The following is a 72,089-nucleotide window of genomic DNA, read 5'->3' on the forward strand; positions in this document are numbered from 1 at the left end:
TGCCTGGCTTCAACTGGTTCAAGGAGGGACTCCCTGTTTGCTACAGGTGAAAAATTGCTAACCAGAGTCCCCTGCACCAACTCCTGAAGAAAGCGACCAGCTGACCACTGTCCAGTGGCCAAGAAGGAGTTTGCGCCAGGTGCATTCTGGGAGTTGAAGTCCGCACCTCCCAAGGACCATCACAGAACTTCTGGACCCTTGGGGTGAGCTGTGGACCCCAAAAGAACCTTAAAAGAACATCTGGATGAAGCCCCAGAAGTTTGGAAAAGATTTGAGATTTTTTTTAAAAAAGCTCCAGAGAGGGACCGACCCGCCGCTGAAATTCTAGCCGGCTTGCCTCAACCGCGACCCGGCCTGACTTCGTGGTTCGTCCCAGTAAAGAAAAACATCCAAAAAAGAGACTAAGTCCGAACGTAAAAAGTTGACCGGGACCTCCCAGCCATCGTATCCGAGAAGGGCTCCATGGACGTCGGATCAAGATCCAGGTTTACCCCGGTCGAAGGATTTTCATCTCGAAAAAACGACTAAGTCCGAAGGTAAAAGTCTCCACCGAGGAAACCCACATCGCGTATCCGGACAAGGGCTCCAGGAGGTCAGATTCAACTGGCAGGTTCGTCCCGGTGAAGAAAAACTTCAAAATAAAGACTAAGTCAGAAGGTAACTTTTTAACCGAGGCCTCCCGCGACCTGTAGCCGAGCAGGGCTCCATCGCGGTCGGCCTGAAAGTTTAACTTTGCCCCGGTCGAGGTGCAACCAGATGACCCGATTGGCGCTTTTTGTTTCTAAGCGCTAGAAAAGTAATAATTCTTTAAAAATTCATATCTCCGGTTCCCCTGAACCGATTTTAATCGTTTTTGTGTCATTTTAAAGATAAAAATATAAACTATTTTTATAAATTGGTTTTGGATTTTTAAACTGTTTCCTGTGTTTTATTTAATTACTGTTTTGTGATATTTGAATGCTTTACACTTTGTCTCCTAAATTAAGCCTTGACGCTCGTTGCCAAGCTACCAAGGGTTGAGCTGGGATTAATTTACTGAGACCTAACTGTACCTATGTGGAGGTTAGTGGCTTGTTGCTATGTGTAGGTACCTACCTGCCCTACCAATAACCCATTTTCCAACATAATTGGAAGCAGCGACGGGATCCTGTACTTGTGTTCAATATCACGTTACAGTTTTAGGTAAAACAAATTAAAAATCCTTTAAATTGTCCTCGTGCAAAAATTGTTTTTAATTTTTAATTTGGATTAATTTCAATTATTGAATTTTTGTAATTTTTCTAAATTCTTGTTTCCAATTTTCGCAAAAAGTTTTTGTTGACACAAAACTAGGGAACCATGGAGCTTGATCTGGCTAGCCTACCCACACTGACAGTAGTCCAGCTTAGGGGGTTGTGTATTGAAAGAGGGTTGCCTGCAACCACTGATCGCAGGAAGCAAATCCTGATCACATCCCTGACAGCATGGGCTGAGGCCCAAGAGGTAGAGTCAGAAGAAGCTCCAGAGGAGGGAGAAAGAAGGGAGGATGCAAGCTCTAACCACTCAGGGGAGGGAAGGCATCTGAGCCTAAGTGAGGATGAGGAAGAACGGTCCTCAGTAAATACAGTCACTAGGGGCAGATCCAAAGCTAGTGGTGGGAAGGGGGTCCTTTCAGGAGGAGAGAACCCATCCATCAGAGAAAGAGAGCTGGAGGCCCAGCTAGCATACATAGCTTTGGAAGCAGAGAAGCTGGCCCTAGAAAAGAAAAAGTGGGCATACAAAGAGAAAAGAGATGGAAGCAGCGATAAAGAAGCTGAGGTGTCCATGGGTGGGGGAGTTTGCCCCAGATTACCCAAAGGGGTGGTTCCTGCCTATGTAGAGGGGAATGACATAGATAAGTGGCTGGGGGCCTTTGAGAGGGCACTCCAAATGAGAAGGGTTAGGCCTCAATACTGGGGTTCCCTTTTGTGGGAGTTGGTCCCCAACTCAGGGAGGGATAGGCTTCTGACCTTAAGGGGGGAGGAGGCAGATTCATACCCTAGTATGAAGAGTTGCTTAGCCAAGAAGTTTGGTCTGACCCCAGAGCAATATAGAATGAAGTTCAGGGACACCCAGAAGGTCAGTACCCAGTCTTGGGTTGACTTTGTGGACATTTCACTAAAGGCACTAGAGGGCTGGATTATTGGTAACAAAGTAGATACTTATGAGGGGTTATACAATCTGATCATGAGAGAGCACATCTTGACCAATTGTACCCAAGAAAGGTTACGCCAGCATCTAGTGGACTCTAAGCAGACCAACCCTAGAGAGCTAGGGGAGGCAGCTGATGAGTGGTTGAGAACCAGGGTGGTTGTCAAGTCCCAGGGGGGAGACTCCAAGAAGGGGGGGACAGGTCCCCAAAAACCTAAGGAGGGAGGTGGTAAGCCCACCACAGAGACTCCCTCTGTACCCCAGAACCCTAAGAAGGAGGAGAGTAAATCCCACTCCCACTCTGACAAGCAGAGACAGGGAGACCCAGGGTTAAAAAAGCTCTTGGACAGTAGGGCTTGCTTTGACTGTCAGCAGACAGGTCACTTCAGAGGAGATGCAGCCTGTCCAAAGAAGGTGGTTAGCACTGGGCTGTCCAGTGTAGCCATAGAGGAGGATTCCTCAGATGATGAAGTCCTCCTAGCATTGAGCTGGGAGACAGGACCAGATGGTAAGCTGGTGATCCCTGAGGGTGGGAGTAGGCACTTCCACCACATTCAAGTGAATGGGATCCCTACCACTGGCCTGAGAGACACCTGTGCCAGTCACACTATAGTGAGTGACCGGTTAGTGACCCCAGACATGTATGTCCCAGGAAAGACAAAGAAAGTCAGGATAGCCACAGTGGAGATCACCTCCAAACCTGTAGCCATAGTGCCCCTAGAGAGGGAGGGTATCCTTGACTGGATTAGGGTGGTAGTCAGTGCTGACATTCCCCTAGATTGTATCCTGGGCAATGACCTCCCAGAGGTGAGTCTGGTCACAGATGGGGTCGCCCAGGGCGCCCCCCCAACCCAAAGTCCTGGGGAGTCAGTCCCTACAGTTAGGAGACAGGGGTCCCCAAGAGAAGGAAAGAAGAAAAGGAAGGGTAGGCCACTCTTAGAGAGAGTTCCAGGGAGCCAAGGGCCTTCTGCCCCAGTAAGGGGGGAGCCCAGAGTTGGCACTGGTGAGGCCTCACCCGACCCCAAGGAAGTCCTGAGTAGTCAGGCAGCTGTCCAGATGCAGGGTGTTGCCCCTGCACTGACAGAAGGGAGAGTGGAAGGAGGGTGTCTGCCACAGGAGGTGGTAGCCCCCCACTCTAGACAGCAAGAGGGGTGCCAGGACCCCAAAGTTGCCCCTAAAGCAGCTCAGCCACCTGTCAGTGGAGAGCTTAGGGTGTGGTTCTGGGTACTGACAGCTGTCAGTAGCCTCTGCTGGGTGCTAGCCTTCCTGGCAGCACTGTACTTGGCCTGGGAGGCAGACCCCAGGGCCAATAGCAAAGTAGGCCCCCTGACCCTATTGGTCATGGTGGGGTTGCTCAAGTGTTGGGTGACCTCTTTGGGTAAGCTAGGTGTTGCCCTAGCAAAGTTTGGAGTAGGGGAGGTGGGAACCTCACTACCCAAGTTGGCAGAGAGAAAGGAGGAAGAACCCCCTAGAGGGAAGTTTCAGTTTGAGTTGGGTCCTTTTACTGTTGGGATGGCTGCACTACCCATAGGGAGTGACCCTGACAGGAGGATATAAGGCAGAGTAGGCCCTGCAAAGGGACAGCCAGTTTTCTTCACTGTCTTCCTCGCCTAACAAGCCAGGAAGACTCTCCCAGGGTTGGGCTGAGTCTCCTGGGCGTGTGGGCTGGGGGGGGTTGTGTGAGAAAACACGGCTGATTGCAGAGGCCCCATAACTTTTTGCTCCCATTTTCCTCTTTTTGCTGGTGTTTTCCTGACTTTGATGGTGCCCTGGGTACTGCTAACCAGTCCCAGGGCCTGTGCTCTGTGTAAAATGGATATGCAAATTAGGCTAATTATAATTGGCTAAGTTAACCTACCTATAAGTCCCTAGTATATGGTAGGGCATGTAGGTTTAGGGACCACAGCATAGGTGGTACACACCTAGGTGCACTGCTGAGGTGCCCAGTGTCATTTTAAAAGCAAGCCTGCCTTGCTGGCTGCTTTTAAATTAAAGTTATATGCACATTCGACTTTGGAATTAAAGGTACTTCCAAAGTCTTAAACTACCTTATTTTTACATATAAGTCACCCCTAAGGTGTGCCCTATGTGCCCCTAGGGCTGGGTGCCATGTAACTATAAGCAGGGACTTTATAAAAATAGATTTATAAGCCCTGGTGAGGTAAAAACAGCCAAATTCGTTTTTCCCTCATTGAAGTAAATGGCCTTCATAGGCTAGAATGGGCAGACTTTATTTTAAATTTTAAAGTCTCCTTAAATGTTACATACCAAGAATTTGGTATCAAATTAATTGTTGTAATAAATCCCACAACTTCCAGTTGTTGGATTTAATATAACTTGTTCAGGTAAAAAGTTTAGACTTTACCTAAAAAGTTGCCAATTTCAGCTCTGCATTGTTTTTGCTGCTGTGCTCTGATTGGCCAGCCTGCAGCAGCTTCTGCCAGGCTGCCTTGATGAGGTGTGAAGTGGCCAGGCTTCACACAAAGGAATGTGCTTGGGGGAGAGAATCTCCCCTCAGCAGATGGTGAGGCAGGAAGGGGGAGGGCTGCCAAACTGGTCTTCAAAGGCAGAGAAGGACATTTGCAGCACCCAGCAACACCCCCACATCCTGCAACCCCAGACAATTAGGTGCCCCCTTGATTAGATTAGGAGAGGGCAGGAGAGGGGTGTGTTTATGATTTTTAGCCACACCAGTGGGTGGGCTCAGCCAGATGTAACCTCCAAAAATCAGATTCATCCATGTTGGATTTTTAGAGACTGTTGCCTTCTGGGATGGATTTTTGCCACACTTCCCAGGAAGTGGTCATCACAGGGGGACGACCCTGTCCCTGATTGGAGAACCAGGGCCCCCCTGCTTTTCACCCAGGAGCAAGGATAAAACTGGCAGACCTGCACCCACGCCTCAGATACCCACCAAATTTCAAGAAGAAAGAACTTAAGGAGAAGAAGGACTGCCCTGCTGGACCCCTGGCCTGCACCTGGACCCTGCACTCAGAAGGACTGCACCAGCTGCACACTTGGGCTTCACCACAAGAAGGACTTTGCCTGGCTTCAACTGGTTCAAGGAGGGACTCCCTGTTTGCTACAGGTGAAAAATTGCTAACCAGAGTCCCCTGCACCAACTCCTGAAGAAAGCGACCAGCTGACCACTGTCCAGTGGCCAAAAAGGAGTTTGCGCCAGGTGCATTCTGGGAGTTGAAGTCCGCACCCCCCAAGGACCATCACAGAACTTCTGGACCCTTGGGGTGAGCTGTGGACCCCAAAAGAACCTTAAATAACATCTGGGTGAAGCCCCAGAAGTTTGGAAAAGATTTGAGAATTTTTTGAAAAAAGCTCCAGAGAGGGACCGACCCGCCGCAGAAATTCTAGCCGGCTTGCCTCAACCGCGACCCGGCCTGACTTCGTGGTTCGTCCCGGTAAAGAAAAACATCCAAAAAAGAGACTAAGTCCGAACGTAAAAAGTTGACCGGGACCTCCGAGCCATCGTATCCGAGAAGGGCTCCATGGACGTCGGATCAAGATCCAGGTTTACCCCGGTCGAAGGATTTTCATCTCGAAAAAACGACTAAGTCCGAAGGTAAAAGTCTCCACCGAGGAAACCCACATCGCGTATCCGGAGAAGGGCTCCAGGAGGTCGGATTCAACTGGCAGGTTCGTCCCGGTGAAGAAAAACTTCAAAATAAAGACTAAGTCAGAAGGTAACTTTTTAACCGAGGCCTCCCGCGACCTGTAGCCGAGCAGGGCTCCATCGCGGTCGGCCTGAAAGTTTGACTTTCCCCCGGTCGAGGTGCAACCAGATGACCCGATTGGCGCTTTTTGTTTCTAAGCACTAGAAAAGTAATAATTCTTTAAAAATTCATATCTCCGGTTCCCCTGAACCGATCTTAATCGTTTTTGTGTCATTTTAAAGATAAAAATATAAACTATTTTTATAAATTGGTTTTGGATTTTTAAACTGTTTCCTGTGTTTTATTTAATTACTGTTTTGTGATATTTGAATGCTTTACACTTTGTCTCCTAAATTAAGCCTTGACGCTCGTTGCCAAGCTACCAAGGGTTGAGCTGGGATTAATTTACTGAGACCTAACTGTACCTATGTGGAGGTTAGTGGCTTGTTGCTAGGTGTAGGTACCTACCTGCCCTACCAATAACCCATTTTCCAACACATATCTTATGATGTGCTTTTTTGCCGTTAATCCTCCTTTCTTCTTTTATTGAATACTCTGTTTTATGCTGCAATGGTATTTTTGGATTATTTGAAAAGAGAATGAAACTCCTTTGACAGTAGTTCAGACTTCCCATTTCTTGACTTGCTAATTTGCCCCCTGAATTAGCTTATACAAGTAACATGAACAGGGCCTTGACCTAAGCACGTACCTGAAAGCCTGTCACCACCTCTAGAAATAAAATTCACAGCAGCTCAAAACATTCATTTTGAAAGAGAATATTTCAAGTGAGTCCAAGTTTAATTTCAATAAAGAAAGCTGTATAAAATGACACGCTGCACATTTGGGTAACCAGCATGACTATTTTCAGTGAAGAAGTGGAATGGTTCTGTTGCAATATACTATCATCCTGGCAAGCTCCTACGAGGAAGAGTAAGCAATATGATTAGGTTTCAGCAAAAATTTATTAGTTCAGGGTGTGCACCTCAGATAGACTTAAACTTACACCCCCTGGTCTGTGAGAGTAGTGCCCTATCCATTGCGGCATTGAGGGTAATCTGCAAGACAGAGTTCCAAAATCATCCTTTCATCTCAGTTCATGGTCACATACAGTGTTTCTGCAGTCATTCGTTTCACTTTTCTGTCTTTAATTAAACTGACCATTTTAAACCTCCGGCACCCACCACTTCAATCTTACCATTTTTGTGCTATCATAGGGCCTTGGAACTTTTGGCAAGTGGACAGAAGCAGTCAGAGAACCACATCACAATACATACTCCTTTGCCTGATACCTTTCACAACAAACTGCTCTTGGAAAAAGACGTTAACCGGTCCTTGCTCTCAGACAGACACAGAAAGCCTATCACCACCTCTACGAACATATTTCAATCAAACCAATATATATCATTCAACAATTATGCCTCTGTATCAATATAACTACAACTCGAGACAGAAAGGAATTTAAAAAACAATCTGCCCATTTGAATAACCAGCATAGTTTTAAGGACGTACAAATTGGAATGTGACAATTTCAGAGTTCCTCATTCATAAGAAGTCTGTGAGATTGTATCTCAGAAAGATCTCAAGTTTATAGCAAAAATGGTTGTAAGGGTGATTTTTACCACACAATTGCAACTAGGTGCCTCAATCTGCAAGAGACCAGTCCTTGACAGATTACACAACTGGGGCAACAGCAAAGGCAGCAATTGTGTCAATCCTTTATGATTCTTCTCTAGTACTATACTTTTTCTGAGGGAAAATGTGCATTTTTCCTGGAAAAAATCCTAGAGCTTCTAACCATGCATAGTTTCTGCTTTCTCCACGCACACACTCCCTGCACTGAATCTACCCACAGTTCTGTTCAGAATGATTGTGCCATGTCATATTGTTGTATACGTATTGCATATCTGTGGCATTTATGAAGAGGTACTTTGGTATGGCAGAAAGACAGAAAAGTAGCAATGCTGAAGGCATAACGTGACTGATTGTGCAGTTTGCATTGGGCTTTCTTAATGAGGGAGAGTGAAAGGAGTATTGTAAGAGTGTGTTTCCAGTTTGTATGTAAAGATAAGTTGGGTGCTGTGAGAAAAAGACTCAACCATGAAGGGACTCGAACCCTCAATCTTCTGATCCGAAGTCAGACGCCTTACCCATTAGGCCACATGGTCACTGACTGAAATATGTTTGGGTGTTTAGGGTTAGGTGGTATGAATGTATGTGGAACATATCAATTACAGGTGCGCAGGCCAGGATCCCATACCGTTCTTCATCTTCTTTCCATCAAAGGAGTTTTTTCAAACAATATCTAGATAATTTCCAAAGTTTCATATCTTATGATGTGCTTTTTTGCCGTTAATCCTCCTTTCTTCTTTTATTGAATACTCTGTTTTATGCTGCAATGGTATTTTTGGATTATTTGAAAAGAGAATGAAACTGCTTTGACATTAGTTCAGACTTCCCATTTCTTGACTTGCTAATTTGCTCCCTGAATTAGCTTATACAAGTGACATGAACAGGGCCTTGACCTAAGCACGTACCTGAAAGGCTGTCACCATCTTTAGAAATAAAATTCACAGCAGCTCAAAACATTCATTTTGAAAGAGAATATTTCAAGTGAGTCCAAGTTTAATTTCAATAAAGAAAGCTGTATAAAATGACACGCTGCACATTTGGGTAACCAGCATGACTATTTTCAGTGAAGAAGTGGAATGGTTCTGTAGCAATATTCTATCACCCTGGCAAGCTGCTATGAGGAAGAGTAAACAATATGATTAGGTTTCAGCAAAAATGTATTAGTTCAGAGTGTGCACCTCAGATAGACTTAAACTTACACCCCCTGGTCTGTGAGAGTAGTGCCCTATCCATTGCAGCATTGAGGGTAATCTGCAAGACAGAGTTCCAAAATCATCCTTTCATCTCAGTTCATGGTCACATACAGTATTTCTGCAGTCATTCGTTTCACTTTTCTGTCTTTAATTAAACCGACCATTTTAAACCTCCAGCACCCACCACTTCAATCTTACAGTTTTTGTGCTATCATAGGGCCTTGGAACTTTTGGCAAGTGGACAGAAGCAGTCAGAGAACCACATCACAATACATACTCCTTTGCCTGATACCTTTCACAACAAACTGCTCTTGGAAAAAGACGTTAACCGGTCCTTGCTCTCAGACAGACACAGAAAGCCTATCACCACCTCTACGAACATATTTCAATCAAACCAATATATATCATTCAACAATTATGCCTCTGTATCAATATAACTACAACTCGAGACAGAAAGGAATTTAAAGAACAATCTGCCCATTTGAATAACCAGCAGAGTTTTAAGGACGTAGAAATTGGAATGTGACAATTTCAGAGTTCCTCATTCATAAGAAGTCTGTGAGATAGTATCTCAGAAAGATCTCAAGTTTATAGCAAAAATGGTTGTAAGGGTGATTTTTACCACACAATTGCAACTAGGTGCCTCAATCTGCAAGAGACCAGTCCTTGACAGATTACACAACTGGGGCAACAGCAAAGGCAGCAATTGTGTCAATCCTTTATGATTCTTCTCTAGTACTATACTTTTTCTGAGGGACAATTTGCATTATTCCTGGAGAAAATCATAGAGCTTCTACCCATGCATAGTTTCTGCTTTCTGCACGCACACACTCCCTGCACTGAATCTACCCACAGTTCTGTTCAGAATGATTGTGCCATGTCATATTGTTGTATACGTATTGCATATCCGAGCATTTATGAAGAGGTACTTTGGTATGGCAGAAAGACAGAAAAGTAGCAATGCTGAAGGCATAACGTGACTGATTGTGCAGTTTGCAGTGGGCTTTCTTAATGAGTGAGAGTGAAAGGAGTATTTTAAGAGTGTGTTTCCAGTTTGTATGTAAAGATAAGTTGGGTGCTGTGAGAAAAAGACTCAACCATGAAGGGACTCGAACCCTCAATCAGAAGTCAGACGCATTATCCATTAGGCCGCATGGTCACTGACTTCAATTTAGTTGGGTGTTTAGGGATAGGTGGTATGAATGGATGTGGAACATATCAATTACAGGTGCGCAGGACAGGATCCCATACCGTTCTTCATCTTCTTTCCATCAAAGGAGTTTTTTCAAACAATATCTAGATAATTTCCAAAGTTTCATATCTTATGCTGTGCTTTTTTGCCGTTAATCCTCCTTTCTTCTTTTATTGAATACTCTGTTTCATGCTGCAATGGTATTTTTGGATTATTTGAAAAGAGAATGAAACTGCTTTGACAGTAGTTCAGACTTCCCATTTCTTGACTTGCTAATTTGCTCCCTGAATTAGCTTATACAAGTGACATGAACAGGGCCTTGACCTAAGCACGTACCTGAAAGCCTGTCACCACCTCTAGAAATAAAATTCACAGCAGCTCAAAACATTCATTTTGAAAGAGAATATTTGAAGTGAGTCCAAGTTTAATTTCAATAAAGAAAGCTGTATAAAATGACACGCTGCACATTTGGGTAACCAGCATGACTGTTTTCAGTGAAGAAGTGGAATGGTTCTGTTGCAATATCCTATCACCCTGGCAAGCTGCTACGAGGAAGAGTAAACAATATGATTAGGTTTCAACAAAAATGTATTAGTTCAGGGTGTGCACCTCAGATAGACTTAAACTTACACACCCTGGTCTGTGAGAGTAGTGCCCTATCCATTGCGGCATTGAGGGTAATCTGCAAGACAGAGTTCCAAAATCATCCTTTCATCTCAGTTCATGGCTACATACAGTATTTCTGCAGTCATTCGTTTCACTTTTCTGTCTTTAATTAAACTGACCATTTTAAACCTCCGGCACCCACCACTTCAATCTTACCGTTTTTGTGCTATCATAGGGCCTTGGAACTTTTGGCAAGTGGACAGAAGCAGTCAGAGAACCACATCACAATACATACTCCTTTGCCTGATACCTTTCACAACAAACTGCTCTTGGAAAAAGACGTTAACCGGTCCTTGCTCTCAGACAGACACAGAAAGCCTATCACCACCTCTACGAACATATTTCAATCAAACCAATATATATCATTCAACAATTATGCCTCTGTATCAATATAACTACAACTCGAGACAGAAAGGAATTTAAAAAACAATCTGCCCATTTGAATAACCAGCAGAGTTTTAAGGACGTACAAATTGGAATGTGACAATTTCAGAGTTCCTCATTCATAAGAAGTCTGTGAGATAGTATCTCAGAAAGATCTCAAGTTTATAGCAAAAATGGTTGTAAGGGTGATTTTTACCACACAATTGCAACTAGGTGCCTCAATCTGCAAGAGACCAGTCCTTGACAGATTACACAACTGGGGCAACAGCAAAGGCAGCAATTGTGTCAATCCTTTATGATTCTTCTCTAGTACTATACTTTTTCTGAGGGACAATTTGCATTATTCCTGGAGAAAATCATAGAGCTTCTACCCATGCATAGTTTCTGCTTTCTGCACGCACACACTCCCTGCACTGAATCTACCCACAGTTCTGTTCAGAATGATTGTGCCATGTCATATTGTTGTATACGTATTGCATATCCGTGGCATTTATGAAGAGGTACTTTGGTATGGCAGAAAGACAGAAAAGTAGCAATGCTGAAGGCATAACGTGACTGATTGTGCAGTTTGCAGTGGGCTTTCTTAATGAGTGAGAGTGAAAGGAGTATTTTAAGAGTGTGTTTCCAGTTTGTATGTAAAGATAAGTTGGGTGCTGTGAGAAAAAGACTCAACCATGAAGGGACTCAAACCCTCAATCCTCTGATCCGAAGTCAGACGCATTATCCATTAGGCCACATGGTCACTGACTTCAATTTGTTTGGGTGTTTAGGGTTAGGTGGTATGAATGGATGTGGAACATATCAATTACAGGTGCGCAGGACAGGATCCCATACCGTTCTTCATCTTCTTTCCATCAAAGGAGTTTTTTCAAACAATATCTAGATAATTTCCAAAGTTTCATATCTTATGCTGTGCTTTTTTGCCGTTAATCCTCCTTTCTTCTTTTATTGAATACTCTGTTTCATGCTGCAATGGTATTTTTGGATTATTTGAAAAGAGAATGAAACTGCTTTGACAGTAGTTCAGACTTCCCATTTCTTGACTTGCTAATTTGCTCCCTGAATTAGCTTATACAAGTGACATGAACAGGGCCTTGACCTAAGCACGGACCTGAAAGCCTGTCACCACCTCTAGAAATAACATTCATAGCAGCTCAAAACATTCATTTTGAAAGAGAATATTTCAAGTGAGTCCAAGTTTAATTTCAAGAAGAAAGCTGTATAAAATGACACGCTGCACTTTTGGGTAACCAGCATGACTCTTTTCAGTGAAGAAGTGGAATGGTTCTGTTGCAATATACTATCACCCTGGCAAGCTGCTACGAGGAAGAGTAAACAATATGATTAGGTTTCGGCAGAAATGTATTAGTTCAGGGTGTGCACCTCAGATAGACTTAAACTTACACCCCCTGGTCTGTGAGAGTAGTGCCCTATCCATTGCGGCATTGAGGGTAATCTGCAAGACAGAGTTCGAAAATCATCCTTTCATCTCAGTTCATGGCCACATACAGTATTTCTGCAGTCATTCGTTTGACTTTTCTGTCTTTAATTAAACTGACCATTTTAAACCTCCGGCACCCACCACTTCAATCTTACAGTTTTTGTGCTATCATAGGCCTTGGAACTTTTGGCAAGTGGACAGAAGCAGTCAGAGAACCACATAACAATACATACTCCTTTGCCTGATACCTTTCACAACAAACTGCTCTTGGAAAAAGACGTCAACCGGTCCTTGCTCTCAGACAGGCACAGAAAGCCTATCACCACCTCTACGAACATATTTCAATCAAACCAATATATATCATTCAACAATTATGCCTCTGTATCAATATAACTACAACTGGAGACAGAAAGGAATTTAAAAAACAATCTGCCCATTTGAATAACCAGCAGAGTTTTAAGGACGTACAAATTGGAATGTGACAATTTCAGAGTTCCTCATTCATAAGAAGTCTGTGAGATAGTATCTCAGAAAGATCTCAAGTTTATAGCAAAAATGGTTGTAAGGGTGATTTTTACCACACAATTGCATCTAGGTGCCTCAATCTGCAAGAGACCAGTCCTTGACAGATTACAAAACTGGGGCAACAGCAAAGGCAGCAATTGTGTCAATCCTTTATGATTCTTCTCTGGTACTATACTTTTTCTGAGGGACAATTTGCATTATTCCTGGAGAAAATCATAGAGCTTCTACCCATGCATAGTTTCTGCTTTCTGCACGCACACACTCCCTGCACTGAATCTAGCCACAGCTCTGTTCGGAATGATTGTGCCATGTCATATTGTTGTATAGGTATTGCATATCCGTGGCATTTATGAAGAGGTACTTTGGTATGGCAGAAAGACAGAAAGGTAGCAATGCTGAAGGCATAACCTGACTGATTGTGCAGTTTGCATTGGGCTTTCTTAATGAGTGAGAGTGAAAGGAGTATTGTAAGAGTGTGTTTCCAGTTTGTATGTAAAGATAAGTTGGGTGCTGTGAGAAAAAGACTCAACCATGAAGGGACTCGAACCCTCAATCTTCTGATCCGAAGTCCATTATCCATTAGTCCACATGGTCAGTGACTGCAATATGTTTGGGTGTTTAGGGTTAGGTGGTATGAATGGATGTGGAACATATCAATTACAGGTGCGCAGGACAGGATCCCATACCGTTCTTCATCTTCTTTCCATCAAAGGAGTTTTTTCAAACAATATCTAGATAATTTCCAAAGTTTCATATCTTATGCTGTGCTTTTTTGCCGTTAATCCTCCTTTCTTCTTTTATTGAATACTCTGTTTCATGCTGCAATGGTATTTTTGGATTATTTGAAAAGAGAATGAAACTGCTTTGACAGTAGTTCAGACTTCCCATTTCTTGACTTGCTAATTTGCTCCCTGAATTAGCTTATACAAGTGACATGAACAGGGCCTTGACCTAAGCACGTACCTGAAAGCCTGTCACCACCTCTAGAAATAAAATTCATAGCAGCTCAAAACATTCATTTTGAAAGAGAATATTTCAAGTGAGTCCAAGTTTAATTTCAATAAGAAAGCTGTATAAAATGACACGCTGCACTTTTGGGTAACCAGCATGACTCTTTTCAGTGAAGAAGTGGAATGGTTCTGTTGCAATTTACTATCACCCTGGCAAGCTGCTACGAGGAAGAGTAAACAATATGATTAGGTTTCGGCAGAAATGTATTAGTTCAGGGTGTGCACCTCAGATAGACTTAAACTTACACCCCCTGGTCTGTGAGAGTAGTGCCCTATCCATTGCGGCATTGAGGGTAATCTGCAAGACAGAGTTCGAAAATCATCCTTTCATCTCAGTTCATGGCCACATACAGTATTTCTGCAGTCATTCGTTTCACTTTTCTGTCTTTAATTAAACTGACCATTTTAAACCTCCGGCACCCACCACTTCAATCTTACAGTTTTTGTGCTATCATAGGCCTTGGAACTTTTGGCAAGTGGACAGAAGCAGTCAGAGAACCACATAACAATACATACTCCTTTGCCTGATACCTTTCACAACAAACTGCTCTTGGAAAAAGACGTCAACCGGTCCTTGCTCTCAGACAGGCACAGAAAGCCTATCACCACCTCTACGAACATATTTCAATCAAACCAATATATATCATTCAACAATTATGCCTCTGTATCAATATAACTACAACTCGAGACAGAAAGGAATTTAAAAAACAATCTGCCCATTTGAATAACCAGCAGAGTTTTAAGGACGTACAAATTGGAATGTGACAATTTCAGAGTTCCTCATTCATAAGAAGTCTGTGAGATAGTATCTCAGAAAGATCTCAAGTTTATAGCAAAAATGGTTGTAAGGGTGATTTTTACCACACAATTGCATCTAGGTGCCTCAATCTGCAAGAGACCAGTCCTTGACAGATTACAAAACTGGGGCAACAGCAAAGGCAGCAATTGTGTCAATCCTTTATGATTCTTCTCTGGTACTATACTTTTTCTGAGGGACAATTTGCATTATTCCTGGAGAAAATCATAGAGCTTCTACCCATGCATAGTTTCTGCTTTCTGCACGCACACACTCCCTGCACTGAATCTAGCCACAGTTCTGTTCGGAATGATTGTGCCATGTCATATTGTTGTATACGTATTGCATATCCGTGGCATTTATGAAGAGGTACTTTGGTATGGCAGAAAGACAGAAAGGTAGCAATGCTGAAGGCATAACCTGACTGATTGTGCAGTTTGCATTGGGCTTTCTTAATGAGTGAGAGTGAAAGGAGTATTGTAAGAGTGTGTTTCCAGTTTGTATGTAAAGATAAGTTGGGTGCTGTGAGAAAAAGACTCAACCATGAAGGGACTCGAACCCTCAATCTTCTGATCCGAAGTCCATTATCCATTAGTCCACATGGTCAGTGACTGCAATATGTTTGGGTGTTTAGGGTTAGGTGGTATGAATGGATGTGGAACATATCAATTACAGGTGCGCAGGACAGGATCCCATACCGTTCTTCATCTTCTTTCCATCAAAGGAGTTTTTTCAAACAATATCTAGATAATTTCCAAAGTTTCATATCTTATGCTGTGCTTTTTTGCCGTTAATCCTCCTTTCTTCTTTTATTGAATACTCTGTTTTATGCTGCAGTGGTATTTTTGGATTATTTGAAAAGAGAATGAAACTGCTTTGACAGTAGTTCAGAATTCCCATTTCTTGACTTGCTAATTTGCTCCCTGAATTAGCTTATACAAGTGACATGAACAGGGCCTTGACCTAAGCACGTACCTGAAAGCCTGTCACCACCTCTAGAAATAAAATTCACAGCAGCTCAAAACATTCATTTTGAAAGAGAATATTTCAAGTGAGTCCAAGTTTAATTTCAATAAAGAAAGCTGTATAAAATGACACGCTGCACATTTGGGTAAAAAGCATGACTCTTTTCAGTGAAGAAGTGGAATGGTTCTGTTGCAATATACTATCACCCTGGCAAGCTGCTACGAGGAAGAGTAAACAATATGATTAGGTTTCAGCAAAAATGTATTAGTTCAGGGTGTGCACCTCAGATAGACTTAAACTTACACACCCTGGTCTTTGAGAGTAGTGCCCTATCCATTGCGGCATTGAGGGTAATCTGCAAGACAGAGTTCCAAAATCATCCTTTCATCTCATTTCATGGCCTCATACAGTATTTCTGCAGTCATTCGTTTCACTTTTCTGTCTTTAATTAAACTGACCATTTTAAACCTCCGGCACCCACCACTTCAATCTTACAGTTTTTGTGCTATCATAGGGCCTTGGAACTTTTGGCAAGTGGACAGAAGCAGTCAGAGAACCACATCACAATACATACTCCTTTGCCTGATACCTTTCACAACAAACTGCTCTTGGAAAAAGACGTTAACCGGTCCTTGCTCTCAGACAGACACAGAAAGCCTATCACCACCTCTACGAACATATTTCAATCAAACCAATATATATCATCCAACAATTATGCCTCTGTATCAATATAACTACAACTAGAGACAGAAAGGAATTTAAAAAACAATCTGCCCATTTGAATAACCAGCAGAGTTTTAAGGACGTACAAATTGGAATGTGACAATTTCAGAGTTCCTCATTCATAAGAAGTCTGTGAGATAGTATCTCAGAAAGATTTCAAGTTTATAGCAAAAATGGTTGTAAGGGTGATTTTTACCACACAATTGCAACTAGGTGCCTCAATCTGCAAGAGACCAGTCCTTGAGAGATTACACAACTGGAGCAACAGCAAAGGCAACAATTGTGTCAATCCTTTATGATTCTTCTCTAGTACTATACTTTTTATGAGGGACAATTTGCATTATTCCTGGAGAAAATCATAGAGCTTCTACCCATGCATAGTTTCTGCTTTCTGCACGCACACACTCCCTGCACTGATTCTACCCACAGTTCTGTTCGGAATGATTGTGCCATGTCATATTGTTGTATACGTATTGGATATCCGTAGCATTTATGAAGAGGTACTTTGGTATGGCAGAAAGACAGAAAAGTAGCAATGCTGAAGGTATAACGTGACTGATTGTGCAGTTTGCATTGGGCTTTCTTAATGAGTGAGAGTGAAAGGAGTATTGTAAGAGTGTGTTTCCAGTTTGTATGTAAAGATAAGTTGGGTGCTGTGAGAAAAAGACTCAACCATGAAGGGACTCGAACCCTCAATGTTCTGATCTGAAGTCAGACGCCTTATCCATTAGGCCACATGGTCACTGACTCCAATATGTTTGGGTGTTTAGGGTTAGGTGGTATGAATGGATGTGGAACATATCAATTACAGGTGCGCAGGACAGGATCTCATACCGTTCTTCATCTTCTTTCCATCAAAGGAGTTTTTTCAAACAATATCTAGATAATTTCCAAAGTTTCATATCTTATGATGTGCTTTTTTGCCGTTAATCCTCCTTTCTTCTTTTATTGAATACTCTGTTTTATGCTGCAATGGTATTTTTGGATTATTTGAAAAGAGAATGAAACTGCTTTGACAGTAGTTCAGACTTCCCATTTCTTGACTTGCTAATTTGCTCCCTGAATTAGCTTATACAAGTGACATGAACAGGGCCTTGACCTAAGCACGTACCTGAAAGCCTGTCACCACCTCTAGAAATAAAATTCACAGCAGCTCAAAACATTCATTTTGAAAGAGAATATTTCAAGTGAGTCCAAGTTTAATTTCAATAAAGAAAGCTGTATAAAATGACACGCTGCACATTTGGGTAACCAGCATGACTCTTTTCAGTGAAGAAGTGGAATGGTTCTGTTGCAATATACTATCACCCTGGCAAGCTGCTACGAGGAAGAGTAAACAATATGATTAGGTTTCAGCAAAAATGTATTAGTTCAGGGTGTGCACCTCAGATAGTCTTAAACTTACACACCCTGGTCTGTGAGAGTAGTGCCCTATCCATTGCGGCATTGAGGGTAATCTGCAAGACAGAGTTCCAAAATCATCCTTTCATCTCAGTTCATGGTCACATACAGTGTTTCTGCAGTCATTCGTTTCACTTTTCTGTCTTTAATTAAACTGACCATTTTAAACCTCCGGCACCCACCACTTCAATCTTACCGTTTTTGTGCTATCATAGGGCCTTGGAACTTTTGGCAAGTGGACAGAAGCAGTCAGAGAACCACATCACAATACATACTCCTTTGCCTGATACCTTTCACAACAAACTGCTCTTGGAAAAAAACGTTAACCGGTCCTTGCTCTCAGACAGACACAGAAAGCCTATCACCACCTCTACGAACATATTTCAATCAAACCAATATATATCATTCAACAATTATGCCTCTGTATCAATATAACTACAACTCGAGACAGAAAGGAATTTAAAAAACAATCTGCCCATTTGAATAACCAGCATAGTTTTAAGGACTTACAAATTGGAATGTGACAATTTCAGAGTTCCTCATTCATAAGAAGTCTGTGAGATTGTATCTCAGAAAGATCTCAAGTTTATAGCAAAAATGGTTGTAAAGTTGATTTTTACCACACAATTGCAACTAGGTGCCTCAATCTGCAAGAGAACAGTCCTTGACAGATTACACAACTGGGGCAAAAGCAAAGGCAGCAATTGTGTCAATCCTTTATGATTCTTCTCTAGTACTATACTTTTTCTGAGGGAAAATGTGCATTTTTCCTGGAAAAAATCCTAGAGCTTCTAACCATGCATAGTTTCTGCTTTCTCCACGCACACACTCCCTGCACTGAATCTACCCACAGTTCTGTTCAGAATGATTGTGCCATGTCATATTGTTGTATACGTATTGCATATCTGTGGCATTTATGAAGAGGTACTTTGGTATGGCAGAAAGACAGAAAAGTAGCAATGCTGAAGGCATAACGTGACTGATTGTGCAGTTTGCATTGGGCTTTCTTAATGAGGGAGAGTGAAAGGAGTATTGTAAGAGTGTGTTTCCAGTTTGTATGTAAAGATAAGTTGGGTGCTGTGAGAAAAAGACTCAACCATGAAGGGACTCGAACCCTCAATCTTCTGATCCTAAGTCAGACGCCTTATCCATTAGGCCACATGGTGACTGACTGAAATATGTTTGGATGTTTAGGGTTAGGTGGTATGAATGGATGTGGAACATATCAATTACAGGTGCGCAGGCCAGGATCCCATACCGTTCTTCATCTTCTTTCCATCAAAGGAGTTTTTTCAAACAATATCTAGATAATTTCCAAAGTTTCATATCTTATGATGTGCTTTTTTGCCGTTAATCCTCCTTTCTTCTTTTATTGAATACTCTGTTTTATGCTGCAATGGTATTTTTGGATTATTTGAAAAGAGAATGAAACTGCTTTGACAGTAATTCAGACTTGCCATTTCTTGACTTGCTAATTTCCTCCCTGAATTAGTTTATACAAGTGACATGAACAGGGCCTTGACCTAAGCACGTACCTGAAAGCCTGTCACCACCTCTAGAAATAAAATTCACAGCAGCTCAAAACATTCATTTTGAAAGAGAATATTTCAAGTGAGTCCAAGTTTAATTTCAATAAAGAAAGCTGTATAAAATGACACGCTGCACATTTGGGTAACCAGCATGACTATTTTCAGTGAAGAAGTGGAATGGTTCTGTTGCAATATACTATCATCCTGGCAAGCTCCTACGAGGAAGAGTAAGCAATATGATTAGGTTTCAGCAAAAATGTATTAGTTCAGGGTGTGCACCTCAGATAGACTTAAACTTACACCCCCTGGTCTGTGAGAGTAGTGCCCTATCCATTGCGGCATTGAGGGTAATCTGCAAGACAGAGTTCCAAAATCATCCTTTCATCTCAGTTCATGGTCACATACAGTGTTTCTGCAGTCATTCGTTTCACTTTTCTGTCTTTAATTAAACTGACCATTTTAAACCTCCGGCACCCACCACTTCAATCTTACCGTTTTTGTGCTATCATAGGGCCTTGGAACTTTTGGCAAGTGGACAGAAGCAGTCAGAGAACCACATCACAATACATACTCCTTTGCCTGATACCTTTCACAACAAACTGCTCTTGGAAAAAGACGTTAACCGGTCCTTGCTCTCAGACAGACACAGAAAGCCTATCACCACCTCTACGAACATATTTCAATCAAACCAATATATATCATTCAACAATTATGCCTCTGTATCAATATAACTACAACTCGAGACAGAAAGGAATTTAAAAAACAATCTGCCCATTTGAATAACCAGCATAGTTTTAAGGACTTACAAATTGGAATGTGACAATTTCAGAGTTCCTCATTCATAAGAAGTCTGTGAGATTGTATCTCAGAAAGATCTCAAGTTTATAGCAAAAATGGTTGTAAAGTTGATTTTTACCACACAATTGCAACTAGGTGCCTCAATCTGCAAGAGAACAGTCCTTGACAGATTACACAACTGGGGCAACAGCAAAGGCAGCAATTGTGTCAATCCTTTATGATTCTTCTCTAGTACTATACTTTTTCTGAGGGAAAATGTGCATTTTTCCTGGAAAAAATCCTAGAGCTTCTAACCATGCATAGTTTCTGCTTTCTCCACGCACACACTCCCTGCACTGAATCTACCCACAGTTCTGTTCAGAATGATTGTGCCATGTCATATTGTTGTATACGTATTGCATATCTGTGGCATTTATGAAGAGGTACTTTGGTATGGCAGAAAGACAGAAAAGTAGCAATGCTGAAGGCATAACGTGACTGATTGTGCAGTTTGCATTGGGCTTTCTTAATGAGGGAGAGTGAAAGGAGTATTGTAAGAGTGTGTTTCCAGTTTGTATGTAAAGATAAGTTGGGTGCTGTGAGAAAAAGACTCAACCATGAAGGGACTCGAACCCTCAATCTTCTGATCCGAAGTCAGACGCCTTATCCATTAGGCCACATGGTCACTGACTGAAATATGTTTGGATGTTTAGGGTTAGGTGGTATGAATGGATGTGGAACATATCAATTACAGGTGCGCAGGCCAGGATCCCATACCGTTCTTCATCTTCTTTCCATCAAAGGAGTTTTTTCAAACAATATCTAGATAATTTCCAAAGTTTCATATCTTATGATGTGCTTTTTTGCCGTTAATCCTCCTTTCTTCTTTTATTGAATACTCTGTTTTATGCTGCAATGGTATTTTTGGATTATTTGAAAAGAGAATGAAACTGCTTTGACAGTAATTCAGACTTGCCATTTCTTGACTTGCTAATTTGCTCCCTGAATTAGTTTATACAAGTGACATGAACAGGGCCTTGACCTAAGCACGTACCTGAAAGCCTGTCACCACCTCTAGAAATAAAATTCACAGCAGCTCAAAACATTCATTTTGAAAGAGAATATTTCAAGTGAGTCCAAGTTTAATTTCAATAAAGAAAGCTGTATAAAATGACACGCTGCACATTTGGGTAACCAGCATGACTATTTTCAGTGAAGAAGTGGAATGGTTCTGTTGCAATATACTATCATCCTGGCAAGCTCCTACGAGGAAGAGTAAGCAATATGATTAGGTTTCAGCAAAAATGTATTAGTTCAGGGTGTGCACCTCAGATAGACTTAAACTTACACCCCCTGGTCTGTGAGAGTAGTGCCCTATCCATTGCGGCATTGAGGGTAATCTGCAAGACAGAGTTCCAAAATCATCCTTTCATCTCAGTTCATGGTCACATACAGTGTTTCTGCAGTCATTCGTTTCACTTTTCTGTCTTTAATTAAACTGACCATTTTAAACCTCCGGCACCCACCACTTCAATCTTACCGTTTTTGTGCTATCATAGGGCCTTGGAACTTTTGGCAAGTGGACAGAAGCAGTCAGAGAACCACATCACAATACATACTCCTTTGCCTGATACCTTTCACAACAAACTGCTCTTGGAAAAAGACGTTAACCGGTCCTTGCTCTCAGACAGACACAGAAAGCCTATCACCACCTCTACGAACATATTTCAATCAAACCAATATATATCATTCAACAATTATGCCTCTGTATCAATATAACTACAACTCGAGACAGAAAGGAATTTAAAAAACAATCTGCCCATTTGAATAACCAGCATAGTTTTAAGGACGTACAAATTGGAATGTGACAATTTCAGAGTTCCTCATTCATAAGAAGTCTGTGAGATTGTATCTCAGAAAGATCTCAAGTTTATAGCAAAAATGGTTGTAAGGGTGATTTTTACCACACAATTGCAACTAGGTGCCTCAATCTGCAAGAGACCAGTCCTTGACAGATTACACAACTGGGGCAACAGCAAAGGCAGCAATTGTGTCAATCCTTTATGATTCTTCTCTAGTACTATACTTTTTCTGAGGGAAAATGTGCATTTTTCCTGGAAAAAATCCTAGAGCTTCTAACCATGCATAGTTTCTGCTTTCTCCACGCACACACTCCCTGCACTGAATCTACCCACAGTTCTGTTCAGAATGATTGTGCCATGTCATATTGTTGTATACGTATTGCATATCTGTGGCATTTATGAAGAGGTACTTTGGTATGGCAGAAAGACAGAAAAGTAGCAATGCTGAAGGCATAACGTGACTGATTGTGCAGTTTGCATTGGGCTTTCTTAATGAGGGAGAGTGAAAGGAGTATTGTAAGAGTGTGTTTCCAGTTTGTATGTAAAGATAAGTTGGGTGCTGTGAGAAAAAGTTTCAACCATGAAGGGACTCGAACCCTCAATCTTCTGATCCAAAGTCAGACGCCTTATCCATTAGGCCACATGGTCACTGACTGAAATATGTTTGGGTGTTTAGGGTTAGGTGGTATGAATGGATGTGGAACATATCAATTACAGGTGCGCAGGCCAGGATCCCATACCGTTCTTCATCTTCTTTCCATCAAAGGAGTTTTTTCAAACAATATCTAGATAATTTCCAAAGTTTCATATCTTATGATGTGCTTTTTTGCCGTTAATCCTCCTTTCTTCTTTTATTGAATACTCTGTTTTATGCTGCAATGGTATTTTTGGATTATTTGAAAAGAGAATGAAACTGCTTTGACAGTAATTCAGACTTGCCATTTCTTGACTTGCTAATTTGCTCCCTGAATTAGTTTATACAAGTGACATGAACAGGGCCTTGACCTAAGCACGTACCTGAAAGCCTGTCACCACCTCTAGAAATAAAATTCACAGCAGCTCAAAACATTCATTTTGAAAGAGAATATTTCAAGTGAGTCCAAGTTTAATTTCAATAAAGAAAGCTGTATAAAATGACACGCTGCACATTTGGGTAACCAGCATGACTATTTTCAGTGAAGAAGTGGAATGGTTCTGTTGCAATATACTATCATCCTGGCAAGCTGCTACGAGGAAGAGTAAGCAATATGATTAGGTTTCAGCAAAAATGTATTAGTTCAGGGTGTGCACCTCAGATAGACTTAAACTTACACCCCCTGGTCTGTGAGAGTAGTGCCCTATCCATTGCGGCATTGAGGGTAATCTGCAAGACAGAGTTCCAAAATCATCCTTTCATCTCAGTTCATGGTCACATACAGTGTTTCTGCAGTCATTCGTTTCACTTTTCTGTCTTTAATTAAACTGACCATTTTAAACCTCCGGCACCCACCACTTCAATCTTACCGTTTTTGTGCTATCATAGGGCCTTGGAACTTTTGGCAAGTGGACAGAAGCAGTCAGAGAACCACATCACAATACATACTCCTTTGCCTGATACCTTTCACAACAAACTGCTCTTGGAAAAAGACGTTAACCGATCCTTGCTCTCAGACAGACACAGAAAGCCTATCACCACCTCTATGAACATATTTCAATCAAACCAATATATATCATTCAACAATTATGCCTCTGTATCAATATAACTACAACTCGAGACAGAAAGGAATTTAAAAAACAATCTGCCCATTTGAATAACCAGCATAGTTTTAAGGACGTACAAATTGGAATGTGACAATTTCAGAGTTCCTCATTCATAAGAAGTCTGTGAGATTGTATCTCAGAAAGATCTCAAGTTTATAGCAAAAATGGTTGTAAGGGTGATTTTTACCACACAATTGCAACTAGGTGCCTCAATCTGCAAGAGACCAGTCCTTGACAGATTACACAACTGGGGCAACAGCAAAGGCAGCAATTGTGTCAATCCTTTATGATTATTCTCTAGTACTATACTTTTTCTGAGGGACAAGTTGCATTTTTCCTGGAGAAAATCATAGAGCTTCTACCCATGCATAGTTTCTGCTTTCTGCACGCACACACTCCCTGCACTGAATCTACCCACAGTTCTGTTCAGAATGATTGTGCCATGTCATATTGTTGTATACGTATTGCGGGGCATATTTATACTCCATTTGCGCCGAATTAGCGTCGTTTTTTTCAACGCAAATTCGACGCAAAACTAACTCCATATTTATACTTTGGCGTTAGATGCGTCTAGCACCAAAGTTCATGGAGTTAGCGTAATTTTTTTGCGTGAACACCTTCCTTGCGTTAATGATATGCAAGGTAGGCGTTCCCGTCTTAAAAAATGACTCCGATGCATATGCGTCGTATTTATACTCCCGGGCAAAAATGACGCCCGGGAGTGGGCGGGTCTAAAAAACCTGCATTAGCGCCGGATTTTAGCGCCTGGGTCAGGGCAGGCGTTAAGGGACCTGTGGCCTCAGAATGAGCCCAGAGGTGCCCTCCCCTGCACCCAGGGACACCCCCTGCCACCTTTGCCCACCCCAGGAGGACACCCAAGGATGGAGGGACCCACCCCAGGGACATTAAGGTAAGTTGAGGTAAGTATTTAAAAAAAAAAAAATTGTGGCATATGGGGGCCTGATTTGTGCCCCCCTACATGCCACTATGCCCAATGACCATGCCCAGGGGACAGAAGTCCCCTGGGCATGGCCATTGGGCAAGGGGGCATGACTCCTGTCTTTGCTAAGACAGGAGTCATTTCAATGGGGGTTGGGTGTCGTAAAAAAATGGCGCAAATCGGGTTGAGGCGATTTTTTGGCCTCAGACTGACTTGCACCATTTGTGAACGCCCATATGCCATTTTCCCCCTACGCCGGCGCTGCCTGGTGTACGTAGTTTTTTTTAACGCACACCAGACAGCGCCGGCGGCTAACGCCGGCTAACGTCATTCAATAAATACGGCGCCCGCATGGCGCTTCAGAATGGCGTTAGCCGGCGCTAATTTTTTTGGCGCAAAACTGCGTTGGCGCAGTTTTGCGTCAAAAAGTATAAATATGGCCCTGCATATCCGTGGCATTTATGAAGAGGTACATTGGTATGGCAGAAAGACAGAAAAGTAGCAATGCTGAAGGCATAACGTGACTGATTGTGCAGTTTGCATTGGGCTTTCTTAATGAGTGAGAGTGAAAGGAGTATTGTAAGAGTGTGTTTCCAGTTTGTATGTAAAGATAAGTTGGGTGCTGTGAGAAAAAGACTCAACCATGAAGGGACTCGAACCCTCATTCTTCTGATCCAAAGTCAGACGCCTTATCCATTATGCCACATGGTCATTGACTGCAATACGTTTGGGTGTTTAGGGTTAGGTGGTATGAATGGATGTGGAACATATCAATTACAGGTGCGCAGGACAGGATCCCATACCGTTCTTCATCTTCTTTCCATCAAAGGAGTTTTTTCAAACAATATCTAGATAATTTCCAAAGTTTCGTATCTTATGATGTGCTTTTTTGCCGTTCATCCTCCTTTCTTCTTTTATTGAATACTCTGTTTTATGCTGCAATGGTATTTTTGGATTATTTGAAAAGAGAATGAAACTGCTTTGACAGTAGTTCAGACTTCCCATTTCTTGACTTGCTAATTTGCTCCCTGAATTAGCTTATACAAGTGACATGAACAGGGCCTTGACCTAAGCACGTACCTGAAAGCCTGTCACCACCTCTAGAAATAAAATTCACAGCAGCTCAAAACATTCATTTTGAAAGAGAATATTTCAAGTGAGTCCAAGTTTAATTTCAATAAAGAAAGCTGTATAAAATGACACGCTGCACATTTGGGTAACCAGCATGACTCTTTTCAGTGAAGAAGTGGAATGGTTCTGTTGCAATATACTATCACCCTGGCAAGCTGCAGCGAGGAAGAGTAAACAATATGATTAGGTTTCAGCAAAAATGTATTAGTTCAGGGTGTGCACCTCAGATAGACTTAAACTTACACACCCTGGTCTGTGAGAGTAGTGCCCTATCCATTGCGGCATTGAGGGTAATCTGCAAGACAGAGTTCCAAAATCATCCTTTCATCTCAGTTCATGGCCACATACAGTATTTCTGTAGTCATTCTTTTCACTTTTCTGTCTTTAATTAACTGACCATTTTCAACCTCCGGCACCCACCACTTCAATCTTACAGTTTTTGTGCTATCATAGGGCCTTGGAACTTTTGGCAAGTGGACAGAAGCAGTCAGAGAACCACATCACAATACATACTCCTTTGCCTGATACCTTTCACAACAAACTGCTCTTGGAAAAAGACGTTAACCGGTCCTTGCTCTCAGACAGACACAGAAAGCCTATCACCACCTCTACGAACATATTTCAATCAAACCAATATATATCATTCAACAATTATGCCTCTGTATCAATATAACTACAACTCGAGACAGAAAGGAATTTAAAGAACAATCTGCCCATTTGAATAACCAGCAGAGTTTTAAGGACGTACAAATTGGAATGTGACAATTTCAGAGTTCCTCATTCATAAGAAGTCTGTGAGATAGTATCTCAGAAAGATCTCAAGTTTATAGCAAAAATGGTTGTAAGGGTGATTTTTACCACACAATTGCAACTACAGTAGGTGCCTCAATCTGCAAGAGACCAGTCCTTGACAGATTACACAACTGGGGCAACAGCAAAGGCAGCAATTGTGTCAATCTTTTATGATTCTTCTCTAGTACTATACTTTTTCTGAGGGACAATTTCCATTATTCCTGGAGAAAATCATAGAGCTTCTACCCATGCATAGTTTCTGATTTCTGCACGCACACTCCCTGCACTGCATCTACCCACAGTGCTGTTAAGAATGATTGTGCCGTGTCATATTGTTGCATACGTATTGCATATCCGTGGCATTTATGAAGAGGTACTTTGGTATGGCAGAAAGACAGAAAAGTAGCAATGCTGAAGGCATAACGTGACTGATTGTGCAGTTTGCATTGGGCTTTCTTAATGAGTGAGAGTGAAAGGAGTATTGTAAGAGTGTGCCTCCAGTTTGTATGTAAAGATAAGTTGGGTGCTGTGAGAAAAAGACTCAACCACGAAGGGACTCGAACCCTCAATCTTCTGATCCGAAGTAAGATGCCTTATCCATTAGTCCACATGGTCACTGAGTGCAATATGTTTGGCTGTTTAGGGTTAGGTGGTATGATTGGATGTGGAACATATCAATTACAGGTGTGCAGGACAGAATCCCATACCGTTCTTCATCTTCTTTCCATCAAAGGAGTTTTTTCAAACAATATCTAGATAATTTCCAAAGTTTCATATTTTATGATGTCCTTTTTTGCCGTTAATCCTCCTTTCTTCTTTTATTGAATACTCTGTTTTATGCTGCAATGGTATTTTTGGATTATTTGAAAAGAGAATGAAACTGCTTTGACATTAGTTCAGACTTCCCATTTCTTGACTTGCTAATTTGCTCCCTGAATTAGCTTATACAAGTGACACGAACAGGGCCTTGACATAAGCACGTACCTGAAAGCCTGTCACCACCTTTAGAAATAAAATTCACAGCAGCTCAAAGCATTCATTTTGAAAGAGAATATTTCAAGTGAGTCCAAGTTTAATTTCAATAAATAAAGCTGTATAAAATGACACAGTGCAAATTTGGGTAACCAGCGTGACTCTTTTCAGTGAAGAAGTTGAAAGGTTCTGTTGCAATATACTATCACCCTGGCAAGCTGCTACGAGGAAGAGTAAACAATATGATTAGGTTTCAGCAAAAATGTATTAGTTCAGGGTGTGCACCTCAGATAGACTTAAACTTACACACCCTGGTCTATGAGAGTAGTGCCCTATCCATTGCGGCATTGAGGGAAATCTGCAAGACAGAGTTCCAAAATCATCCTTTCATCTCAGTTCATGGCCACATACAGTATTTCTGCAGTCATTCGTTTCACTTTTCTGTCTTTAATTAAACTGACCATTTTAAACCTCCGGCACCCACCACTTCAATCTTACGGTTTTTGTGCTATCATAGGGCCTTGGAACTTTTGGCAAGTGGACAGAAGCAGTCAGAGAACCACATCACAATACATACTCCTTTGCCTGATACCTTTCACAACAAACTGCTCTTGGAAAAAGACGTTAACCGGTCCTTGCTCTCAGACAGACACAGAAAGCCTATCACCACCTCTACGAACATATTTCAATCAAACCAATATCTATCATTCAACAATTATGCCTCTGTATCAATATAACTACAACTAGAGACAGAAAGGAATTTAAAAAACAATCTGCCCATTTGAATAACCAGCATAGTTTTAAGGACGTACAAATTGGAATGGGACAATTTCAGAGTTCCTCATTCATAAGAAGTCTGTGAGATTGTATCTCAGAAAGATCTCAAGTTTATAGCAAAAATGGTTGTAAAGTTGATTTTTACCACACAATTGCAACTAGGTGCCTCAATCTGCAAGAGAACAGTCCTTGACAGATTACACAACTGGGGCAACAGCAAAGGCAGCAATTGTGTCAATCCTTTATGATTCTTCTCTAGTACTATACTTTTTCTGAGGGAAAATGTGCATTTTTCCTGGAAAAAATCCTAGAGCTTCTAACCATGCATAGTTTCTGCTTTCTCCACGCACACACTCCCTGCACTGAATCTACCCACAGTTCTGTTCAGAATGATTGTGCCATGTCATATTGTTGTATACGTATTGCATATCTGTGGCATTTATGAAGAGGTACTTTGGTATGGCAGAAAGACAGAAAAGTAGCAATGCTGAAGGCATAACGTGACTGATTGTGCAGTTTGCATTGGGCTTTCTTAATGAGGGAGAGTGAAAGGAGTATTGTAAGAGTGTGTTTCCAGTTTGTATGTAAAGATAAGTTGGGTGCTGTGAGAAAAAGACTCAACCATGAAGGGACTCGAACCCTCAATCTTCTGATCCGAAGTCAGACGCCTTATCCATTAGGCCACATGGTCACTGACTGAAATATGTTTGGATGTTTAGGGTTAGGTGGTATGAATGGATGTGGAACATATCAATTACAGGTGCGCAGGCCAGGATCCCATACCGTTCTTCATCTTCTTTCCATCAAAGGAGTTTTTTCAAACAATATCTAGATAATTTCCAAAGTTTCATATCTTATGATGTGCTTTTTTGCCGTTAATCCTCCTTTCTTCTTTTATTGAATACTCTGTTTTATGCTGCAATGGTATTTTTGGATTATTTGAAAAGAGAATGAAACTGCTTTGACAGTAATTCAGACTTGCCATTTCTTGACTTGCTAATTTGCTCCCTGAATTAGTTTATACAAGTGACATGAACAGGGCCTTGACCTAAGCACGTACCTGAAAGCCTGTCACCACCTCTAGAAATAAAATTCACAGCAGCTCAAAACATTCATTTTGAAAGAGAATATTTCAAGTGAGTCCAAGTTTAATTTCAATAAAGAAAGCTGTATAAAATGACACGCTGCACATTTGGGTAACCAGCATGACTATTTTCAGTGAAGAAGTGGAATGGTTCTGTTGCAATATACTATCATCCTGGCAAGCTCCTACGAGGAAGAGTAAGCAATATGATTAGGTTTCAGCAAAAATGTATTAGTTCAGGGTGTGCACCTCAGATAGACTTAAACTTACACCCCCTGGTCTGTGAGAGTAGTGCCCTATCCATTGCGGCATTGAGGGTAATCTGCAAGACAGAGTTCCAAAATCATCCTTTCATCTCAGTTCATGGTCACATACAGTGTTTCTGCAGTCATTCGTTTCACTTTTCTGTCTTTAATTAAACTGACCATTTTAAACCTCCGGCACCCACCACTTCAATCTTACCGTTTTTGTGCTATCATAGGGCCTTGGAACTTTTGGCAAGTGGACAGAAGCAGTCAGAGAACCACATCACAATACATACTCCTTTGCCTGATACCTTTCACAACAAACTGCTCTTGGAAAAAGACGTTAACCGGTCCTTGCTCTCAGACAGACACAGAAAGCCTATCACCACCTCTACGAACATATTTCAATCAAACCAATATATATCATTCAACAATTATGCCTCTGTATCAATATAACTACAACTCGAGACAGAAAGGAATTTAAAAAACAATCTGCCCATTTGAATAACCAGCATAGTTTTAAGGACGTACAAATTGGAATGTGACAATTTCAGAGTTCCTCATTCATAAGAAGTCTGTGAGATTGTATCTCAGAAAGATCTCAAGTTTATAGCAAAAATGGTTGTAAGGGTGATTTTTACCACACAATTGCAACTAGGTGCCTCAATCTGCAAGAGACCAGTCCTTGACAGATTACACAACTGGGGCAACAGCAAAGGCAGCAATTGTGTCAATCCTTTATGATTCTTCTCTAGTACTATACTTTTTCTGAGGGAAAATGTGCATTTTTCCTGGAAAAAATCCTAGAGCTTCTAACCATGCATAGTTTCTGCTTTCTCCACGCACACACTCCCTGCACTGAATCTACCCACAGTTCTGTTCAGAATGATTGTGCCATGTCATATTGTTGTATACGTATTGCATATCTGTGGCATTTATGAAGAGGTACTTTGGTATGGCAGAAAGACAGAAAAGTAGCAATGCTGAAGGCATAACGTGACTGATTGTGCAGTTTGCATTGGGCTTTCTTAATGAGGGAGAGTGAAAGGAGTATTGTAAGAGTGTGTTTCCAGTTTGTATGTAAAGATAAGTTGGGTGCTGTGAGAAAAAGTTTCAACCATGAAGGGACTCGAACCCTCAATCTTCTGATCCAAAGTCAGACGCCTTATCCATTAGGCCACATGGTCACTGACTGAAATATGTTTGGGTGTTTAGGGTTAGGTGGTATGAATGGATGTGGAACATATCAATTACAGGTGCGCAGGCCAGGATCCCATACCGTTCTTCATCTTCTTTCCATCAAAGGAGTTTTTTCAAACAATATCTAGATAATTTCCAAAGTTTCATATCTTATGATGTGCTTTTTTGCCGTTAATCCTCCTTTCTTCTTTTATTGAATACTCTGTTTTATGCTGCAATGGTATTTTTGGATTATTTGAAAAGAGAATGAAACTGCTTTGACAGTAATTCAGACTTGCCATTTCTTGACTTGCTAATTTGCTCCCTGAATTAGTTTATACAAGTGACATGAACAGGGCCTTGACCTAAGCACGTACCTGAAAGCCTGTCACCACCTCTAGAAATAAAATTCACAGCAGCTCAAAACATTCATTTTGAAAGAGAATATTTCAAGTGAGTCCAAGTTTAATTTCAATAAAGAAAGCTGTATAAAATGACACGCTGCACATTTGGGTAACCAGCATGACTATTTTCAGTGAAGAAGTGGAATGGTTCTGTTGCAATATACTATCATCCTGGCAAGCTGCTACGAGGAAGAGTAAGCAATATGATTAGGTTTCAGCAAAAATGTATTAGTTCAGGGTGTGCACCTCAGATAGACTTAAACTTACACCCCCTGGTCTGTGAGAGTAGTGCCCTATCCATTGCGGCATTGAGGGTAATCTGCAAGACAGAGTTCCAAAATCATCCTTTCATCTCAGTTCATGGTCACATACAGTGTTTCTGCAGTCATTCGTTTCACTTTTCTGTCTTTAATTAAACTGACCATTTTAAACCTCCGGCACCCACCACTTCAATCTTACCGTTTTTGTGCTATCATAGGGCCTTGGAACTTTTGGCAAGTGGACAGAAGCAGTCAGAGAACCACATCACAATACATACTCCTTTGCCTGATACCTTTCACAACAAACTGCTCTTGGAAAAAGACGTTAACCGATCCTTGCTCTCAGACAGACACAGAAAGCCTATCACCACCTCTATGAACATATTTCAATCAAACCAATATATATCATTCAACAATTATGCCTCTGTATCAATATAACTACAACTCGAGACAGAAAGGAATTTAAAAAACAATCTGCCCATTTGAATAACCAGCATAGTTTTAAGGACGTACAAATTGGAATGTGACAATTTCAGAGTTCCTCATTCATAAGAAGTCTGTGAGATTGTATCTCAGAAAGATCTCAAGTTTATAGCAAAAATGGTTGTAAGGGTGATTTTTACCACACAATTGCAACTAGGTGCCTCAATCTGCAAGAGACCAGTCCTTGACAGATTACACAACTGGGGCAACAGCAAAGGCAGCAATTGTGTCAATCCTTTATGATTATTCTCTAGTACTATACTTTTTCTGAGGGACAAGTTGCATTTTTCCTGGAGAAAATCATAGAGCTTCTACCCATGCATAGTTTCTGCTTTCTGCACGCACACACTCCCTGCACTGAATCTACCCACAGTTCTGTTCAGAATGATTGTGCCATGTCATATTGTTGTATACGTATTGCGGGGCATATTTATACTCCATTTGCGCCGAATTAGCGTCGTTTTTTTCAACGCAAATTCGACGCAAAACTAACTCCATATTTATACTTTGGCGTTAGATGCGTCTAGCACCAAAGTTCATGGAGTTAGCGTAATTTTTTTGCGTGAACACCTTCCTTGCGTTAATGATATGCAAGGTAGGCGTTCCCGTCTTAAAAAATGACTCCGATGCATATGCGTCGTATTTATACTCCCGGGCAAAAATGACGCCCGGGAGTGGGCGGGTCTAAAAAACCTGCATTAGCGCCGGATTTTAGCGCCTGGGTCAGGGCAGGCGTTAAGGGACCTGTGGCCTCAGAATGAGCCCAGAGGTGCCCTCCCCTGCACCCAGGGACACCCCCTGCCACCTTTGCCCACCCCAGGAGGACACCCAAGGATGGAGGGACCCACCCCAGGGACATTAAGGTAAGTTGAGGTAAGTATTTAAAAAAAAAAAAATTGTGGCATATGGGGGCCTGATTTGTGCCCCCCTACATGCCACTATGCCCAATGACCATGCCCAGGGGACAGAAGTCCCCTGGGCATGGCCATTGGGCAAGGGGGCATGACTCCTGTCTTTGCTAAGACAGGAGTCATTTCAATGGGGGTTGGGTGTCGTAAAAAAATGGCGCAAATCGGGTTGAGGCGATTTTTTGGCCTCAGACTGACTTGCACCATTTGTGAACGCCCATATGCCATTTTCCCCCTACGCCGGCGCTGCCTGGTGTACGTAGTTTTTTTTAACGCACACCAGACAGCGCCGGCGGCTAACGCCGGCTAACGTCATTCAATAAATACGGCGCCCGCATGGCGCTTCAGAATGGCGTTAGCCGGCGCTAATTTTTTTGGCGCAAAACTGCGTTGGCGCAGTTTTGCGTCAAAAAGTATAAATATGGCCCTGCATATCCGTGGCATTTATGAAGAGGTACATTGGTATGGCAGAAAGACAGAAAAGTAGCAATGCTGAAGGCATAACGTGACTGATTGTGCAGTTTGCATTGGGCTTTCTTAATGAGTGAGAGTGAAAGGAGTATTGTAAGAGTGTGTTTCCAGTTTGTATGTAAAGATAAGTTGGGTGCTGTGAGAAAAAGACTCAACCATGAAGGGACTCGAACCCTCATTCTTCTGATCCAAAGTCAGACGCCTTATCCATTATGCCACATGGTCATTGACTGCAATACGTTTGGGTGTTTAGGGTTAGGTGGTATGAATGGATGTGGAACATATCAATTACAGGTGCGCAGGACAGGATCCCATACCGTTCTTCATCTTCTTTCCATCAAAGGAGTTTTTTCAAACAATATCTAGATAATTTCCAAAGTTTCGTATCTTATGATGTGCTTTTTTGCCGTTCATCCTCCTTTCTTCTTTTATTGAATACTCTGTTTTATGCTGCAATGGTATTTTTGGATTATTTGAAAAGAGAATGAAACTGCTTTGACAGTAGTTCAGACTTCCCATTTCTTGACTTGCTAATTTGCTCCCTGAATTAGCTTATACAAGTGACATGAACAGGGCCTTGACCTAAGCACGTACCTGAAAGCCTGTCACCACCTCTAGAAATAAAATTCACAGCAGCTCAAAACATTCATTTTGAAAGAGAATATTTCAAGTGAGTCCAAGTTTAATTTCAATAAAGAAAGCTGTATAAAATGACACGCTGCACATTTGGGTAACCAGCATGACTCTTTTCAGTGAAGAAGTGGAATGGTTCTGTTGCAATATACTATCACCCTGGCAAGCTGCAGCGAGGAAGAGTAAACAATATGATTAGGTTTCAGCAAAAATGTATTAGTTCAGGGTGTGCACCTCAGATAGACTTAAACTTACACACCCTGGTCTGTGAGAGTAGTGCCCTATCCATTGCGGCATTGAGGGTAATCTGCAAGACAGAGTTCCAAAATCATCCTTTCATCTCAGTTCATGGCCACATACAGTATTTCTGTAGTCATTCTTTTCACTTTTCTGTCTTTAATTAACTGACCATTTTCAACCTCCGGCACCCACCACTTCAATCTTACAGTTTTTGTGCTATCATAGGGCCTTGGAACTTTTGGCAAGTGGACAGAAGCAGTCAGAGAACCACATCACAATACATACTCCTTTGCCTGATACCTTTCACAACAAACTGCTCTTGGAAAAAGACGTTAACCGGTCCTTGCTCTCAGACAGACACAGAAAGCCTATCACCACCTCTACGAACATATTTCAATCAAACCAATATATATCATTCAACAATTATGCCTCTGTATCAATATAACTACAACTCGAGACAGAAAGGAATTTAAAGAACAATCTGCCCATTTGAATAACCAGCAGAGTTTTAAGGACGTACAAATTGGAATGTGACAATTTCAGAGTTCCTCATTCATAAGAAGTCTGTGAGATAGTATCTCAGAAAGATCTCAAGTTTATAGCAAAAATGGTTGTAAGGGTGATTTTTACCACACAATTGCAACTACAGTAGGTGCCTCAATCTGCAAGAGACCAGTCCTTGACAGATTACACAACTGGGGCAACAGCAAAGGCAGCAATTGTGTCAATCTTTTATGATTCTTCTCTAGTACTATACTTTTTCTGAGGGACAATTTCCATTATTCCTGGAGAAAATCATAGAGCTTCTACCCATGCATAGTTTCTGATTTCTGCACGCACACTCCCTGCACTGCATCTACCCACAGTGCTGTTAAGAATGATTGTGCCGTGTCATATTGTTGCATACGTATTGCATATCCGTGGCATTTATGAAGAGGTACTTTGGTATGGCAGAAAGACAGAAAAGTAGCAATGCTGAAGGCATAACGTGACTGATTGTGCAGTTTGCATTGGGCTTTCTTAATGAGTGAGAGTGAAAGGAGTATTGTAAGAGTGTGCCTCCAGTTTGTATGTAAAGATAAGTTGGGTGCTGTGAGAAAAAGACTCAACCACGAAGGGACTCGAACCCTCAATCTTCTGATCCGAAGTAAGATGCCTTATCCATTAGTCCACATGGTCACTGAGTGCAATATGTTTGGCTGTTTAGGGTTAGGTGGTATGATTGGATGTGGAACATATCAATTACAGGTGTGCAGGACAGAATCCCATACCGTTCTTCATCTTCTTTCCATCAAAGGAGTTTTTTCAAACAATATCTAGATAATTTCCAAAGTTTCATATTTTATGATGTCCTTTTTTGCCGTTAATCCTCCTTTCTTCTTTTATTGAATACTCTGTTTTATGCTGCAATGGTATTTTTGGATTATTTGAAAAGAGAATGAAACTGCTTTGACATTAGTTCAGACTTCCCATTTCTTGACTTGCTAATTTGCTCCCTGAATTAGCTTATACAAGTGACACGAACAGGGCCTTGACATAAGCACGTACCTGAAAGCCTGTCACCACCTTTAGAAATAAAATTCACAGCAGCTCAAAGCATTCATTTTGAAAGAGAATATTTCAAGTGAGTCCAAGTTTAATTTCAATAAATAAAGCTGTATAAAATGACACAGTGCAAATTTGGGTAACCAGCGTGACTCTTTTCAGTGAAGAAGTTGAAAGGTTCTGTTGCAATATACTATCACCCTGGCAAGCTGCTACGAGGAAGAGTAAACAATATGATTAGGTTTCAGCAAAAATGTATTAGTTCAGGGTGTGCACCTCAGATAGACTTAAACTTACACACCCTGGTCTATGAGAGTAGTGCCCTATCCATTGCGGCATTGAGGGAAATCTGCAAGACAGAGTTCCAAAATCATCCTTTCATCTCAGTTCATGGCCACATACAGTATTTCTGCAGTCATTCGTTTCACTTTTCTGTCTTTAATTAAACTGACCATTTTAAACCTCCGGCACCCACCACTTCAATCTTACGGTTTTTGTGCTATCATAGGGCCTTGGAACTTTTGGCAAGTGGACAGAAGCAGTCAGAGAACCACATCACAATACATACTCCTTTGCCTGATACCTTTCACAACAAACTGCTCTTGGAAAAAGACGTTAACCGGTCCTTGCTCTCAGACAGACACAGAAAGCCTATCACCACCTCTACGAACATATTTCAATCAAACCAATATCTATCATTCAACAATTATGCCTCTGTATCAATATAACTACAACTAGAGACAGAAAGGAATTTAAAAAACAATCTGCCCATTTGAATAACCAGCATAGTTTTAAGGACGTACAAATTGGAATGGGACAATTTCAGAGTTCCTCATTCATAAGAAGTCTGTGAGATAGTATCTCAGAAAGATCTCAAGTTTATAGCAAAAATGGTTGTAAGGGTGATTTTTACCACACAATTGCAACTAGGTGCCTCAATCTGCAAGAGACCAGTCCTTGACAGATTACACAACTGGGGCAACAGCAAAGGCATCAATTGTGTCAATCCTTTATGATTCTTCTCTAGTACTATCCTTTTTCTGAGGGACAATTTGCATTATTGCTGGAGAAAATCATAGAGTTACTACGCATGCATAGTTTCTGCTTTCTGCACGCACACACTCCCTGCACTGAATCTACCCACAGTTCTGTTCAGAATGATTGTGCCATGTCATATTGTTGTATACGTATTGCATATCCGTGGCATTTATGAAGAGGTACTTTGGTATGGCAGAAAGACAGAAAAGTAGCAATGCTGAAGGCATAACGTGACTGATTGTGCAGTTTGCATTGGGCTTTCTTAATGAGTGAGAGTGAAAGGAGTATTGTAAGAGTGTGTTTCCAGTTTGTATGTAAAGATAAGTTGGGTGCTGTGAGAAAGAGACTCAACCATGAAGGGACTCAAACCCTCAATCTTGTGATCCGAAGTCAGACGCCTTATCCATTAGGCCACATGGTCACTGACTGCAATATGTTTGGGTGTTTAGGGTTAGGTGGTATGAATGGATGTGGAACATATCAATTACAGGTGCGCAGTACAGGATCCCATACCGTTCTTCATCTTCTTTCCATCAAAGGAGTTTTTTCAAACAATATCTAGATAATTTCCAAAGTTTCATATCTTATGCTGTGCTTTTTTGGCGTTAATCCTCCTTTCTTCTTTTATTGAATACTCTGTTTTATGCTGCAATGGTATTTTTGGATTATTTGAAAAGAGAATGAAACTACTTTGACAGTAGTTCAGACTTCCCATTTCTTGACTTGCTAATTTGCTCCCTGAATTAGCTTATACAAGTGACATGAACAGGGCCTTGACCTAAGCATGTACCTTAAAGCCTGTCACCACCTCTAGAAATAAAATTCACAGCAGCTCAAAACATTCATTTTGAAAGAGAATATTTCAAGTGAGTCCAAGTTTAATTTCAATAAAGAAAGTTGTATAAAATGACACGATGCACATTTGGGTAACCAGCATGACTCTTTTCAGTCAAGAAGTGGAATGGTTCTGTTGCAATATACTATCACCCTGGAAAGCTGCTACGAGGAATAGTAAACAATATGATTAGGTTTCAGCAAAAATGTATTAGTTCAGGGTGTGCACCTCAGATAGACTTAAACTTACACACCCTGGTCTGTGAGAGTAGTGCCCTATCCATTGCGGCATTGAGGGTAATCTGCAAGACAGAGTTCCAAAATCATCCTTTCATCTCAGTTCATGGCCACATACAGTATTTCTGCAGTCATTCGTTTCACTTTTCTGTCTTTAATTAAACTGACCATTTTAAACCTCCGGCACCCACCACTTCAATCTTACCGTTTTGTGCTATCAGAGGGCCTTGGAACTTTTGGCAAGTGGACAGAAGCAGTCAGAGAACCACATCACAATACATACTCCTTTGCCTGATACCTTTCACAACAAACTGCTCTTGGAAAAACATGTTAACCGGTCCTTGCTCTCAGACAGACACAGAAAGCCTATCACCACCTCTACGAACATATTTCAATCAATCCAATATATATCATTCAACAATTATGCCTCTGTATCAATATAACTACAACTCGATACAGAAAGGAATTTAAAAAACAATCTGTCCATTTGAATAACCAGCAGAGTTTTAAGGACGTACAAATTGGAATGTGACAATTTCAGAGTTCCTCATTCATAAGAAGTCTGTGAGATAGTATCTCAGAAAGATCTCAAGTTTATAGCAAAAATGGTTGTAAGGGTGATTTTTACCACACAATTGCAACTAGATGACTCAATCTGCAAGAGACCAGTCCTTGACAGATTACACAACTGGGGCAACAGCAAAGGCAGCAATTGTGTCAATCCTTTATGATTCTTCTCTAGTACTATACTTTTTCTGAGGGACAATTTGCATTATTCCTGGAGAAAATCATAGAGCTTCTACCCATGCATAGTTTCTGCTTTCTGCACGCACACACTCCCTGCACTGAATCTACCCACAGTTCTGTTCAGAATGATTGTGCCATGTCATATTGTTGTATACGTATTGCATATCCATTGCATTTATGAAGAGGTACTTTGGTATGGCAGAAAGATTGAAAAGTAGCAATGCTGAAGGTATAACGTGACTGATTGTGCAGTTTGCATTGGGCTTTCTTAATGAGTGAGAGTGAAAGGAGTATTGTAAGAGTGTGTTTCCAGTTTGTATGTAAAGATAAGTTGGGTGCTGTGAGAAAAAGACTTAACCATAAAGGGACTTGAACTGTGTTTAGGGTTAGGTGGTATGAATGAATGTGGAACATATCAATTACAGGTGCGCAGGACAGGATCCCATACCGTTCTTCATCTTCTTTCCATCAAAGGAGTTTTTTCAAACAATATCTAGATAATTTCCAAAGTTTCATATCTTATGATGTGCTTTTTTGCCGTTAATCCTCCTTTATTCTTCTATTGAATACTCTGTTTTATGCTGCAATGGTATTTTTGGATTATTTGAAAAGAGAATGAAACTGCTTTGACAGTAGTTCAGACTTCCCATTTCTTGACTTGCTAATTTGCTCCCTGAATTAGCTTATACAAGTGACATGAACAGGGCCTTGACCTAAGCACGTACCTGAAAGCCTGTCACCACCTCTAGAAATAAAATTCACAGCAGCTCAAAACATTCATTTTGAAAGAGAATATTTCAAGTGAGTCCAAGTTTAATTTCAATAAAGAAAGTTGTATAAAATGACACGCTGCACATTTGGGTAACCAGCATGACTCTTTTCAGTGAAGAAGTGGAATGGTTCTGTTGCAATATACCATCACCCTGGCAAGCTGCTACGAGGAAGAGTAAACAATATGATTAGGTTTCAGCAAAAATGTATTAGTTCAGGGTGTGCACCTCAGATAGACTTAAACTTACACACCCTGGTCTGTGAGAGTAGTGCCCTATCCATTGCGGCATTGAGGGTAATCTGCAAGACAGAGTTCCAAAATCATCCTTTCATCTCAGTTCATGGCCACATACAGTATTTCTGCAGTCATTCGTTTCACTTTTCTGTCTTTAATTAAACTGACCATTTTAAACCTCCGGCACCCACCACTTCAATCTTACCGTTTTTGTGCTATCATAGGGCCTTGGAACTTTTGGCAAGTGGACAGAAGCAGTCAGAGAACCACATCACAATACATACTCCTTTGCCTGATACCTTTCACAACAAACTGCTCTTGGAAAAAGACGTTAACCGGTCCTTGCTCTCAGACAGACACAGAAAGCCTATCACCACCTCTACGAACATATTTCAATCAAACCAATATATATCATTCAACAATTATGCCTCTGTATCAATATAACTACAACTCGAGACAGAAAGGAATTTAAAAAACAATCTGCCCATTTGAATAACCAGCAGAGTTTTAAGGACGTACAAATTGGAATGTGACAATTTCAGAGTTCCTCATTCATAAGAAGTCTGAGATATAGAATCTCAGAAAGATCTCAAGTTTATAGCAAAAATGGTTGTAAGTGTGATTTTTATCACACAATTACAACTAGGTGCCTCAATCTGCAAGAGACCAGTCCTTGACAGATTACACAACTGGGGCAACAGCAAAGGCAGCAATTGTGTCAATCCTTTATGATTCTTCTCTAGTAGTATACTTTTTCTGAGGGACAATTTGCATTATTCCTGGAGAAAATCATAGAGCTTCTACCCATGCATAGTTTCTGCTTTCTGCACGCACACACTCCCTGCACTGAATCTACCCACAGTTCTGTTCAGAATGATTGTGCCATGTCATATTGTTGTATACGTATTGCATATCCGTGGCATTTATGAAGAGGTACTTTGGTATGGTAGAAAGACAGAAAAGTAGCAATGCTGAAGGCATAACGTGACTGATTGTGCTGTTTGCATTGGGCTTTCTTAATGAGTGAGAGTGAAAGGAGTATTGTAAGAGTATGTTTCCAGTTTGTATGTAAAGATAAGTTGGGTGCTGTGAGAAAAAGACTCAACCATGAAGGGACTCGAACCCTCAATCTTCTGATCCGAAGTCAGACGCCTTATCCATTAGGCCACATGGTCACTGACTGCAATATGTTTGGGTGTTTAGGGTTAGGTGGTATGAATGGATGTGGAACATATCAATTACAGGTGCGCAGGACAGGATCCCATACCGTTCTTCATCTTCTTTCCATCAAAGGAGTTTTTTCAAACAATATCTAGATAATTTCCAAAGTTTCATATCTTATGCTGTGCTTTTTTGGCGTTAATCCTCCTTTCTTCTTTTATTGAATACTCTGTTTTATGCTGCAATGGTATTTTTGGATTATTTGAAAAGAGAATGAAACTGCTTTGACAGTAGTTCAGACTTCCCATTTCTTGACTTGCTAATTTGCTCCCTGAATTAGCTTATACAAGTGACATGAACAGGGCCTTGACCTAAGCACGTACCTGAAAGCCTGTCACCACCTCTAGAAATAAAATTCACAGCAGCTCAAAACATTCATTTTGAAAGAGAATATTTCAAGTGAGTCCAAGTTTAATTTCAATAAAGAAAGTTGTATAAAATGACACGCTGCACATTTGGGTAACCAGCATGACTCTTTTCAGTGAAGAAGTGGAATGGTTCTGTTGCAATATACTATCACCCTGGCAAGCTGCTACGAGGAAGAGTAAACAATATGATTAGGCTTCAGCAAAAATGTATTAGTTCAGGGTGTGCACCTCAGATAGACTTAAACTTACACACCCTGGTCTGTGAGAGTAGTGCCCTATCTATTGCGGCATTGAGGGTAATCTGCAAGACAGAGTTCCAAAATCATCCTTTCATCTCAGTTCATGGCCACATACAGTATTTCTGCAGTCATTCGTTTCACTTTTCTGTCTTTAATTAAACTGAACATTTTAAACCTCCGGCACCCACCACTTCAATCTTTCTGTTTTTGTGCTATCATAGGGCCTTGGAACTTTTGGCAAGTGGACAGAAGCAGTCAGAGAACCACATCACAATACATACTCCTTTGCCTGATACCTTTCACAACAAACTGCTCTTGGAAAAAGACGTTAACCGGTCCTTGCTCTCAGACAGACACAGAAAGCCTATCACCACCTCTACGAACATATTTCAATCAAACCAATATATATCATTCAACAATTATGCCTCTGTATCAATAAAACTACAACTCGAGACAGAAAGGAATTTAAAAAACAATCTGCCCATTTGAATAACCAGCAGAGTTTTAAGGACGTACAAATTGGAATGTGACAATTTCAGAGTTCCTCATTCATAAGAAGTCTGTGAGATAGTATCTCAGAAAGATCTCACGTTTATAGCAAAAATGGTTGTAAGGGTGATTTTTACCACACAATTACAACTAGGTGCCTCAATCTGCAAGAGACCAGTCCTTGACAGATTACACAACTGGGGCAACAGCAAAGGCAGCCATTGTGTCAATCCTTTATGATTCTTCTCTAGTACTATACTTTTTCTGAGCGACAATTTGCATTATTCCTGGAGAAAATCATAGAGCTTCTACCCATGCATAGTTTCTGCTTTCTGCATGCACACACTCCCTGCACTGAATCTACCCACAGTTCTGTTCAGAATGATTGTGCCATGTCATATTGTTGTATACGGATTGCATATCTGTGGCATTTATGAAGAGGTACTTTGGTATGGCAGAAAGACAGAAAAGTAGCAATGCTGAAGGCATAACGTGACAGATTGTGCAGTTTGCATTGGGCTTTCCTAATGAGTGAGAGTGAAAGGAGTATTGTAAGAGTGTGTTTCCAGTTTGTATGTGAAGATAAGTTGGGTGCTGTGAGAAAAAGACTCAACCATGAAGGGAGTAGAACCCTCAATGCTCTGATCCGAAGTCAGACGCCTTATCCATTAGGCCACATGGTCACTGACTGCAATATGTTTGGGTGTTTAGGGTTAGGTGGTATGAATGGATGTGGAACATATCAATTACAGGTGCGCAGGACAGGATCCCATACCGTTCTTCATCTTCTTTCCATCAAAGGAGTTTTTTCAAACAATATCTAGATAATTTCCAAAGTTTCATATCTTATGCTGTGCTTTTTTGGCGTTAATCCTCCTTTCTTCTTTTATTGAATACTCTGTTTTATGCTGCAATGGTATTTTTGGATTATTTGAAAAGAGAATGAAACTGCTTTGACAGTAGTTCAGACTTCCCATTTCTTGACTTGCTAATTTGCTCCCTGAATTAGCTTATACAAGTGACATGAACAGGGCCTTGACCTAAGCATGTACCTGAAAGCCTGTCACCACCTCTAGAAATAAAATTCACAGCAGCTCAAAACATTCATTTTGAAAGAGAATATTTCAAGTGAGTCCAAGTTTAATTTCAATAAAGAAAGTTGTATAAAATGACACGATGCACATTTGGGTAACCAGCATGAATCTTTTCAGTGAAGAAGTGGAATGGTTCTGTTGCAATATACTATCACCCTGGAAAGCTGCTACGAGGAAGAGTAAACAATATGATTAGGTTTCAGCAAAAATGTATTAGTTCAGGGTGTGCACCTCAGATAGACTTAAACTTACACACCCTGGTCTGTGAGAGTAGTGCCCTATCCATTGCGGCATTGAGGGTAATCTGCAAGACAGAGTTCCAAAATCATCCTTTCATCTCAGTTCATGGCCACATACAGTATTTCTGCAGTCATTCGTTTCACTTTTCTGTCTTTAATTAAACTGACCATTTTAAACCTCCGGCACCCACCACTTCAATCTTACCGTTTTTGTGCTATCATAGGGCCTTGGAACTTTTGGCAAGTGGACATAAGCAGTCAGAGAACCACATCACAATACATACTCCTTTGCCTGATACCTTTCACAACAAACTGCTCTTGCAAAAACATGTTAACCGGTCCTTGCTCTTAGACAGACACAGAAAGCCTATCACCACCTCTACGAACATATTTCAATCAAACCAATATATATCATTCAACAATTATGCCTCTGTATCAATATAACTACAACTCGATACAGAAAGGAATTTAAAAAACAATCTGTCCATTTGAATAACCAGCAGAGTTTTAAGGACGTACAAATTGGAATGTGACAATTTCAGAGTTCCTCATTCATAAGAAGTCTGTGAGATAGTATCTCAGAAAGATCTCAAGTTTATAGCAAAAATGGTTGTAAGGGTGATTTTTACCACACAATTGCAACTAGATGACTCAATCTGCAAGAGACCAGTCCTTGACAGATTACACAACTGGGGCAACAGCAAAGGCAGCAATTGTGTCAATCCTTTATGATTCTTCTCTAGTACTATACTTTTTCTGAGGGACAATTTGCATTATTCCTGGAGAAAATCATAGAGCTTCTACCCATGCATAGTTTCTGCTTTCTGCACGCACACACTCCCTGCACTGAATCTACCCACAGTTCTGTTCAGAATGATTGTGCCATGTCATATTGTTGTATACGTATTGCATATCCATTGCATTTATGAAGAGGTACTTTGGTATGGCAGAAAGATTGAAAAGTAGCAATGCTGAAGGTATAACGTGACTGATTGTGCAGTTTGCATTGGGCTTTCTTAATGAGTGAGAGTGAAAGGAGTATTGTAAGAGTGTGTTTCCAGTTTGTATGTAAAGATAAGTTGGGTGCTGTGAGAAAAAGACTCAACCATGAAGGGAGTAGAACCCTCAATGTTCTGATCCGAAGTCAGACGCCTTATCCATTAGGCCACATGGTCACTGACTGCAATATGTTTGGGTGTTTAGGGTTAGGTGGTATGAATGAATGTGGAACATATCAATTACAGGTGCGCAGGACAGGATCCCATACCGTTCTTCATCTTCTTTCCATCAAAGGAGTTTTTTCAAACAATATCTAGATAATTTCCAAAGTTTCATATCTTATGATGTGCTTTTTTGCCGTTAATCCTCCTTTATTCTTCTATTGAATACTCTGTTTTATGCTGCAATGGTATTTTTGGATTATTTGAAAAGAGAATGAAACTGCTTTGACAGTAGTTCAGACTTCCCATTTCTTGACTTGCTAATTTGCTCCCTGAATTACCTTATACAAGTGACATGAACAGGGCCTTGACCTAAGCACGTACCTGAAAGCCTGTCACCACCTCTAGAAATAAAATTCACAGCAGCTCAAAACATTCATTTTGAAAGAGAATATTTCAAGTGAGTCCAAGTTTAATTTCAATAAAGAAAGTTGTATAAAATGACACGCTGCACATTTGGGTAACCAGCATGACTCTTTTCAGTGAAGAAGTGGAATGGTTCTGTTGCAATATACTATCACCCTGGCAAGCTGCTACGAGGAAGAGTAAACAATATGATTAGGTTTCAGCAAAAATGTATTAGTTCAGGGTGTGCACCTCAGATAGACTTAAACTTACACACCCTGGTCTGTGAGAGTAGTGCCCTATCCATTGCGGCATTGAGTGTAATCTGCAAGACAGAGTTCCAAAATCATCCTTTCATCTCAGTTCATGGCCACATACAGTATTTCTGCAGTCATTCGTTTCACTTTTCTGTCTTTAATTAAACTGACCATTTTAAACCTCCGGCACCCACCACTTCAATCTTACCGTTTTTGTGCTATCGTAGGGCCTTGGAACTTTTGGCAAGTGGACAGAAGCAGTCAGAGAACCACATCACAATACATACTACTTTGCCTGATACCTTTCACAACAAACTGCTCTTGGAAAAAGACGTTAACCGGTCCTTGCTCTCAGACAGACACAGAAAGCCTATCACCACCTCTACGAACATGTTTCAATCAAACCAATATATATCATTCAACAATTATGCCTCTGTATCAATATAACTACAACTCGAGACAGAAAGGAATTTAAAAAACAATCTGCCCATTTGAATAACCAGCAGAGTTTTAAGGACGTACAAATTGGAATGTGACAATTTCAGAGTTCCTCATTCATAAGAAGTCTGTGAGATAGAATCTCAGAAAGATCTCAAGTTTATAGCAAAAATGGTTGTAAGGGTGATTTTTATCACACAATTACAACTAGGTGCCTCAATCTGCAAGAGACCAGTCCTTGACAGATTACACAACTGGGGCAACAGCAAAGGCAGCAATTGTGTCAATCCTTTATGATTCTTCTCTAGTAGTATACTTTTTCTGAGGGACAATTTGCATTATTCCTGGAGAAAATCATAGAGCTTCTACCCATGCATAGTTTCTGCTTTCTGCACGCACACACTCCCTGCACTGAATCTACCCACAGTTCTGTTCAGAATGATTGTGCCATGTCATATTGTTGTATACGTATTGCATATCCGTGGCATTTATGAAGAGGTACTTTGGTATGGCAGAAAGACAGAAAAGTAGCAATGCTGAAGGCATAACGTGACTGATTGTGCTGTTTGCATTGGGCTTTCTTAATGAGTGAGAGTGAAAGGAGTATTGTAAGAGTATGTTTCCAGTTTGTATGTAAAGATAAGTTGGGTGCTGTGAGAAAAAGACTCAACCATGAAGGGACTCGAACCCTCAATCTTCTGATCCGAAGTCAGACGCCTTATCCATTAGGCCACATGGTCACTGACTGCAATATGTTTGGGTGTTTAGGGTTAGGTGGTATGAATGGATGTGGAACATATCAATTACAGGTGCGCAGGACAGGATCCCATACCGTTCTTCATCTTCTTTCCATCAAAGGAGTTTTTTCAAACAATATCTAGATAATTTCCAAAGTTTCATATCTTATGCTGTGCTTTTTTGGCGTTAATCCTCCTTTCTTCTTTTATTGAATACTCTGTTTTATGCTGCAATGGTATTTTTGGATTATTTGAAAAGAGAATGAAACTGCTTTGACAGTAGTTCAGACTTCCCATTTCTTGACTTGCTAATTTGCTCCCTGAATTAGCTCATACAAGTGACATGAAAGGGCCTTGACCCAAGCACGTACCTGAAAGCCTGTCACCACCTCTAGAAATAAAATTCACAGCAGCTCAAAACATTCATTTTGAAAGAGAATATTTCAAGTGAGTCCAAGTTTAATTTCAATAAAGAAAGTTGTATAAAATGACACGCTGCACATTTGGGTAACCAGCATGACTCTTTTCAGTGAAGAAGTGGAATGGTTCTGTTGCAATATACTATCACCCTGGCAAGCTGCTACGAGGAAGAGTAAACAATATGATTAGGTTTCAGCAAAAATGTATTAGTTCAGGGTGTGCACCTCAGATAGACTTAAACTTACACACCCTGGTCTGTGAGAGTAGTGCCCTATCCATTGCGGCATTGAGGGTAATCTGCAAGACAGAGTTCCAAAATCATCCTTTCATCTCAGTTCATGGCCACATACAGTATTTCTGCAGTCATTCATTTCACTTTTCTGTCTTTAATTAAACTGACCATTTTAAACCTCAGGCACCCACCACTTCAATCTTTCTGTTTTTGTGCTATCATAGGGCCTTGGAACTTTTGGCAAGTGGACAGGAGCAGTCAGAGAACCACATCACAATACATACTCCTTTGCCTGATACCTTTCACAACAAACTGCTCTTGGAAAAAGACGTTAACCGGTCCTTGCTCTCAGACAGACACAGAAAGCCTATCACCACCTCTACGAACATATTTCAATCAAATCAATATATATCATTCAACAATTATGCCTCTGTATCAATAAAACTACAACTCGAGACAGAAAGGAATTAAAAAATCAATCTGCCCATTTGAATAACCAGCAGAGTTTTAAGGACGTACAAATTGGAATGTGACAATTTCAGAGTTCCTCATTCATAAGAAGTCTGTGAGATAGTATCTCAGAAAGATCTCACGTTTATAGCAAAAATGGTTGTAAGGGTGATTTTTACCACACAATTACAACTAGGTGCCTCAATCTGCAAGAGACCAGTCCTTGACAGATTACACAACTGGGGCAACAGCAAAGGCAGCCATTGTGTCAATCCTTTATGATTCTTCTCTAGTACTATACTTTTTCTGAGCGACAATTTGCATTATTCCTGGAGAAAATCATAGAGCTTCTACCCATGCATAGTTTCTGCTTTCTGCACGCACACACTCCCTGCACTGAATCTACCCACAGTTCTGTTCAGAATGATTGTGCCATGTCATATTGTTGTATACGTATTGCATATCTGTGGCATTTATGAAGAGGTACTTTGGTATGGCAGAAAGACAGAAAAGTAGCAATGCTGATGGCATAACGTGACTGATTGTGCAGTTTGCATTGGGCTTTCCTAATGAGTGAGAGTGAAAGGAGTATTGTAAGAGTGTGTTTCCAGTTTGTATGTGAAGATAAGTTGGGTGCTGTGAGAAAAAGACTCAACCATGAAGGGAGTAGAACCCTCAATGTTCTGATCCGAAGTCAGACGCCTTATCCATTAGGCCACATGGTCACTGACTGCAATATGTTTGGGTGTTTAGGGTTAGGTGGTATGAATGGATGTGGAACATATCAATTACAGGTGCGCAGGACAGGATCCCATACCGTTCTTCATCTTCTTTCCATCAAAGGAGTTTTTTCAAACAATATCTAGATAATTTCCAAAGTTTCATATCTTATGCTGTGCTTTTTTGGCGTTAATCCTCCTTTCTTCTTTTATTGAATACTCTGTTTTATCGTGCAATGGTATTTTTGGATTATTTGAAAAGAGAATGAAACTGCTTTGACAGTAGTTCAGACTTCCCATTTCTTGACTTGCTAATTTGCTCCCTGAATTAGCTTATACAAGTGACATGAACAGGGCCTTGACCTAAGCACGTACCTGAAAGCCTGTCACCACCTCTAGAAATAAAATTCACAGCAGCTCAAAACATTCATTTTGAAAGAGAATATTTCAAGTGAGTCCAAGTTTAATTTCAATAAAGAAAGTTGTATAAAATGACACGCTGCACATTTGGGTAACCAGCATGACTCTTTTCAGTGAAGAAGTGGAATGGTTCTGTTGCAATATACTATCACCCTGGAAAGCTGCTACGAGGAAGAGTAAACAATATGATTAGGTTTCAGCAAAAATGTATTAGTTCAGGGTGTGCACTGATAGAGCGTTCCTTCCTAATAAATTACCTGTATTTGGACGCTCTTGGGTCGATGAATCTTTTGACCAAGTGGGGCTCTCTTCATCCGAGATTAATCAATTTAATCAAATCAATAATCAATAACGAACATAAGCAATGCCCTGATCAACATAACACTTCACAATTAATCCAGAAAACATTTCGGCGAACCATGACCTTTCGGCCATGAATAACCACACCAGTTTATTCAAAGTTAATGAATTTATTTCCCTATATTAACAAAGCTAGCACAATATAAATGTGTCTCAACACCAAATGATAGATGTAAATGAACATTAATAGCTGTCCATAACGGCGAAAAAGATGCAATCTATGCAGCATTTGAATAACAATGCATTCGATAATAGCAACGCAAACCACTAAAACTATAATCTGTAATGAGCTAATTGCATACATTAGTCAGCATAACAAGGTCTCAAATTGCATCGTGCAACAAATGAATCCTCATCTAACCTCAAATTAGCATCTGCATGTGGGACTTCATGCAAAAACAATTTAGCAACATTGATTTGGAAAACTCCTAACTAGGGCTCTTATCAAAAATCAGCAGTTGGTTACCAAAAAAAGAAACACAATGCAATTGTACATTTTCCTTTCATATTTACCAAATTCAATCAGCATTCAAGGAAGTCTTCGTCTCACAGGTACCGGTTTCCGATCAGCATGGGATGGGACAAAGGGGCGGGGTGGACGGGGCAATTGCCTCACAGCGGCAAGATAAAAGGACAAAACTACTACTTTATGCAAAGGGACAGATCAAAGTTAAAGTCTCTAGGGCGAGAATTTCTTAAAGTCTCTTTCTCTCGATTAGAGAAAGCATCAAAGTCTCATTCAAAATGGCGTCGAACATCAATTGGCATCGTAGAAGATGGCAAAATGACGAGGTCGGTAAGATGGGCCATAATGGCTGCAATGTCCTGCAAATGGCGGGTAATGGCTAATGGGCAATAATGTCCTCCATGGGTGCAGTGGGTAATGGCCAAAGGCTGATGGCTAAAAATGGCAATGGCTGCTTTCTTCTTGTGCACCAGGTTTAAATAAACAACAGTTCAAATCCAGTAGGGTCTTCCATTGGAGGGTTCATAGGTTGGCTTCAAATTGTCCAATCAAAAACAACAATTCACAAGCTTCTACCTAGGCATACATTATCCTTGGAGTCGGGAACGTAAGTTGCAACATATTTTACCAATTAACTCACTTTCAGAGCTTCCATTGTCTGCACCTGCAGATTGACCTTGGAGCAAAGAAGAAGATGCCAGGCTGGCACGAAACCTTAAAGATAAGCATGTGAACCGATCTCACTGGAAAAGTACAGCTTCAAGCAGGAATACACGTTTATTAGCACATTAGAAAAACACGAGCATCTAAACCGTGAGACAAGGCAACTAGGCCGAAGCCTCCACTGAAGTTATGCTAAGTTAAAACATTTCAAACAAGCAAATCATGGCACACGTTTACGGTTATGTCAGATTAGTACAATTCTAATACATCACGTTATATAAAGCACGCTTATAAATGTTGGCGAACTACTCTGAAGGCACATTTGTCCCCGTACAATCTTTATTAGTTCGGTTAAAGTCACACTTGATTATTGCAGCACTACGTTTATGCGCTAATAAATGTAAAACCTTCATTTCTGCGTCATCAATCCCTCCTCTGATGACTATTTGTCATCACACAAAACTATTCCCACAAATTTTATTCCATTAAAATTCTGTCAGTTCTCTTTGCCTTTTAGTTCCCCTTGTTCTTGCCTTGTATTCTTCTGCCATTCTTTTCATCATTTTATCTTCCTTCCTTCTCTTAATTCTTGCCTTGATCATTAGTATTCCCCTCTTTATTCCCCAAATCCCTAAGATGCAAATTAGTACTATTAGTATTCCCTGTATTATTTTTAGTAATATTCCATTCCAAATGCCACCAAGCCAATTTCCCACTGAAGCAACTCCCTTTCCAACCTTCTCCCAAACTCCTGGTTCTTTCAATTCCTTCAAGTCTGCACTCTCTTTTGTTAGATTTGCAAGCATTGTTTTAATCTTCACACTGTTGTCTGGTATATACGTGCAACAGTGACACGCACCAAGCATTTTGCAAACGCCACCATCCTTTGCTAAAAGAATGTCTAAGGCAAGCCTGTTTTGAAGAGTCATAGCTCTTTCTGCTGCAAGTTCAGCATCCATCAGGATTATAGCACCTGAAAACTTTGTCAACATGTTATCCACTATAGTAGACAACTTTCTTATTTTGATGGAATTCAACACAACTCCCAATGAAGGAATCATGGCTCCAAATATATCTCCTACCACAGCAGCTGCGGTCTCTCTTTTCTGGATACGATGAGATCCAGACGTCTTTGGAATCACCGATAGGTCATCCAGTTGATAAACCTTTGGGAACACTATACCCAAATAACATCTCCCCCACCATCCCTTTGGAAGACGATAATAGGCATTATGCCCACAAATGTAATATACACCAGGTATGACAGGGTCAAGTCCGTTCAGCATGAATGTCCATTTGGCCTTAAAGATAAACGTATGTTTACATTCACTTGCTCCCACGAAAATGTTATCATAATAAGATTCACCACGATATATACAAAATTTCCCTACATGCCAAGCGTCTAAAGCTATTCTCCCTTGTGTTTTTATTGCGGCAAAAGCATAATTATCTACTGAAGTCCTCTTACTTAGCTCTTTTTCTAATTTCGCATTCATTTGTGCCCTTCTATCATCTGTGCGATCTAAAAAGCTTATTTCTACTGCAGAGAGCGAGCAGGTAAGGTTTTCCCTATGAGCGTGAGCTGTTTCAAAAGGTTGCATTGGCTCGAAAAATTCCCTCATTATTTTAGCATCCCAATCTTTAGCAATCTGGCTTAGTTGCGTTATTATAGGAACATATGCAAAGGTAACATCATAATTTGAATAAAAATACTGTATGTTAGTTTGACCATAAAATCTAGAAGTTACTAAACTACATGTAATCTCATATGTAAGAGGCATGTGGTGATAAGTCACCCCTTCCGTTACCGATGTCGGTATCTGTGTACACACATAACAATCTTTCGCATCCATAGTCTCAACATATTCTGTTAGTAGGCGATAGAAAACATTATACGAAAGTTCCTTCTTATCATGCAAGTGTCTCTCATCTAATTCTAGTCTTTTCAATGCGGTTAATTCAGTGACAGTAACAGGAGCAGAAGTAGAAGCATCAATTTTCTCATTCTCACCCTTACCACGCGTTGCAAGCACTATTGCCATTATTATTAGTACACATGCGGTTATCAAGCCTATACACGCATATTTACAATATTTCACTCTACTGTTTTGTGTAGCCATGATCTGTATAGAATCAGAGAGCTAGAAGCACTTATAAAGAAACGATTTAGCAATTAGTTACAAAGCTGAACGAGCGCAATGTTCACACAGTTTTCTTCAGGAGCCCAGTCACTTATCGGTTAGCAGCATTTGTCTCAATTCGGCAATAACTCAGTCTTTTATCAGTTAGCAACGTTGTCTCAAATCGGGTTTAAGAGTCAATCAGGTTATCAAAGTCTTATCAAGTTAGCAAATGTCTCATCCGGTTTAGCAATGTCTCAGTTGGTTGTATCACGTTAGATTATAGCAAGCTATGTCATTTATCACCCTTTCAATCAACAGTGTCCATAAAACTTTTCTTTTCTATTGGTATCTCTTCTTCTTCGTTCTCGAGGCTAAGAGATACAAATTCGTCGGTCCAATCGTCATTGACTACATATGCCCATTCTGGAACGGAATATCTCCTGTTTGGTATCCTTTTCCTTTTCAATTTTGCATCTCTCTTCGATTCTGCCTCACTGGTACTTTCCTCTTTGGCCAAGTGTTTTTCTTCACTTGATGTTGGTACCACGACAGACACTTCCTTTCTTTTCTCTTTCACTCTTGGCCTTTCACTGTCGTTCAACGTTTCTCCAGTTCTTAGTTTTACTGGTGATACACTTGGTCTTCTCTTTGCACTGTGTCCACTTGATGGACCTGCGATCTCTTCTGTGGAAGTTTGAACAGCTTCGTTCTGTTCTGCCTTGTCCCCTCCTTCTGGGGAGTCAATCAGGTTTTTCTTTTCTTTTTCTGTACCGTCTGCTTCTGGGAAAGCCCTCCTCTGATCAGGCTCTCCTGCTTCTTCACCTCTTTCGAGCCCTTTGTCACCGTTACTTTCTCCAGGCTCTTTGTTACCTTCAGCTGCTTCAGGCTCTTTGTTACCTTCAGCTGCTTCAGGCTCTTTGCTACCCTCAGCTGCTTCAGGCTCTTTGTCACCCTCAGCTGCTTCAGGCTCTTTGTCACCTTCAGCTGCTTCGTCGCTGTCTGAGGTTTCTCCTTGGTCTTCCCCAAGTGAATCGGCTGTTTCGTCCTCAGAGAATATTTCTCTCTCTTTTATTTCTGCCTGTTCGCTTCTAGTTCTGTTTTGCTCTGTCTCAGCGCTCGGCACTTTGTTATCAGTTACTGGCAGTTTCAGCGCTTCAACTTCCTCATCTGTGGGACACAACACCTTCTTTGTATGACTGGCGTGAATCCAGTTGGGAACTCCAACACACTTCACAGCAGTAGTGGTCGTCAGGATCACTTGGAAAGGGCCTTTCCAACGGGGTTCCAGACACGACTTCCTCACGTGCTTCTTTATCACGACCCAGTCACCTGCTTTCAGTGTGTGTCCTGGACCTTGGATCGGTGACAAGGTGGTTGCTTCCACCTGGTGAGAGAAAGAGCGAACCACGTCAGCCAGACCTTTGCAGTAGTCTAACACCATATCAATTGTAATATTCAAAAGCGCGTTTGCAGGAACTGCAGGAAGTCTCATGGCCCTGCCCATGAGAATTTCGTGCGGGGACAATCCAGTCTTTCTGTCAGGGGTGTTTCTCATTGACATTAACATCAAAGGCAATGCGTCAGGCCATTTCAAATTTGTCGATGCACATATTTTCGCCATTCTTGATTTCAGTGTACCATTCATCTGCTCCACCAGTCCTGAGGCCTCAGGGCGATAGCTACAATGCAGTTTTTGCTCAATGTTCAGCGCTGCGCAAAGTAACTTTATCACCTCGTTATTGAAGTGACTTCCTCTATCTGATTCTAAAGAGATCGGGAATCCGAAACGTGGTATCAACTCCCTCAACAATAGTTTTGCAACTGTAAGGCTGTCATTTCTACGTGTGGGGTATGCTTCAATCCAGTGACTAAAAATGCACACAATCACCAACACATACTTCAGACCTCCATGCACAGGCATCTCAATAAAGTCCATCTGCATTCTGCTGAACGGGCCTCCCGCCCTGCCAATGTGGCTCACGTTCACAACCGTTCCCTTTCCTGGGTTCATCTGCTGACAAATGACACAACGATGGCAAACTGCTTCTGCAACTTGACGGAATCTGGGGTTAAACCAATCAGTTTTGAACAATCTTATCATGGCATCTCTCCCTAGGTGAGCCTGCCCATGATAGAACCGCGCTAGCTGCGATAAGAGACTATTTGGTAAAACAAATTTTCCCTCATTTGAAACCCATAACTCATCTGGTCTCCTTGTGCATTGTGACTTAATCCAGGAAACTCTTTCATCCTCCCTGACGCTATTCTGTAATGCTTTTAGTTCATCCATTGTATCTACGACCTTCAAGGCAAATGCTTCAGCTGGTTCGAGTTCTGGTTCACTTATCAAATTCCATTAATCCCTGAGCAATACACAGTTCAAGGCACAAAATCTTGCGACTTGATCCGCATATGCATTTCCCAGGGAAACATAGTCCTGTCCTTTTGTATGAGCACTACACTTTACCACTGCAATTTCGGCTGGCATCTGAATGGCATGTAACAATTCCCTTATTCTCTCCCCGTTTTTCACTGGGGACCCTGAAGAGGTCAGGAAACCTCTCTGTGACCATAGTTGCCCAAAGTCGTGCACAATTCCAAACCCGTACTGACTATCAGTGTAAATGGTAACCTTCATCAATGTAGACAGTTGGCATGCTCTTGTAAGTGCTACAAGCTCTGCTACTTGTGCGGAATAGACTCCTTGAAGCCAGGATGCTTCCAAGACACCTGTTACAGTACATACAGCATATCCTGCTTTCAAAATTCCCAATGCATCTCTTAAACATGACCCATCAACAAAAACAATTTGGTCATTTTCATCAAGCTTAGTATCCTTAATGTCAGGTCGGGGTTTTGTGCAAAATTCAGTCACCTGAAGGCAGTCATGCTCGACGTCTTCAGCGTTCTCAATTTCAGCATTTTCACCGGGAAGCAAGGTTGCTGGATTCAACGTAGTGCACCTTTTCAGCTGCACATTCGGTGAGCCCAGAATTATTGTTTCATACCTTGTGAGTCTTGCTCCAGTCATGTGTTGCGTTCGGGAGCGGGTCAAAAGTATCTCAACTGAGTGAGGGACCATGACTGTTAATGGGTGTCCCATCACTATTCCTTCACTCTGAGTGAGGCTGATACCAACTGCTGCTACAGCGCGCAAACACCCTGGCAGTGCTGCTGCGACCGGTTCCAAAGTAGCTGAAAAATACGCTACTGGTCTGTTTATGCCACCATGGGCTTGGGTCAAGACAGACAAAGAACATGCATCACGTTCATGACAAAACAATGTGAAAGGCTTTGTGTAATCAGGCATACCTAAAGCTGGAGCCCTGCACATGCATTCTTTCAATTTAATAAAAGCATCCATCTCATCTCCTTTCAGCTCAATTTCATCCAAGGCATCCTTCTGGGTCAGTTTCAGTAAAGGCTTTGCTAGAGTTGAAAAGTTGGGAATCCACTGGCGACAGTAGCTCACCATCCCCCAAAACTTCCTCACCTCCCTCCTCGTCTTTGGTGGACTCATTTGAAGTACACTTGTTATTCTTTCCTTCATTATTCTCCGTGACCCTTTCTCTATTTGATGACCCAAGTATTTTACTTTCTTCTGACAGAACTGCAACTTTGAAGGAGACACCTTGTGTCCATTCCTTCCCAAATAGTTCAGTAGAGCAATGGTGTCGGCTGTGCAGCCACTTTCTGTCTTAGATGCAATCAGTAAGTCATCGATGTACTGTACTAGGGTTGACTCGAATGGCAATTCTAACGCTTCCAAGTCTTTCTTTAGAATCTGATTGAAAATTGACGGTGACTCCGAAAACCCTTGAGGAATTCGACACCAACTGTAAACTCTGTCTAAGAATTTGAAACAAAAGAGAAATTGGCTGTCCTCATGAAGAGGCACCGAAAAGAATGCTTGTGACAAGTCAATGACTGAGAACCACTCGGCATCGCAAGGGACTTGAAACATTATCACAGCTGGATTCGGTACTACAGGGCAGCATTTAATTATGATGTCATTTATTTTCCTCAAGTCCTGCACTATTCGGACCTTTCCACTCGGCTTTATTAGTCCCATGATTGGTGAATTACATGGACTGCTTAACACTTCTTTCAGTACTCCCTGTTTTACAAACTCGTCAATGAGTTGGGCGACTTTCATGAGGGTGTCTTGTGCCATGTGGTATTGTGGGGTCTGGGGAAAAGTTACATTGGGTTTTACGGTCACTTTCACTGGTTCCACTCCTTTCATCAATCCCACCTCTTTTCCTGTCATATCCCACACTTCCTTTCCGACTGTTTCCCGTAATTCAGCTGGAATATCTTCTTCAGTTATCATCAGAAAAAGGTTAATCAGAGGATATTCTTCATCGACAGTTTCCATCTCATCCCCCTCTACACTCTCCTCTTCTTCCCCATCACTGCTCGTCTGAATTCTAATTCCATCGTTCGAACACATAATCGAACATCCCAATTTGCACAATAGGTCTCTCCCTAACAGTGCTATCGGGCTTGAGTCACATACCACAAATTTACGTGACCCTTGATAGTTACCAATTCTGACTGGTACTGGATCTGTGATTCGGTTCGTCAGGTGCCTGTTTGCTACTCCCACTACTTGAACTGTTCTCCCTGAGAGTGGCAAATTTGGTACTTCAATGCTCCTAACAGTTGAACGTGTGGCTCCTGTGTCAACCAAGAATGAAACACTATGACCCATAACTCTTCCCTCCACATATGGACCCTTTTGATCAACTTCCAAGGATGCTGCAAGCACACAATTTCCTTCCTCATCTGAACTTTCACTCTCCCATACATTGTTTATTCCATTCTCACTGTGTAATGGGAACTGTTGTACGGTGCCATTTGTATTCATCACCTGACCCGAGACCTGTGGAGGAACCATCACTTGCTGCTGACTCACTGGTGCCAAAGGTATTTGCATTTGCTGATTAGGTACCATGGGAAACTGCTGTTGCATTGGCTGCATTTGCGTCATCTGCATACGGGGCATCTGCATCTGCTGCGGTTGCATGGGCTGTAATCCCTGCAGCTGATTTATGGTCTGAAAATTTGGGTTTGGACCTCTCATTTTCGGTCCCCTCATTGTCTGGAATGCATTGACATCGTTGTTTTTCTGACCAACACCTGCACCTTCCTGCACCACCATCGGGCACTCGCGTTTCCAATGACCGACGATTCCGCGCGCGTGACACAGCATCACCCTTTTCATTGCCTGCACACCATTCGGAATCGCAACAGTGTTCAAATCCGGGCCATTACTCCCAAAGCCTCCTCTGCCTCTGCCTCTCGCCTGTGGCTGAAACACCATATTTCCCTGTGGCTGCGGCTGCGGTATCTGCTGTTGGAACCCTTGCAACCCTTGCAGACCTGTCTGAGCTGCTTTAAGTTGCATCACCATCACTTTCTCTTTCAACCTTTTCTGTTTCACTTCAATTTCGTCGCTACAGTATTTCGCATAATTCAACACCTCATCAATAGGTTTCGACTGCCAACAAATCAAATGCGTCTTTATCATCTGACTTATCTCTGGTCTCAGCCCTTCCACAAATCTAAACACAAAATGAAGCATGTCCTTCACCTCTATTGTTTCCGTGCCACTGTAGTTCTTGAACGCCTTCAACAACCTCTCATAGTAACCATGAATCGACTCTTTAGCCTCTTGGGCAGTTCGATCAATCTTCTGCCAATCCACATTTTTCGCGGCAACCTTCGTCTTCAAATGCTCAATCACCTTATAGTACAAGCTCATTACCATAGGTGATGGTGCACCCGTATCCCTGTCTCTCTCTGGTTCACTTGTCGGCCAACCTACAGCCCTTTTGCAGTCTTCCCACAAATCTGCCGGAACCACAATCTCAAAGAGGGTGTTCAGGTCTTCCCAAAGACATTTTGCAAGCTTCACAAACCTATCAGTCTGTTGATACCATTCAATCGGTTTCTCTCTCAGTTTGGGAAAATCATCCGTAAAAGACTGAATGTCGCTTCTGTGCCATGGTACATGTATTAATTTTCCCCCTGCTGTCTCCCTCATTGGTAACATGGTTATTGCATCACTACTCTGTGATCTTTTCTCGTTGTGCTCTGGGACACTGTCTTTCCTCTTTTCCTTTTTCTTTGCCCATCTGCTTTCCCATTTGTCTAAGCACCCCCACACTTGTGCACTCTGCAGCAATTCTCTAAGGTGCGTTTTCATGCCTGCTGACCTCATGTCTTCAAAGTCTGTGGTCCCGAAATCCAATCTATAGCTCCTGCTCAAGTGTTTTGTCTTGTCTATCTCAACCCCGTTTTTGTCAGCTATTTCTTGCAACCTTCTATGTACCTTGTTCACTTCTCTCGTAATCCTAGGACATAGATACCTCAGCTCTTCTTCCGAGTAGGACTCTAACCTATTCAAACCCATAGTCCCTTCCACCAATTCTTCTGCTTCCATGTTCAACCTGACCCTATTCAGATAGTCTTCTCCCTTCCCACTGGCTGAGCTTTGTGTGGAATTCAGACTGTTGAACCACTGTGTCAGCTGTTGCGCATTCAACCCCATCAGTGTAGCATTCACATCGACTGCCATTGATGGTTGCGGCAACTTTTCAGTGTTCGATGATAGCGGTATCATCAGTGGGGGACTCGACCTCACCACTGTTGACTGAGCACATATGGGACTAAACTCCATCAAGGACCCAGATCCAGTTGGCAGAGCCGCTGGAGTGTTTTGTATGCACCTCCTTTCCGTCCCACTCTGCACCATTGATCCTTGACCGCTCATACCTGAGTTAGGCTGAATGTACAAAGGTACCGGTGGACCTACAGTAATGGGTAGGGATATCGCATCTGGGTTCTGTCCATTCCCCATGTTCTGAGGCATGTTCATTCCCACACTATGGGTCATCATTGCCGGCATGCCCGTCTGACTCCCCGTCATCTGAGCATGTGCGGTTCCCCCCTGCATCTGCTTTTGAGGCATCAAAAACTGGGTTGATTCAGCTTGTGCCAATGTTGGGTTGCGACCATTCTGTACTCCCATTACAGTTGGATCTAGGGTCATTCCTGTACTGTTGTCACTGCTGTAGTACCTTGGGACCTGCGGCTGATAATTTTCTGCTGTTTTCAATATAGGCACATCTGGATATATTCTCCTAACCTGCGGTATCTGCGGGGTGAACAGTAAACTCGGGTCCTTAGATCCCGATGGCGTTTCTGAACTCGGAGTTTCATTATTCTGTACCGGTGCCGGAGGGGCAGAACTGGTACTTGGACCTTGTCCACTCTCTGCATAAGGTGGTGGACGGTCGTTCAGCAATTGCATGATTAACTCCTCATCCTCTAACTCTTCTTCTCTCCTTAACTTTTCCTCGTCCTCTCTATCTTTGGAACACCTCCTGTTTGTCTTACAGGTAGCTTTCTTGCCTGTTGCCTCTTCTTCCTTAGCAATTGCGGGAAACAATTTTATCCCCTGCAATATATCTGACCTCCACACCTTCTGTGCATTATCCCACCTAGCGTCCGCTAGTGTCTTTTCTACCTTTCTTATCCTGGTCTTGAACTTCTTTTGCTGTTGCTGTCTAGCCATTAGTTCCCAAATCGCTAGAGCCTCAAACTGTGCTGGCCTTGGAGGTACCTTCATGTCGTACATCGCGAATCTCAAATTCTCTAGGATCCTTATATTGAATGTCCCATGGATCGGGAACGCTACGCTCCCATGTTTCTCTGTCAGCTTGTGCCATTGCTTTAGCCAAAGGCACGGAGCTACCCCTTTTTCCTCCATTACAATGTAAGCTGGTGTATCTTCGGGTGGCGTCTCCTCTCCTACGCTCGCTTTAATGTAAGACTCCCCCTTCATCGCACTCTTTAATGCTTTAAAAAATTTCATTTTCTCGTCTTTTATTTCACAAAGTTTGTAATCAATAAGTGACTTTAATTCCCGGAATACTCTTCGCCTGCCTTTCCCCTTCCAATCGAGCCCCACGGACTGCGTCCAATCCGTGCACGGCCCTTCTTTGCAACCAACCTATCTCAGCGCGGCTCCTAGTGACGTCACACTCACACACACTGCGGCTGACAAAGCCTCGCGGCTTGTCCTCCTTCACTCCGCTCCTCTCGTAACAACTTCTGGCATGTATCGCGAGCAACCAAATAATAATAAAACAGATCTGTCGGTTTACTACAGGAAGGGTAACACAATCGCTTCAGGACCTTAGGGATTTTTCACTAGCCTCGGCAGTTATTCCATCTTTCTCGGTCCCCACTTTCGCAAGCAAATCCTGACCCGCAGACTCTGCTCTCAACTTGTCAATGATCTATTCTAGTGCACTTAGAATTTGTCAAAGCCCGAAGTCGAAGTTTTCTTTCACTCCCTTAACACACGTACCGACTCGTTGACCACGCCCGGTCAACCTATTAAACCGACCAGACCACAACATAAAACAAGTGTCTCATACACTTTTCAACATACTCCGGAGTCTCTTGACCTCGCAGGGCCCGTCTCAACAACAACAACCACGTGGACCTTTTTCTGCACAAAGCGCCACATGCACATGAAGTTCGACGACTTCCCTATTCTCACACTCAGAGTCGCACCTCCGCTATTCTCTAAAATCCTCACAACCTTTTCAAACAATCTGCGGCAATAAGCTGTGCAAGCGCAAAACCCTGACTTCACTCATACCGTCACTAGTACCGCCAACGCCGATTTCACACCTCCATTCTCTCCATTCGCAAGCTCCGAGATCCCGGGAAAGTCGCGGGGGACTTAGGGCATCATCATTCTCTCAATCTGTTTTACCCAAGAAAAAATCTAATTCAACACCATATACCTCTCGAGTGGGGGTCCCAAAGGGCGTAACCGTTACCTCTCGAGCAGGGTCCCAAAGGGCGAAACCATTACCTCTCGAGTGGGGTCCCAAAGGGCGAAACCATTACCTCTCGAGTGGGGTCCCAAAGGGCGAAACCGTTACCTCTCGAGTGGGGTCCTACCATCTACTGATAGAGCGTTCTTTCCTAATAAATTACCTGTATTTGGACGCTCTTGGGTCGATGAATCTTTTGACCAAGTGGGGCTCTCTTCACCCGAGATTAATCAATTTAATCAAATCAATAATCAATAACGAACATAAGCAATGCCCTGATCAACATAACACTTCACAATTAATCCAGAAAACATTTCGGCGAACCATGACCTTTCGGCCATGAATAACCACACCAGTTTATTCAAAGTTAATGAATTTATTTCCCTATATTAACAAAGCTAGCACGATATAAATGTGTCTCAACACCAAATGATAGATGTAAATGAACATTAATAGCTGTCCATAACGGCGAAAAAGATGCAATCTATGCAGCATTTGAATAACAATGCATTCGATAATAGCAACGCAAACCACTAAAACTATAATCTGTAATGAGCTAATTGCATACATCAGTCAGCATAACAAGGTCTCAAATTGCATCGTGCAACAAATGAATCCTCATCTAACCTCAAATTAGCATCTGCATGTGGGACTTCATGCAAAAACAATTTAGCAACATTGATTTGGAAAACTCCTAACTAGGGCTCTTATCAAAAATCAGCAGTTGGTTACCAAAAAAAGAAACACAATGCAATTGTACATTTTCCTTTCATATTTACCAAATTCAATCAGCATTCAAGGAAGACTTCGTCTCACAGGTACCGGTTTCCGATCAGCATGGGACGGGGCAAAGGGGCGGGTGGACGGGGCAATTGCCTCACAGCGGCAAGATAAAAGGACAAAACTACTACTTTATGCAAAGGGACAGATCAAAGTTAAAGTCTCTAGGGCGAGAATTTCTTAAAGTCTCTTTCTCTCGATTAGAGAAAGCATCAAAGTCTCATTCAAAATGGCGTCGAACATCAATTGGCATCGTAGAAGATGGCAAAATGACGAGGTCGGTAAGATGGGCCATAATGGCTGCAATGTCCTGCAAATGGCGGGTAATGGCTAATGGGCAATAATGTCCTCCATGGGTGCAGTGGGTAATGGCCAAAGGCTGATGGCTAAAAATGGCAATGGCTGCTTTCTTCTTGTGCACCAGGTTTAAATAAACAACAGTTCAAATCCAGTAGGGTCTTCCATTGGAGGGTTCATAGGTTGGCTTCAAATTGTCCAATCAAAAACAACAATTCACAAGCTTCTACCTAGGCATACATTATCCTTGGAGTCGGGAACGTAAGTTGCAACATATTTTACCAATTAACTCACTTTCAGAGCTTCCATTGTCTACACCTGCAGATTGACCTTGGAGCAAAGAAGAAGATGCCAGGCTGGCACGAAACCTTAAAGATAAGCATGTGAACCGATCTCACTGGAAAAGTACAGCTTCAAGCAGGAATACACGTTTATTAGCACATTAGAAAAACACGAGCATCTAAACCGTGAGACAAGGCAACTAGGCCGAAGCCTCCACTAAAGTTATGCTAAGTTAAAACATTTCAAACAAGCAAATCATGGCACACGTTTACGGTTATGTCAGATTAGTACAATTCTAATACATCACGTTATATAAAGCACGCTTATAAATGTTGGCGAACTACTCTGAGGGCACATTTGTCCCCGTACAATCTTTATTAGTTCGGTTAAAGTCACACTTGATTATTGCAGCACTACGTTTATGCGCTAGAAAAATGTAAAACCTTCATTTCTGCGTCATCAGCACCTCAGATAGACTTAAACTTACACACCCTGGTCTGTGAGAGTAGTGCCCTATCCATTGCGGCATTGAGGGTAATCTGCAAGACAGAGTTCCAAAATCATCCTTTCATCTCAGTTCATGGCCACATACAGTATTTCTGCAGTCATTCGTTTCACTTTTCTGTCTTTAATGAAACTGACCATTTTAAACCTCCGGCACCCACCACTTCAATCTTACCGTTTTTGTGCTATCATAGGGCCTTGGAACTTTTGGCAAGTGGACAGAAGCAGTCAGAGAACCACATTACAATACATACTCCTTTGCCTGATACCTTTCACAACAAACTGCTCTTGGAAAAACACGTTAACCGGTCCTTGCTCTCAGACAGACACAGAAAGCCTATCACCACCTCTATGAACATATTTCAATCAAACCAATATATATCATTCAACAATTATGCCTCTGTATCAATATAACTACAACTAGAGACAGAAAGGAATTTAAAAAACAATCTGCCCATTTGAATAACCAGCAGAGTTTTAAGGACGTACAAATTGGAATGTGACAATTTCAGAGTTCCTCATTCATAAGAAGTCTGTGAGATAGTATCTCAGAAAGATCTCACGTTTATAGCAAAAATGGTTGTAAGGGTGATTTTTACCACACAATTGCAACTAGGTGCCTCAATCTGCAAGAGACCAGTCCTTGACAGATTACACAACTGGGGCAACAGCAAAGGCAGCAATTGTGTCAATCCTTTATGATTCTTCTCTAGTACTATACTTTTTCTGAGGGACAATTTGCATTATTCCTGGAGAAAATCATAGAGCTTCTACCCATGCATAGTTTCTGCTTTCTGCACGCACACACTCCCTGCACTGAATCTACACACAGTTCTGTTCAGAATGATTGTGCCATGTCATATTGTTGTGTACGTATTGCATATCCGTGGCATTTATGAAGAGGTACTTTAGTATGGCAGAAAGACAGAAAAGTAGCAATGCTGAAGGCATAACGTGACTGATTGTGCAGTTTGCATTGGGCTTTCTTAATGAGTGAGAGTGAAAGGAGTATTGTAAGAGTGTGTTTCCAGTTTGTATGTAAAGATAAGTTAGTTGCTGTGAGAAAAAGACTAAACCAAGAAGGGACTCAAACCCTCAATCTTCTGATCCGAAGTCAGACGCCTTATCCATTAGGCCACATGGTCACTGACAGCAATATGTTTGGGTGTTTAGGGTTAGGTGGTATGAATGGATGTGGAACATATCAATTACAGGTGCGCAGGACAGGATCCCATTCCGTTCTTCATCTTCTTTCCATCAAAGGAGTTTTTTCAAACAATATCTAGATAATTTCCAAAGTTTCATATCTTATGATGTGCTTTTTTGCCGTTAATCCTCCTTTCTTCTTTTATTGAATACTCTGTTTTATGCTGCAATGGTATTTTTGGATTATTTGAAAAGAGAATGAAACTGCTTTGACAGTAGTTCAGACTTCCCATTTCTTGACTTGCTAATTTGCTCCCTGAATTAGCTTATACAAGTGACATGAACAGGGCCTTGACCTAAGCACGTACCTGAAAGCCTGTCACCACCTCTAGAAATAAAATTCACAGCAGCTCAAAACATTCATTTTGAAAGAGAATATTTCAAGTGAGTCCAAGTTTAATTTCAATAAAGAAAGTTGTATAAAATGGCACGCTGCACATTTGGGTAACCAGCATGACTCTTTTCAGTGAAGAAGTGGAATGGTTCTGTTGCAATATACTATCACCCTGGCAAGCTGCTACGAAGAAGAGTAAACAATACGATTAGGTTTCAGCAAAAATGTATTAGTTCAGGGTGTACACCTCAGATAGACTTAAACTTACACACCCTGGTCTGTGAGAGTAGTGCCCTATCCATAGCGGCATTGAGGGTAATCTGCAAGACAGAGTTCCAAAATCATCCTTTCATCTCAGTTCATGGCCTCATACAGTATTTCTGCAGTCTTTCGTTTCACTTTTCTGTCTTTAATTAAACTGACCATTTTAAACCTCCGGCACCCACCACTTCAATCTTACCGTTTTTGTGCTATTATAGGGCCTTGGAACTTTTGGCAAGTGGACAGAAGCAGTCAGAGAACCACATCACAATACATACTTCTTTGCCTGATACCTTTCACAACAAACTGCTCTTGGAAAAACACGTTAACCGGTCCTTGCTCTCAGACAGACACAGAAAGCCTATCACCACCTCTACGAACATATTTCAATCAAACCAATATATATCATTCAACAATTATGCCTCTGTATCAATATAACTACAACTCGAGACAGAAAGGAATTTAAAAAACAATCTGCCCATTTGAATAACCAGCAGAGTTTTAAGGACGTTCAAATTGGAATGTGACAATTTTAGAGTTCCTCATTCATAAGAAGTCTGTGAGATAGTATCTCAGAAAGATCTCAAGTTTATAGCAAAAATGGTTGTAATGGTGATTTTTACCACACAATTGCAACTAGGTGCCTCAATCTGCAAGAGACCAGTCCTTGACAGATTACACAACTGGGGCAACAGCAAAGGCAGCAATTGTGTCAATCCTTTATGATTCTTCTCTAGTACTATACTTTTTCTGAGGGACAATTTGCATTATTCCTGGAGAAAATCATAGAGCTTCTACCCATGCATAGTTTCTGCTTTCTGCACGCACACACTCCCTGCACTGAATCTACCCACAGTTCTGTTCAGAATGATTGTGCCATGTCATATTGTTGTATACGTATTGCATATCCATGGCATTTATGAAGAGGTTCTTTGGTATGGCAGAAAGACAGAAAAGTAGCAATGCTGAAGGCATAACGTGACTGATTGTGCAGTTTGCATTGGGCTTTCTTAATGAGTGAGAGTGAAAGGAGTATTGTAAGAGTGTGTTTCCAGTTTGTATGTAAAGATAAGTTGGGTGCTGTGAGAAAAAGACTCAACCATAAAGGGACTCGAACCCTCAATCTTCTGATCCGAAGTCAGACGCCTTATCCATTAGGCCACATGGTCACTGACTGCAACATGTTTGGGTGTTTAGGGTTAGGTGGTATGAATGGATGTGGAACATATCAATTACAGGTGCGCAGGACAGGATCCCATACCGTTCTTCATCTTCTTTCCATCAAAGGAGTTTTTTCAAACAATATCTAGATAATTTCCAAAGTTTCATATCTTATGCTGTGCTTTTTTGCCGTTAATCCTCCTTTCTTCTTTTATTGAATATTCTGTTTTATGCTGCAATGGTATTTTTGGATTATTTGAAAAGAGAATGAACTGACAGTAGTTCAGACTTCCCATTTCTTGACTTGCTAATTTGCTCCCTGAATTAGCTTATACAAGTGACCTGAACAGGGCCTTGACCTAAGCACGTACCTGAAAGCCTGTCACCACCTCTAGAAATAAAATTCACAGCAGCTCAAAACATTAATTTTGAAAGAGAATATTTCAAGTGAGTCCAAGTTTAATTTCAATAAAGAAAGCTGTATAAAATGACACGCTGCACATTTGGGTAACCAGCATGACACTTTTCAGTGAAGAAGTGGAATGGTTCTGTTGCAATATACTATCACCCTGGCAAGCTGCTACGAGGAAGAGTAAACAATATGATTAGGTTTCAGCAAAAATGTATTAGTTCAGGGTGTGCACCTCAGATAGACTTAAACTTACACACCCTGGTCTGTGAGAGTAGTGCCCTATCTATTGCGGCATTGAGGGTAATCTGCAAGACAGAGTTCCAAAATCATCCTTTCATCTCAGTTCATGGCCACATACAGTATTTCTGCAGACATTCGTTTCACTTTTCTGTCTTTAATTAAACTGACCATTTTAAACCTCCGGCACCCACTACTTCAATATTACTGTTTTTGTGCTATCATAGGGCCTTGGAACTTTTGGCAAGTGGGCAGAAGCAGTCAGAGAACCACATCACAATACATACTCCTTTGCCTGATACCTTTCACAATAAACTGCTCTTGGAAAAACACGTTAACCGGTCCTTGCTCTCAGACAGACACAGAAAGCCTATCACCACCTCTACGAACATATTTCAATCAAACCAATATATATCATTCAACAATTATGCCTCTGTATCAATATAACTATAACTCGAGACAGAAAGGAATTTAAAAAACAATCTGCCCATTTGAATAACCAGCATAGTTTTAAGGACGTACAAATTGGAATGTGACAATTTCAGAGTTCCTCATTCATAAGAAGTCTGTGAGATAGTATCTCAGAAAGATCTCAAGTTTATAGCAAAAATGGTTGTAAGGGTGATTTTTACCACACAATTGCAACTAGGTGCCTCAATCTGCAAGAGACCAGTCCTTGACAGATTACACAACTGGGGCAACAGCAAAGGCAGCAATTGTGTCAATCCTTTATGATTCTTCTCTAGTACTATACTTTTTCTGAGGGACAATTTGCATTATTCCTGGAGAAAATCATAGAGCTTCTACCCATGCATAGTTTCTGCTTTCTGCACGCACACTCTCCCTGCACTGAATCTACCCACAGTTCTGTTCAGAATGATTGTGCCATGTCATATTGTTGTATACGTATTGCATATCCGTGGCATTTATGAAAAAGTACTTTGGTATGGCAGAAAGACAGAAAAGTAGCAATGCTGATGGCATAACGTGACTGATTGTGCAGTTTGCATTGGGCTTTCTTAATGAGTGAGAGTGAAAGGAGTATTGTAAGAGTGTGTTTCCAGTTTGTATGTGAAGATAAGTTGGGTGCTGTGAGAAAAAGACTCAACCATGAAGGGACTCGAACCCTCAATGTTCTGACCCGAAGTCAGACGCCTTATCCATTAGGCCACATGGTCACTGACTGCAATATGTTTGGGTGTTTAGGGTTAGGTGGTATGAATGGATGTGGAACATATCAATTACAGCTGCGCAGGACAGGATCCCATACCGTTCTTCATCTTCTTTCCATCAAAGGAGTTTTTTCAAACAATATCTAGATAATTTCCAAAGTTTCATATCTTATGCTGTGCTTTTTTGCCGTTAATCCTCCTTTCTTTTTTTATTGAATACGCTGTTTTATGCTGCAATGGTATTTTTGGATTATTTGAAAAGAGAATGAAACTGCTTTGACAGTAGTTCAGACTTCCCATTTCTTGACTTGCTAATTTGCTCCCTGAATTAGCTTATACAAGTGACATGAACAGGGCCTTGACCTAAGCACGTACCTGAAAGCCTGTCACCACCTCTAGAAATAAAATTCACAGCAGCTCAAAACATTCATTTTGAAAGAGAATATTTCAAGTGAGTCCAAGTTTAATTTCAATAAAGTAAGTTGTATAAAATGACACGCTGCACATTTGGGTAACCAGCATGACTCTTTTCAGTGAAGAAGTGGAATGGTTCTGTTGCAATATACTATCACCCTGGCAAGCTGCTACGAGGAAGAGTAAACAATATGATTAGGTTTCAGCAAAAATGTATTAGTTCAGGGTGTGCACCTCAGATAGACTTAAACTTACACACCCTGGTCTGTGAGAGTAGTGCCCTATCCATTGCGGCATTGAGGGTAATCTGCAAGACAGAGTTCCAAAATCATCCTTTCATCTCAGTTCATGGCCTCATACAGTATTTCTGCAGTCATTCGTTTCACTTTTCTGTCTTTAATTAAACTGACCATTTTAACTCTCCGGCACCCACCACTTCAATCTTACCGTTTTTGTGCTATCATAGGGCCTTGGAACTTTTGGCAAGTGGACAGAAGCAGTCAGAGAACCACATCACAATACATACTTCTTTGCCTGATACCTTTCACAACAAACTGCTCTTGGAAAAACACGTTAACCGGTCCTTGCTCTCAGACAGACACAGAAAGCCTATCACCACCTCTACGAACATATTTCAATCAAACCAATATATATCATTCAACAATTATGCCTCTGTATCAATATAACCTCAACTCGAGACAGAAAGGAATTTAAAAAACAATCTGCCCATTTGAATAACCAGCATAGTTTTAAGGACGTACAAATTGGAATGTGACAATTTCAGAGTTCCTCATTCATAAGAAGTCTGTGAGATAGTATCTCAGAAAGATCTCAAGTTTATAGCAAAAATGGTTGTAAGGGTGATTTTTACCACACAATTGCAACTAGGTGCCTCAATCTGCAAGAGACCAGTCCTTGACAGATTACACAACTGGGGCAACAGCAAAGGCAGCAATTGTGTCAATCCTTTATGATTCTTCTCTAGTACTATACTTTTTCTGAGGGACAATTTGCATTATTCCTGGAGAAAATCATAGAGCTTCTACCCATGCATAGTTTCTGCTTTCTGCACGCACACACTCCCTGCACTGAATCTACCCACAGTTCTGTTCAGAATGATTGTGCCATGTCATATTGTTGTATACGTATTGCATATCCGTGGCATTTATGAAGAGGTTCTTTGGTTTGGCAGAAAGACAGAAAAGTAGCAATGCTGAAGGCATAACGTGACTGATTGTGCAGGTTGCATTGGGTTTTCTTAATGAGTGAGAGTGAAAGGAGTATTGTAAGAGTGTGTTTCCAGTTTGTATGTAAAGATAAGTTGGGTGCTGTGAGAATAAGACTCAACCATAAAGGGACTCGAACCCTCAATCTTCTGATCCGAAGTCAGACGCCTTATCCATTAGGCCACATGGTCACTGACAGCAACATGTTTGGGTGTTTAGGGTTAGGTGGTATGAATGGATGTGGAACATATCAATTACAGGTGCGCAGTACAGGATCCCATACCGTTCTTCATCTTCTTTCCATCAAAGGAGTTTTTTCAAACAATATCTAGATAATTTCCAAAGTTTCATATCTTATGCTGTGCTTTTTTGCCGTTAATCCTCCTTTCTTCTTTTATTGAATACTCTTTTTTATGCTGCAATGGTATTTTTGGATTATTTGAAAAGAGAATGAACTGACAGTAGTTCAGACTTCCCATTTCTTGACTTGCTAATTTGCTCCCTGAATTAGCTTATACAAGTGACCTGAACAGGGCCTTGACCTAAGCACGTACCTGAAAGCCTGTCACCACCTCTAGAAATAAAATTCACAGCAGCTCAAAACATTCATTTTGAAAGAGAATATTTCAAGTGAGTCCAAGTTTAATTTCAATAAAGAAAGTTGTATAAAATGACACGCTGCACATTTGGGTAACCAGCATGACTCTTTTCAGTGAAGAAGTGGAATGGTTCTGTTGCAATATACTATCACCCTGGCAAGCTGCTACGAGGAAGAGTAAACAATATGATTAGGCTTCAGCAAAAATGTATTAGTTCAGGGTGTGCACCTCAGATAGACTTAAACTTACACACCCTGGTCTGTGAGAGTAGTGCCCTATCTATTGCGGCATTGAGGGTAATCTGCAAGACAGAGTTCCAAAATCATCCTTTCATCTCAGTTCATGGCCACATACAGTATTTCTGCAGTCATTCGTTTCACTTTTCTGTCTTTAATTAAACTGAACATTTTAAACCTCCGGCACCCACCACTTCAATCTTTCTGTTTTTGTGCTATCATAGGGCCTTGGAACTTTTGGCAAGTGGACAGAAGCAGTCAGAGAACCACATCACAATACATACTCCTTTGCCTGATACCTTTCACAACAAACTGCTCTTGGAAAAAGACGTTAACCGGTCCTTGCTCTCAGACAGACACAGAAAGCCTATCACCACCTCTACGAACATATTTCAATCAAACCAATATATATCATTCAACAATTATGCCTCTGTATCAATAAAACTACAACTCGAGACAGAAAGGAATTTAAAAAACAATCTGCCCATTTGAATAACCAGCAGAGTTTTAAGGACGTACAAATTGGAATGTGACAATTTCAGAGTTCCTCATTCATAAGAAGTCTGTGAGATAGTATCTCAGAAAGATCTCACGTTTATAGCAAAAATGGTTGTAAGGGTGATTTTTACCACACAATTACAACTAGGTGCCTCAATCTGCAAGAGACCAGTCCTTGACAGATTACACAACTGGGGCAACAGCAAAGGCAGCCATTGTGTCAATCCTTTATGATTCTTCTCTAGTACTATACTTTTTCTGAGCGACAATTTGCATTATTCCTGGAGAAAATCATAGAGCTTCTACCCATGCATAGTTTCTGCTTTCTGCACGCACACACTCCCTGCACTGAATCTACCCACAGTTCTGTTCAGAATGATTGTGCCATGTCATATTGTTGTATACGGATTGCATATCTGTGGCATTTATGAAGAGGTACTTTGGTATGGCAGAAAGACAGAAAAGTAGCAATGCTGAAGGCATAACGTGACAGATTGTGCAGTTTGCATTGGGCTTTCCTAATGAGTGAGAGTGAAAGGAGTATTGTAAGAGTGTGTTTCCAGTTTGTATGTGAAGATAAGTTGGGTGCTGTGAGAAAAAGACTCAACCATGAAGGGAGTAGAACCCTCAATGCTCTGATCCGAAGTCAGACGCCTTATCCATTAGGCCACATGGTCACTGACTGCAATATGTTTGGGTGTTTAGGGTTAGGTGGTATGAATGGATGTGGAACATATCAATTACAGGTGCGCAGGACAGGATCCCATACCGTTCTTCATCTTCTTTCCATCAAAGGAGTTTTTTCAAACAATATCTAGATAATTTCCAAAGTTTCATATCTTATGCTGTGCTTTTTTGGCGTTAATCCTCCTTTCTTCTTTTATTGAATACTCTGTTTTATGCTGCAATGGTATTTTTGGATTATTTGAAAAGAGAATGAAACTGCTTTGACAGTAGTTCAGACTTCCCATTTCTTGACTTGCTAATTTGCTCCCTGAATTAGCTTATACAAGTGACATGAACAGGGCCTTGACCTAAGCATGTACCTGAAAGCCTGTCACCACCTCTAGAAATAAAATTCACAGCAGCTCAAAACATTCATTTTGAAAGAGAATATTTCAAGTGAGTCCAAGTTTAATTTCAATAAAGAAAGTTGTATAAAATGACACGATGCACATTTGGGTAACCAGCATGAATCTTTTCAGTGAAGAAGTGGAATGGTTCTGTTGCAATATACTATCACCCTGGAAAGCTGCTACGAGGAAGAGTAAACAATATGATTAGGTTTCAGCAAAAATGTATTAGTTCAGGGTGTGCACCTCAGATAGACTTAAACTTACACACCCTGGTCTGTGAGAGTAGTGCCCTATCCATTGCGGCATTGAGGGTAATCTGCAAGACAGAGTTCCAAAATCATCCTTTCATCTCAGTTCATGGCCACATACAGTATTTCTGCAGTCATTCGTTTCACTTTTCTGTCTTTAATTAAACTGACCATTTTAAACCTCCGGCACC

At 41.3% G+C, this 72,089-nt stretch overlaps 13 non-coding genes across 13 annotated transcripts; all 13 read right to left on the reverse strand.

Moving 5' to 3' along the window:
- Window positions 1-7,929: 7,929 nt before the first annotated feature.
- Window positions 7,930-8,002, reverse strand: TRNAR-UCG (transfer RNA arginine (anticodon UCG)). The gene has a single exon. It is a non-coding gene; the product is annotated as a tRNA-Arg (tRNA).
- Window positions 8,003-18,855: 10,853 nt separating this feature from the next.
- Window positions 18,856-18,929, reverse strand: TRNAL-UAG (transfer RNA leucine (anticodon UAG)). Its single transcript has one exon. It is a non-coding gene; the product is annotated as a tRNA-Leu (tRNA).
- A 1,752-nt stretch (window positions 18,930-20,681) lies between these two features.
- Window positions 20,682-20,754, reverse strand: TRNAR-UCG (transfer RNA arginine (anticodon UCG)). Its single transcript has one exon. It is a non-coding gene; the product is annotated as a tRNA-Arg (tRNA).
- A 1,752-nt stretch (window positions 20,755-22,506) lies between these two features.
- TRNAQ-UUG (transfer RNA glutamine (anticodon UUG)) lies at window positions 22,507-22,579 on the reverse strand. The gene has a single exon. It is a non-coding gene; the product is annotated as a tRNA-Gln (tRNA).
- Window positions 22,580-25,249: 2,670 nt separating this feature from the next.
- Window positions 25,250-25,322, reverse strand: TRNAQ-UUG (transfer RNA glutamine (anticodon UUG)). The gene has a single exon. It is a non-coding gene; the product is annotated as a tRNA-Gln (tRNA).
- A 3,579-nt stretch (window positions 25,323-28,901) lies between these two features.
- On the reverse strand, window positions 28,902-28,974 carry TRNAR-UCG (transfer RNA arginine (anticodon UCG)). The gene has a single exon. It is a non-coding gene; the product is annotated as a tRNA-Arg (tRNA).
- Window positions 28,975-30,726: 1,752 nt separating this feature from the next.
- On the reverse strand, window positions 30,727-30,799 carry TRNAQ-UUG (transfer RNA glutamine (anticodon UUG)). Its single transcript has one exon. It is a non-coding gene; the product is annotated as a tRNA-Gln (tRNA).
- Window positions 30,800-33,469: 2,670 nt separating this feature from the next.
- On the reverse strand, window positions 33,470-33,542 carry TRNAQ-UUG (transfer RNA glutamine (anticodon UUG)). The gene has a single exon. It is a non-coding gene; the product is annotated as a tRNA-Gln (tRNA).
- A 7,157-nt stretch (window positions 33,543-40,699) lies between these two features.
- On the reverse strand, window positions 40,700-40,772 carry TRNAR-UCG (transfer RNA arginine (anticodon UCG)). Its single transcript has one exon. It is a non-coding gene; the product is annotated as a tRNA-Arg (tRNA).
- Window positions 40,773-46,174: 5,402 nt separating this feature from the next.
- TRNAR-UCG (transfer RNA arginine (anticodon UCG)) lies at window positions 46,175-46,247 on the reverse strand. The gene has a single exon. It is a non-coding gene; the product is annotated as a tRNA-Arg (tRNA).
- Window positions 46,248-63,890: 17,643 nt separating this feature from the next.
- On the reverse strand, window positions 63,891-63,963 carry TRNAR-UCG (transfer RNA arginine (anticodon UCG)). The gene has a single exon. It is a non-coding gene; the product is annotated as a tRNA-Arg (tRNA).
- Window positions 63,964-65,715: 1,752 nt separating this feature from the next.
- TRNAR-UCG (transfer RNA arginine (anticodon UCG)) lies at window positions 65,716-65,788 on the reverse strand. The gene has a single exon. It is a non-coding gene; the product is annotated as a tRNA-Arg (tRNA).
- Window positions 65,789-69,359: 3,571 nt separating this feature from the next.
- TRNAR-UCG (transfer RNA arginine (anticodon UCG)) lies at window positions 69,360-69,432 on the reverse strand. Its single transcript has one exon. It is a non-coding gene; the product is annotated as a tRNA-Arg (tRNA).
- Between the last annotated feature and the right edge of the window lie 2,657 nt (window positions 69,433-72,089).

The sequence above is a fragment of the Pleurodeles waltl genome, chromosome 4_1 (genome assembly GCF_031143425.1).
Source record: "Pleurodeles waltl isolate 20211129_DDA chromosome 4_1, aPleWal1.hap1.20221129, whole genome shotgun sequence".
Lineage (NCBI taxonomy): Eukaryota > Metazoa > Chordata > Amphibia > Caudata > Salamandridae > Pleurodeles > Pleurodeles waltl.